The sequence below is a fragment of the Pholis gunnellus genome (assembly GCF_910591455.1).
Source record: "Pholis gunnellus genome assembly, chromosome: 17".
Classification (NCBI taxonomy): Eukaryota; Metazoa; Chordata; class Actinopteri; order Perciformes; family Pholidae; genus Pholis; species Pholis gunnellus.
Window position 1 is genome coordinate 4,700,198 of NC_136544.1, and position 72,089 is coordinate 4,772,286.

At 44.7% G+C, this 72,089-nt stretch overlaps 1 protein-coding gene across 1 annotated transcript; it reads left to right on the forward strand.

Moving 5' to 3' along the window:
• Positions 1-20,587: 20,587 nt before the first annotated feature.
• Positions 20,588-58,239, forward strand: plppr2a (phospholipid phosphatase related 2a; the record flags this gene model as incomplete). Its single annotated transcript, XM_079177667.1, has 7 exons — positions 20,588-20,680; positions 40,571-40,759; positions 54,318-54,438; positions 54,911-55,161; positions 56,138-56,314; positions 57,019-57,146; positions 58,131-58,239. 7 exons carry the CDS (start codon positions 20,588-20,590, stop codon positions 58,237-58,239), a joined length of 1,068 nt encoding a protein of 355 aa, XP_079033793.1.
• Positions 58,240-72,089: the final 13,850 nt, after the last annotated feature.

Below are 72,089 nucleotides of genomic sequence, written 5' to 3' on the forward strand. Positions count from 1 at the left end.
TAAAACCACACTGCCATCCAATCAAGCTCAAACAAGTGTAATCAATGTTTACTAATCATTAGGACTCTATCAATACTAGTACTTAAATCAATACTCTTATCGGTTCTTTTTGATTATTTTGTGAGAAAGACAATTGATAAAGAAGAGAATCGACATTGGATTATTTCTTGGGCAGCAATAAAAGGTTAAAAAACATTTGCAGCTAAACAATTAGCTAAGTAATTACCTTTCATTTATTAGCCTATCATTACTCATTAGCAAACTCCGCCTCTAGTGCAAAGACGGAGATCCGTAACCTTATAAATACTCTGGGTTTATTAATTTAGAACCGTTAGAACCGTTGTTTCGGGGGGCATCCCTGATGACAAAAACGTAATATATCGACACATTAAAAAACAGCAGTATGTCCTGCCTGAGTGAGTCTTTGAGCGAGAGTTTGTGTAAAGTGTCTGACCTTCCACACTCGCGCTGTTTTCCAGGCTTTAGTCTTCTCAATCGAGTTACAAGTTGTAAGCAAAGCTGACTGTGTAAAATATAGAACGACAACAAAAGCTGATTAAAGGAAATGTAATCTGACATCTGCTGCATGTTTGAGCGAACGCGTGTGAGAAACGCTCAGTGAAGACCTTGGTCAAGCTATTTCGACACTTTGCTGACATCTGCACTGAACTGTGATCCCTCCTTTTTAGGAGTTGCATGCTAAGACGCAAAGAACAAAGGCAAGCTTTACCATTTGGCAATGTAGGCAAATAATGACTGGGTCCCTCAATTAAGGGGGCCCCTAATGGCTATAGATATACTGAAAATATTTAGCTCTTTAGCTGCTAAATGCTCCACCGTGTTCACCAGCTAGTCGCTAACTTCAACCGTCTGCTGCTCGCTGCTGAGCAGGTGGTGGACGGTCGGCTTTTAGAGCTATTTCGCTGAAAACGGACAAATGTGAGAGTGAACCACAAAAGTAATGAGCAATACATCAATATTATCTCATGGAATATGACTGCATCCATTGAAAATCTGTGATATTCTCAATAACAACAATATTTTCAATCAGAGAGAGGGTTAGTTTCAGGCACAAGGGAGGCCTCATGTCTGCTTCTGCCCAGGGCCCCCAAATCACTAAATCCACCCCTGCAAAGAGCACATGAAGCTTGTCGGAAGAGTTAACTGCACACAACATAATCTTCTGTTTACTTCGTCCACAGCTTGGTTTCCATACGTCAAGGTGTCTTTGCTCTCACATCTTGCCTTTAATCATCTTCCATTCGCTTGCCGCTGAATAAAGCTGATCTTTGGGCTAAGACGCCCCCCCCCCCCCCCCTCTGTTGGAGGAAATCAAAGAGCATCTGCAGCCTACACATTACGATCGCACGTGCACAATTCGCCTACATTCTTCAAAAGGGAACCTTATGATTTCACCAAATGCGCACACACCGATCCACCCACGATTCCACCGAAGGGACGCTGGGCATGCCAGCGCTGCAGCGTGCACCGAGCTCGATAGATATGACACACATGAGGGGGCATTAATGCGCCATTGTCTCTCTCTCTCTCTCTCTCTCTCTCTGTCCTCCCCAACCCCCAGCTGCAGATTGAGCTCTGTCTTACTCTATCTGGCAGCGCTGCTTAATTCTTGTTTATTCAACATGGGACATGGAGTGCTGGGGGCACACACACACACACACACACACACACACACACACACAGACAGCAATCTGATCTGTGAAGGAACGTCTCTGTATGTATTGTGCTGCAGGCTGCCTGTGAGCTAAATCCACACACAGCAGCGTCGCTGCCGGCAGAGCGATAAACAGGAGGCCCCGTTTAAGCTCGACAACGCTCTCTTCTGTTTCCTATTTCCTTCATGTCCACGTTTGAGGCTGCCCTTCCTCTCCTCTGCCCTTCACACATCCCCTGAGAGACGGGAGGCGGGGATCAGATGCTCCACGAGCACCATCATGGGTTCACATGGCATGGAAAAGGATTACCTATCACCCGAAGGTCAATATATGGCGCTAATGGCAGTTTTTAAGGGGATTAAAAGGAGCATATAACGAGCGTGTGATGGCACATTAACTTGCATATGCTACACATTTATGAATATCCCAGCGTGGTAGAGGCTCGACCCTTTCATATAGATAATCTATAAAAGTAAATATTTAGTTCGCTTATTTGATATCCAGTTACTCATTTATCAAAGTTACATCATCGTCAGGGTGCACTGCACTGTCAGCCTCGGAGCCCTCCACGCTTCACTCTGGGATTCAGTCGTATAACGTGTGGAAAATATATAGATTTAAATGTTTTTTTCACCCCGGAGCGAAAATATTACCGTTGCAGGAAGACAGTAAACATTTGAGTGATCACAAAAATGCCTTTGAGGACGCTGCTAGCTAACAAGCTAACGCTATGTGACCGAATCACAGAGTGAACTGTGGACTGCTGATGTTAGAGTCTTCTCCACTGATTCTTTCATAGAAACCCTGATAAACATATCATTTTCTTTTAAAGTTGATGTGAAAGTTCAAAGTTAATTAATTCTGCAATATTTTTTTAAGTGGACGGTGGAAACAAGTTGAGAACACATTGACCGACTCTTTTTCATTTTACGTGTTTATTTACCTGTGCAGCGTTCACGGATTATGATTCATTTGGAGTGGTGCTTCTGGACATTTGATGAATGAAGTTTGGTCTCGACCCCCGGGGGGAATATTTAGCTCTTTAGCTGCTAAATGCTCCACTGTGTCCACCAGCTAGTCGCTAACTTTATCCGTCTACTGTTTGGTGCTGAGCAGGTGGTGGACGGTCGGGTTTTAGAGATTTTTCGCTGAAAACGGACACTTGTGAGAATGAACCAGAACAGTAGCGAGCAATACATCAATATTATATTATATTGAGACTAGATATCGACTTAGATTTTGGATATCGTAACATGTTGTGTGTTCTCTTTTCCTGGATTTAAAGGCTGCATTACAGGAAAGTGATGTCATTTTCTAAACTCACTCGTTCTATTATTTGCCTTTACCTACTTAAGTCATCATATCCACTTTACTGATGATATTTATCAAAAGTCTCACTGTGTAAATATTGTGTGAAAGCAACAATAGTCAACCCTGCAATACCAATATCGAGGTTTAAAAAATATTGCGATAATTGATTTTCTCCATAAACAATGAGCTGAAGCTCAATACAAAGCTCTGATAAGCCGAGGAGGCTCATTTGATACATTGTTGCTGAAGAAATATAGATTGTGACTGTTTTAAGACTTCAGTCCTGGTTGATATGGCAACACCGGTGGTTCACAGTAAAGGTCCCTGAGTTCAGTTTGAAATAACACGTTTAGATCACTAAGGAGAGGATTTATCCTGTCTCATTTAAAAAAAATAATTACTCTTCCTCTGTAAAACAGCCAGCTCCACCTGACATCTTTTGCATTTGGGAAATTACGTTTTTTTTGATTTCGTGAAAAACGCAAAAAGATTGCTAGTAGTCATGTCATATTGTTTGTATTTTTGGTTAATTTCTCCAAACAACACAGATTATGAATGCTATTTTTTCAGATTTTAGATGTTCCAAAATGTACCTGATCACAGCTGCATTAAAAAAAACAATAACTTTATGGATCTTCGCCCAAGATCTAGTTTCTGTAGGTTTTCATTCAATAAAATGTGAGCTGAAACCAACGGCAGTCTGTCTGACTTCACATGCAAGTCTTAAGAACGAGCCTATGTTAGTATATTGATTTACCGTGAATCATTCCACATACACAATACAGCAAGTAATAAGTGGGAAACAAGGCAGCCAAATCATGTTGGAATACTTCCTGCGTCAATCCTGTTACGGTGCCATTACGGTACTTCTACACTGAAACAGCCTGACTATAATATTTAAAATAGAAATAATAGGACTCTACAATTCCAGTGCCCATTCACATTTCCCTTTCAGAGGTTTGTGGGTTTTTGTTCCAGGAAAGTCTTTTTATGGCTGCTGCCACAGATACCAGTTCAGTAAAGACTACTCTCGAAATATCATACTCACTCAAAATATGTATTTCCTTCCTCTTTTGGATCGTTACAAATATGATCCTTTATATATCTAGTGTCAGCTGGTAATAAAATGGGAAAAAGGGAAAACTATTTCAGGCAATAGCAAAGATATTTCTGGCCTCTGCTGATGCACTCTTTAAATAGCCCTCTGTGGTTGTGTTCCTGATATCACTTCATATTTCTATTTCCACTTCCTGCATAAAGATAAAAGACAAACGGTCTTAACCTGGGATCCATTTAAGAAAATCATCTCACTCCCTGGCCCCCCGAGCTCATTAAAACGTACAATAAACTGGCAACGGGCTTGACCTATTTTTTGGATCCAGACTCGGTATAAATACCGATCTAAAGAGACACTAGGTGTTGCAGAGGGGTGATCCAGTTGAAGGTTTAATAAGGTTAATTAAATGTAAGAGGGAAGAACAAGCTATCATAATCCAATCACAATTTGCGAATGGAAATGATCTCCATGGCAGACTGACAGTGTATTATAATGAAGTCTGTGCTTAAATAATACGTTAATACGTGCTTTAAACAAATGTTTAGCGCTGAATTTAAGGATTATTTTCATTATTGATTAATCTGCAGATTATTTTCGAGATTAACCGATTGATCGTTTGGTCTATAAAATGTCAGAAAATAGTGAAATTTGATTTTAAATGTCTTGTTTAGTCAGTCCAAAACCCAACGACCTGTAGTTTAATAGGATTTGAAACAAAAAGCAGGAACTCTCCATGTTGGAGAGGCTGAAAACATCTTCTGCCATTTTAGCACGTAAAAAACACTTTGAAGATTAAATCGATTATCAAAATAATTAGCGATTATTTTTCTGTCGATCGACGAACCAATTAGTCAGCTTTACAAATGTTCTGCCGTCTAAAAGTAATCCCACTCCTGAGCAGATGAATGCGGAGTTCCTCAGGGGTCAATACTAAGGTCCAATGCCTTTCAGTCTGAACATGAAATATAGATTATGTCATCACAGCTACACACAGGTATACCTGTCCTCTGGAGACCTAAACATTGATAAATAACGGGTTGAATTATTTACAGGCGTAAAATATTGGATGTCCTACAACTCCCTGTAGTTGTAGGACATCCAATATCAGGTCAGAAACCCTTGATCCTGGCCTTAACTTCCAGAGCCACGTCACTAGCATAACACTGGCCACAGTGTGGCGCTACATCATTCTTTATCACTGAGCTAGAGCGGGCTCTGATTGCACATTCAACATCTGAATGATTGGACTACGTCTCCAATTAATGTTGATTTATGAGCCCCACACTGACCATATCTGCACTGCAGGCCCCCCCCCCCCCCCCCCCCCATAACTGGGTCACCTGATGAGAGAGTAATGGCTCCGTGGGACAGAGAGCCTCATACATTATGCAAAGTAAAGAGAGCGGTGAAAGACAAAGAAAGAGGTGGACGTATGATTGTGACGAGCAGCTGGGGAAAAGACAGCGATATAGTGCCTGAGACTGTGAACCATGTCCTTTGTTGGTCTACGACGGCTTTGATACCGGCATGTAAAGCAAACAACAAAAAAATCAGGGCAGAGGTTTAGCGTCCCAGCGGTGCCGTCCATCATGTTGCAAAGCTGATTCACGGGACACTTGACAGCTCATTGTGTGCTGCAGGCCCCTGTGATACTCTATTTGGGCTTTTTTTTTTTTTGTCAGCACGTCCACCCCTGTGTCTTCCTGAACCATTTTAAGCCACATGATGGACATCGTAAGCCTGGGAGAGTTTGGCTGGAACAGAACAGAAGTCGAGTGATGCGTCCGGCATCCTCAAATCAGGAAATAAGCCATCAGAGCAAAGCAGGGTGGAGAAGAGAGGTGATCATTGAGGCGACGACTGAGCGTCACCATTGTAGACTCACTTGAAACCACCAGTTCAAATTAAACATCCGTTTCTAAAGCTGCTTGGGCGACACATATTTACAGTAAATGAACAACACTGAACGGAACGCACCAACGAAGTAAACAAGAAGACATTTCCTGAATGCGTCAAACTCAATTTAATGTTGCTGTCGTCCTAACAAACAGGATAATATTCAAACCAATAACACATTAGCTAGCATGGCTCTATTGATGGCAGTCTCCATCTGTTGGTCTACCGCAATAATCCTGACTGAAAAATCTCCACAACTAGTAAACGGATATTTTGTACAGGTACACAGTCTGATTACTGAGATGACATTCAAACCACTGGATGGTGGGTCATGAACTAAGACGGTGAACGTGGTAAACATCAGCATTTTAGCTTCCTCAGTCTGAGCATTTCGCCACGCTACTGTTAGCATTTAGCTCGATAGGGTGGCTGTAGTGGACCTTTGGCTTTGTTCAGACAGCTCGAGCAGTGCCCGTTTGTGAGGTGCCTGCCCGGATTGCGCGGCTGCTCGTAACGTTGTACTCTGATGCCTTCGATCGGACGAATGCTTCTCGAGATATGCGAACGACACACAACCATGCCGACAGATATTCCTTGCGGAATAGTTCGACGTAGAGCTCTACGACAGAAGAAAACTAATAGAATTTTTTCTGACACATTCCAGCATTAGTAAGGGATGATTCAGCCCTGATCCGCCCCAAGGTGGATATACTTTTAAATCCTCCATAAAAAGCCAGTATATTATAAGCTTGACTAAGAGACTTTATGCTGGGTTTTAATTTATCACCCATCTGTAGCACATTCATGGCAAATACCACAGTCAAATATCAATTACACAAAGTGGGATGTGAGATTTACGGATAAGAAAGGATGTGGACTTCTGTAAGGTGAAGAAAGACGTTAAAAGATACCACGGTAACAATAGCTAACCTAGCGTCTCACCCTGTTGCTCGCTGTACTTGACACTTTGGCCTCACAACCCCATTATGCACTTGAGTGTGCTTCTGCCCTCTACAGCTAATCGTCCTTATACATTAAAGAGCTGTAGGCAGTTCAAAGTCTGACAGTTCAGATCCTGCTTCATTTTCAGCAAGATGGCCGTTCGGAAGATTTCACGGTGACCTACGACCCTCCACCCCTCCTCTGTGTCGCCAACACTTTGAACAACAAAGCAGCATGAAGCCTCGACACGACGGGAGTGTTTTTTTGTTGTTTTTGTTTTTATTCTGGCAAGATGGAGCGTGACGAACCATTCCCCTTCATCTTTCTCTCCTTCTCCCACCCATCCTCTCTTCGTCCCCCCACCTCTGCGTGTCCTACCTAATGAGGCGCTCTGCGGCAGCATGTGGGTGTCTTTACAGCGAGTCTCAGCAGCCTCGGGCGCCAAATCCGGATGCTTGTAACGCTGTCAAAACCCTTTACGTGCTGCAGGTTTCACTGCGCGTCTCTCTCTCTCTCTTATATGTGCAGACACATCTAAACGCATACAGCCAAACGCGTCAGCACACACACTTCTCAACAATCCGTACAGAATATGACACCCTCTGTCCCGTGACCCCTCGCTAAGGAAAAGCTCCCCCCGAAAAACCTTTAGTGGAGAAAGAAAAAACATTGTCTGTTTACAACTCTCTTAAGATTGCTTAGAAACTCATCTTTGTGCATTTCGTGAGTAGACAGTGATACTCTCATTACCCTCAACTGGTGCCGGTGTTTGGACTGACAACCATGTGATGTAATGCTTCTTTAACAAGCGAGCTTTGGTTTCTCTCAGCTGGTTGGCCCGAGAGTGAAAGACTGATTATTTGAGCCACGGCAAAAAATATTGAAACTCGATATTAAAACATATCGTGTTCGTTTCGTTCGTACACAGACCAAAGTGTAAGAAAAAAAAAAAACACATACAGAAGTGATGTGCTAGTTGGCTAAGCTAACAGGCTGCTAGCTGTGGCCCTAAATTCCACAGACAGATATGAGAGCGGCGATATCGTGGTAAGTTTGGCTTAAATACAGCGCCACTGCAATGTCATAGATGGGCTATTACACTGAACCTGAAGCTTGGTGCAGATGCATAAAACACACACTTTAGGACACACATATCTCATAGTGCCACGTCTTTTCCCATCAATGCCTCATTGCTTCCCATATGGGTAACACATTTAAGAATATTACTACCTGATATAAAAAACGCCACATATAGTGTGCATGTGTAAGCATAATATGGTTCCTGTGTCTCAACTACACATGTTTCCTCATCCCGATTTTTTTACTATTTCCCACTAAAGAGTTAGAGAGAACCGGGGCCACAAAGGGGGCATCAGTGACGAGGACGATGAGGATGACAGTGATGCTGATAGGTGGTGGTGGTGGTGCTGGTGGTGTGCCGGGACCGCAGCCACTGGACTAAACAGCCTCCCTGGGCCTCGGGAGACAGCCAGCGTGTGTCCCACAGCAACTCGTCTCCTTATCAGTTGGGTCATATTAACTCTGTCTGCTGCCATGGACTGAGGACGTGGTCATTAGTGTCCACCGGTGATGACGCATCGTAAGTCACCCATGAATGACTATGTTTACTCTGTGGTCTGGACTCCGTACAAAACAGCTATTTAGATTACAGACTGTTCTGTACAATAATATTAAGAAATGTTCACGGGACTCCATTGAACATGCATTTACTTTTTCATACTGTTTTCATTTTTGACAGAAGATTGCTCCGTAAACTTCCAGTTTTCAGAGTTTAATATATTTTTTGAAGCAGGTTGTGTGTTTGTACAATATAATTGTTTTACTCCATCCTGCATGCATTTCCCAGCAGGCACGAATCAGTTGTAATAATTAGACCAGAGGTTTGAATAGTGAGTCAGAGCTTCTTTTTTTTTTGTTACTTGTTTGTGGAAGTAGAGGAGATGTACAGCACGTTGTCAGAAAATTCACAAAACAATTGGTTGCTAAGCAGGAATAAGCAATGATGAATAAAGCGACTTACCTTTCACAACTTGCAGGCGGTAGAGTTCCCAGCAACTTAAAGCGAAATATTAAATTCTACAGTCTGCTCGTGCGTTGCTGTTGACTGCGTCACACGGGGGCTTTTTACGAGGACTTTTGGAGCCCAAACTGACCATAAGTTCACAAACTGAGAGGTGGGAGTGACTTTGGCCTGGAATGCGTGTATGTGTGTATATGTGTGTGTGTTGCAGACCGGCACGTGGCGCTGCAGACTCCTGTCATTCAATAACGTAGCGTCCCTCTGCAAGAAGGCTACGCCACGTTAGCTTGTTTCGCTATCACGCTGTTAGCAGACAGTACACGGGCACGCCCGAAATAACAAAACCGTTATCTCACTTATGTTTCCTCACCGTTTGCTCTCTGGACTACGAACTCCCGCTCTCCAAACTTGCAGGAAAAACAACGAACCTCCCACCTTCTAACTTTCGACCAATCACAGGTCCGCTGTCTCACACACATCCCTGTCATTGGTCGCTGAAAATGACTGACAGGCGTCACAGCTGGTAAACCTTATGACACGTTCACTGGCGCCCTGGAATTCTCAGTATTACTATACTGCAGTCAACAGTCACATCTCTTATCACCGCGTGTCACTCGTGATAAAAATAACAGTTGAACACAAACATGTCACCCAGCCCGTGGCAATTGCATGGACAACTTAACATATTGAAATTTTTCTAATAACAGATATTATCAGCTTCAGGACCAACTGGGCATTTTTTTTAATCCTGCAAAAGCTGTTTTTGTGTCCCCATGGGCAGAGTAAACGGGTCTAGACGAACTTGTTAGTAAACAGGTGCGTATTTACACGCTTGGCAGATAGCTACATAGTAACATTAGCATTCTTTTGGAGTCCTGTTTCTGTCCAACTGATGCATGTAGCGTTAAGTCCAACATTCACTCTTCCTGTCGTTCAGTTTTTGGTTTGCCCTTACTTAAAAAAATATATGGCTCATTTGTTGCAAAATTCGCCATGTTAAGCAGTTAGCAGTGATGGGAGAAGCAACGTTACTGACATCAATTACAAATAATGTTAGCTAGCAACGCTAACACCATGTGTCAAAGTCCTGCATTTAAAATGTCCCCGAAATAAAACTACTGAAGCGTTATCATCAAAATGATATTCAATATTAATTATGCAGGATAGCACCTTTCAGATAGTATGAATGCATTAAAATGTAAGCAGCATTTTTCATGTGGTGGCTGGTTGAGATAGAGCTAATTTACTACTTTAAATGCCCTACTGCTGGTAGTTTAATTTATAAAAATGTATCATATTTCATAAGCTTGTTGTGGCCTTGTTTTTATAGCTCCGTTAATGTATAAAATGTTATTCGGAAAAATATCCACTGTAATAACGCTGCTGTCAGATAAATGTAGTGGAATTCAATGTTCAATATTTCCTACTGGAATGTAGCTCAGTGACTGTGTGTGTTTGGTGCTGGGCAGGTAAATGTCACTCTTCTAGCAATGAAACTGAACCAAAACAGTAAAAGTGGCCTGATTGCCATATACATATTGATTTTAGACCCTTTTATTGTTGGCTGGTGGCTTTCAAATAATAGGTCCCGGTCCAGGGAAGGGCCGTGTCTTCTGCCTAATTTGACAAATGCGACTTATTTTCCTGCAGGTTTGCTACCTGTCACTTAAATGATTTTGCGCTATCATCCCTGTCACCATGCCCAGCCGGGAGTCGCCTCCATTTACATCTCATTACGGAGAGATTGCTGCTCTATACCTCCGTGTTCCCCGCTTCGGGACCCCATCTGGTGTGTTCACAATAACACGCATCATTTACCCCACCCCCCCCCCATGTGCCCGAGGGGTTTCTAGCAAGCCTACACGACCAAGGGACCACTCCACTGGATTCCATGCTAAGGGGGGGGGGGGGGGTGATAATAGCCAACTGCAGCAGGAAATCAAATGACATGAGAGGGAATTTATTTTCCAATCACAATGAAGAAGGGGAACACCTGCTGTAGCCCCCCCCCCCCCCCCTCCTTGATATTTGCAGAACCTTGCCCACATGATGTTGTTATGCTGTGACAGTAATGGCATTTGCCCATCCGGCAAGACATTCCTTATGACTGGCATGAAGCTGCTCTGCTCCACGATGAAACACAGACCTGAGGCAGGAGACTACGTTATGAAACAAATCCCTGAAGAGAACTAGTCGAGTTGAACTAAATGAGACTCCCGTGGAAGCCACCCGAGGTATTTTATGTGGAGGCACTCGAGCTGCTACGAAAAGTCAGATATCCTATGAGCGATACTGTGTGATAGCTTCAATGTACTTTCTTAAAGGAACAGTGTGTGGGATTTAGACGGCAGAAAACCCTAAACCCCTAAATCCTACACGGCTCCTTTAAGGAGAGACACTACAGCCGAAAAATAGCGGTTTTCATGCACTTGCCAATTTTGCGATTTTGGGCTTTGCCTCCATACAATGTCGTCTTTCAGACAAGTGGAAAGAAAACACCCAAAATACACATTTAGGTGTTTGCTTTACTACTTTGTCTATTTACGACTGTAGAGACAGTTCAAATTAGATGCCTCATTTTCGTGTTTAAACTTTTATTACAAACTTAATTGTTTTAATGTAAGTAATCAACTGAGAAAGTTCCATGGTGGTATATTAGTTAATTCTTTTTTTTACAATTTAAATTCACGTATTTGTTAGCAAAATGTATGGGATTTTACAATACCTATTCAAAAAATATTAATTTCTCAGACCCTGATCCAGAAATCTCCACTTCAGTGTATATATATATATTTTCCTATTTTCATTCCTGTCTATATTCTGAAGGTTTTTTACAGAGGAGTTGTTCATATATAATTCATAACCTGATATAATGACAAAATGAAATGAGATTTTTCAACCTGGCTTTGTCCAATGTTCACATGTCTGTTCTGGAAATGTATGCAAATTAGCACATATTTAATAAGATAATGCCTCATTTGCGTGTTTAAACATTTTTAGAGAACTTGTTATACACAAAATAATTGTCTTAATGTGAGTAATCAACTGGGGATTCCCTTAAGACAATCCAGCTCTATGTAAGATGACATCTGCATTAGCAGTTATCCTGCTTGCATACCGTCACTTTGTGTGACAAGTGTTTGGTTCTTTTATTTTTTTGTTGAGATATTACATGATGTAATAGGGACGATCTGGTCTGAGACTGAAATGAGAGCTTTGTTGAGTGTTTAACCGGCAGAATTAGCGGCGGATCAAGTGGAGCCACAGACAAAGGAGAAAGCACAGTGTAGGAATGTGGTCCTTTGTTGTCGAGCTGATTAATGAATTGCCCCCGTAGACCACAGCTGGAGCTTCTGGCGTAATGATACAGGGCCGTGTGTGATAGTGTGTGTGTGCCTGGGGGGTTGTGTTAGGAGAGCTGTGTAGTGGTAATAAGGGGTGTAATGTGTGTGTATCTGTGTACGGTGTGTTTAAGTGACAGGCTTGAAATTGGACATCAAGGTTGTGTGCCCCATGCAGTCTGGACTGTTAGAGGAGGGTTTCTTGGTTCTTTGTTAGCTTAATACCGTGCCCATGTGAATATGAGGCAGCAGCTGGTTAGCTTAGCATAGCATAATGACTGGAAACAGCTAGCCTGCCCTCTGTTCCAGGGTAATAAAATAAGACTCCCAGCAATGCATGAATGGTTATGAATAAACAAAACGGTTAATGTCAGCTGTATCCAATAAGTCATGCTAAATAACATTCAGTTTGAAAATGAACTGAAACAAACACATTTTGGATCATGGAGTCGGATGGAGTCGATGGAGACGGGTGGACTGCCATCGGTACATTTTCGCAGCCTTTAAAGCATTTCATCCTGAGTGGATCTGCGCCTCCAGCTCTTTCTCTCGGCTCCAGAACTCATCCCATTGGCCAAACATCTCGCATGAATGCCCACCTCACGTTCAACTGACTCTGAATTGATCGTCTGAATTATTTAAATGAAGTACGTCGCCAGTGCGGTTAAGGTACAGGGAGGCGTCCAACTGTACCGAGGGTCCTGTTGGATGCTGGCATTCATGCGTGCATGAACGAGTAAATGCGTTAATGCATTTGGTACATATAAGTTCTGTCCAATTGACTGGTTGTCTCCTTCTGTGTCTTTTGCCCTATTTTGTCCCTCTATCGTATATATAGTTTGGGGAGGTTGCCATCGTGGACTTGGAGGGTGGCACAAGCAGCCAGAGAGGGGGATGAACAGAGAGATGGAGAAGGGTATATGGCCGGGAGGAAGATGTAGACCCATGGGACAGGCGTCCAACGTGCTGTAAACCATAACGGCCCCATAACAGGCAGATTTCTCATTTCCACGATGTTCGGGCCATATCTCATCCACCGCCTTGACAGGCCCTCCGAGACCCACGCGAGGCAGGACCGCACACTCAGCACTGGAGGAGGGGAGGTTGGGGGGACGACAAAGAAGGGCGTTGAATTTCATTGACAGTTTATTTAGGGCTCCCAAAAAAACATTGAGGATAAGGATTGTAAATTAGCGATCTTAATAGGTGATTGTAGATTTCCTTTTTTCAGTCCGTTTCACCACCGCAAGAAAAAGAATAAGTCACTGGCGGTTATTAGCTGGCCTTCTTTGCCTCTTTCTTGATGTATGATCGTTCATAAAATATAGATCAGAAGCTGTGTGCACATAAAAAAAAACAAAAAAACTGTCTAGTGGCTATTAATGTCGCTGAGGTAATGGTATATTAATGAAGAGTGGGCGAGGCAGAAGCCACCAGCAGCCCGGCCAACAGAAAACGCCTGAGGTTAACCTCTTGATTCATTTAGCACCTCTGGGTGCCTCTGAGGCGAAAGAGTGCACCTGTCCTGCTGTTGTGTCCATTATGAAAGAAGATAAAACAGCGTAATGGTGATGTTAGTAGATCAAATGAGTCGCTTCTGACTAAAGCGTCTTGCAGAATGTGATCAGATCCGACTTCTTGCTTTGTTATTTTTCATTTATTTTCTTTGCTCATCCAGTCACATAAATGTTTGTGAGGTGTAGGTTATGACCAGAGTTAGCATGTGCCATGTCGACCTATTTGCAGTAAGCGGAAATATTATTTTTCATTCAAAATTCACCTCTAAAGCTCATGAGTTAACAACTTGCATCGGGTTTGTTTAATCCAAAGCACAATTAAAAAACGTGTTGGCGTGCGAACATTCGCCAATTTGCTATTAAACAAATAGTTTATGTTCAGGTATTTGGTCATAAACCATAACCTGACCAGTCAGATGGACCATCTGAGAAGCCGACATTGGAGACTTAAAAAAACCAAATACTTGGCAGGTGATTGGACGAGCAATCTGTCAATCAATCTCTTGCCGAATCCAGTGGGGAGAAGGGCGTAAACATCTTTCCATCGAGAAAAGCCATCAGTGCCGTTCTTTGTTCTCTTTCAATGGAGACACACTCTCCAGTTCTGATAGAACTGATGCTATTGCAGCATCTACGCTAACCTCTTCAGGAGCTGCCATTGTTGTAAGCCACGCCCATATATACCAGTAGCTCCTCACAGAACTCTGATTGATCCGTGCTCTGGCTTATTAAACAAAAACACATCGCCTGAAGCTTGACAAAGATGACATTTTTGTGTGATGTGCGACCTCGCAATTCTCTCGTGATCTCCGTTCAAGGTCACATGAACCAAAGTATTGGACCAATTGGCAAAAAGTTAAGGGACAAATTACTTTTCTTTTGTTAGTACAATTCACCCTGAGCGAACCATTGTGTCTGAGTATGTGTCTGCCAAACATTTTATGGCAATCCATCCAGTAGTTGTTGAGACATTTCACTCAAAACCCCAAAAAGTCAACCTCATGGTGGCACTAGAGGAAAAGTCAGGGGATTCGCCAAAGTGGTTACGGTTCATCCTCTGGGAACCATGCATGTATGCACCAAAGTGTGTGCCAATCCCTTCAGCACACATCCACCACAACCTCGTCATCTGTTGTCAGTCAGTATCTCGTCGCCTCGGCCGTCCGCAGAGAAGCAGTGCATCAGAACTGGCGTAGTTTTAAATAGCGGGCTGTGCCCTCGAGAACTTTTCACAGCAGAAGGCGATGTACGGTTCTAATGGCTGATCTTTTTCCTGCCCGACTCCAGACTTTTCATTCACCCTTCATCATCCGACACGCGCTGCCGTCCAGTCGGTCTGGCCACCCTCTTCCCTCTCTTACCCATGTGCTTCAGGAGTGTTGGATCAATAGCTGCGTATCATTAACCCACATCCAGAGTGTGCTCGAGCTGGAGGCAAGCCAAGCAGCCTCACACACACACACACACACACACAGCCTTCTTTTTCCCCCCTTATAGTCTGCAGTGTCCCTCCTTCTTTCCTCTAATGTTTGGGTCAGGTTAATGTCCTCTACGTCCATTCACGAAGAGCAGGGGGGGAGGGAGGGATGGATGGATGGAGGGAGGGAGATAAGGGGAGAGATGGACAGAGGTAGAAAGACGGGGAGGGATGGAGAGGGAAAACAAGCTTTGAATACAAATGAGCTGACACACATAATGCATGCTCTCCCTCTCTCCCCCCCCCCCCTCTCTCTCTCTATCTCTATCTCTCTCTCTCACCCACACACAGAGGGACACACTCTTACTCTCTCACACACATGTCCTCGCGCTCTCCCACCGCGCCTCCTTATTGGAGCGAACGCCGCACACGAGGTGATTTCAGCCACTCAATTTGTGAGCCGTCGCCGGTTGCTGGAACAAGCTAATTAAAAGAGGAGGGGGGGGGGGGGGTGTGAGCGTGTGGAAGATTTGGAGGTTGCCGCCGCCGTCATCTCACGCTCCACTGTGGACCAGGAGGGGAGAGTAGAGGGAAGAGGAGGAAGAAAGAGTAGAGACAGGCGCGTGGAAGGAGATTTCTTTTTTACGCCACTTTGCCATCATTTGATCTGACATGGCCACCGCATAGGAATCTGGTGCCGCGGCGACCGGCGACGAGGTATCAGGGGTGAGGGAGGGAGGGAGGGAGGGAGGGATGACAGGTTTCTGCTCCTCTCCTGCACGCCGGGGTGATTTGAACTGCCTAGGGCGCCACAACAGAACGGCCGTGTTGTGGAAGTCACATGTTTTTGCATTTTTCTGCTTGTCAGTGGATCTTTTGTGTGCTTCCTCCCCGGGTCTTTAAGTGTGAAGGTGTGTGTGTGTGTGGAGGTGTATGTGTGTGTGGGGGGGTGTTCTCTGTATTTTGTGGTGGTATTCCCCCTAATTATCCAGCACTGGGTAAATCCTATTATGGATTTCCTCTCCTTCTAGAGGGCAGGGAATGCCGTGTAGTAAGAGGAGTGGGATGTTTGCTGTTTGTTTCGTGACTCAACTCCTAGTCAAGAGAAGGTGTATTGTTTGTGGTTGTGTGTGTGTGTGTGTGTGTGCGTGTGTGTGTGTGTGTGTGTGTGTGTGTGTGTGTGTGTGTGTGTGTGTGTGTGCGTCCGCTTCCTGTACTGCGCGTTAGAATATATGCGTGCAGTAGGATTAAAGCACGGGATCCCAGTTGAAGGAAATGGGTATGACAATGTCAGGGCAAAAAATGGCCATGCTGAACACACACACACACACACACACGGACACACAAAACCAAAAAAATTCCAAGCAACATGAGAGCCGTGAGGCTTTTATTCAGATCGACAGTGACAGCGCTGGGCTGCAGGTAGATGAAAAAAAAACTATTTCCATCACTGCCCCACATTCAGAAACGTTCTGCAGTCAAAGTCTTGGATATTTAGGTGAGGGAAGAAGAAGAACGGCTGACTGACAGTTGGTATTTTAACGCTGCATTGCTGCTGCACAAATGTGGACGTGTGCATGAAAAGGGTTTGCAAAGAGGGTCGTTTGACAAGGCAGACAATAACTGCACGATCCAGATTGTTGTGCCCAATTAGCTTTTGTGTCCGTGTATGTGTGTGTGTGTGTGTGTGTGTGTGCGCGCGCTCACACACACAGGCGTGTGTGCTGTGTGTCCTGGGGCAGGGTTGTTGGACTGCAGAGGCAGGAGAGAGGACATATGGCCGCCTGGGTCTCCAGACTCTCTACCCTTTGACTGGAGTCCTCAGAGCTGCAGCAGACGATTCAAATGTCCTGCTCTCCAAGATGTGTCTGCATGCATCAATGTGTGTGTGTGTGTGTGTGTGTGTGTGTGTGTGTGTGTGTGTGTGTGTGTGACGGAGCTAATTCAACTTTCGCCTCTGCAGCTCCTCTCATCTCCACCATTTTGGTTTCACTTCCCTCATGTTTTTATTCTGATTTGTGTGTATAATTGTCTCTTCGGCTCTCGTCTCCATCTTTTTGTTGTTGTTTCCCGTCCACCCATTTCTGTCTGTGTCGATGGGTTTGTTTGATTTTCTCTGATTGATGGACGGGCTATCCGATTCGACCCCCCTGACACTTGGACCCCGCTAATCAGATCAAAACCACGCAGCTGGCTCGACACAGTTACTCAAACGCACACACACACACACACATGCACACAGATTAGTGTGTTTGAACCAGTGTTTGCCAGCAACATATTACCTAGCAATGTTGCACTAATGTGATTGCTTTTAAGGAGGAACAGTTTCTCTAAAATTGTCCCCTTTAGCTTCAGCCGGGATAACGGGGCTTCTGAAGCACTGCATGGAGTCACCGCGGCTAACATTAAGCTAGCTGTTGATGGTCAGCAATTACCTTTAAACCCTAAGCCTGCATGTTAAACCCAGGCGGCAACTTACGGATCTGCCAAATGAAGACAATGCAGAAGTGTCTTAAAACTTGCATTCTCTCTACTGACCAGCAGGGGGCGAATCTCTATTGCCAAAAGAAGTCTGGTTGTATAGAAGTCTATGGGAAAACGACTCTACTTCTCTCTTGATTTATTACCTCAGTAAACATTGCAAACATGAGTTCATGGTCTCAATCTCTAGTTTCAAGTCTTCTTCAATACAGCATGATGTTCATTTAGTAATTTATGGTCCATTTAGAGTAGAAAAATATCGATCACAGCAGCTTTAAATACTGAAGATGATGCGTCTTGTTCTAAACAGTGAGTAATAAGTGACTCATTACATTTTTCAAATAACTTGCCCCACACTGCTTTTAATGCTCCAGACTTAATGTGAGGACAGTCACGTTAAGATCTGTGTGAGCCTCCAGCTCAGCTTCTAATCTTCTGCATACCGAGCAGTAGCCAGATACCCTCACGCTAATTAAGCGGCAAACTTGTCACCCAAATCAGCACTCGCTTCTGAGGAACATTTACTTGCACCAAAAGTGCGTGGGACAGCTCGGGAGGCTCCGCCACACACCCCCTTTGGAGGAAACGAGCCTTGCGATTCCCATTCTTTAGGGGGCAAAATCGTCCCCGGCTGGGTGTCCCACTTCCCACTCAACAATCAGTTATTCATCACCAACAAAAGCCTCCCCGCCTCGTCTCTGGTTTCTCCCAAAACGCGGTTTCATCTCCGGGTAGATCTGCCACCACCGACTCGCACGTGCAGCTATCCCAGCCTGGTGGCCCCAAAACTGTGGGAGAGAGCCTCCGTTGTGCCGCCTCGCCACCGAGGGAACGATACACTAAGTAACTCCTCCCATCAGCCTCTAGTGGAGAAGAAACGGGAACGACCCCCCCCCCCCCCCCCCCCCCTCTCTCCGTTTCTCTTTCCCCCACCATTGGGGCTTCTGCTTGTTCACCTTGACAGATACTTTTCCTCACACACACACGCAGGCTACACATTGCACACACACACGCCGAGTCCAACCAACCCTCTCTAAAAAGCAGTCCTGGTGGGCACATTACGTTGTTCTGATGGCTGCTGAGAGCTTGGCTTCATGCCTTATTCATCCCTCAGGCCTATTCTTTCCAGCGGCGTAGAAGGAATTAGGAGGAAGAAAGCTCTTTAGCACACAACTCACTACTTACCAGCAGAGTAGACGTGAACCTGACAACTACTCAGAAACAAAAAAGATATTTTTTTTCTACCTCTACCTCGACCTGTCTTCTCATTATATTGTGTGTATTTAAAACCTGTCCGACTAGACGACAGATGATTCAGGGTCCATGTAAAGCCTCTGAAAAGAGAGTTTCTGCTCTACGTTCAGCAATGTGATGGATAAAAACCTGAAGGCCAACACTGACATGACACTGATGACACTGTACACACCGCTGGCACTTTATACTGTGAGGAATCTTTCTCTTTTGTTCTCTGTAGTACAACGTCCAAGCCCTTGTCCTTAAAGTGGAAATACAATGAGTCACACTTGTCTTTCCATATGACAGCTTAAAGGAATGATTTTGGGGACAGATGCTTATTCGCTTTCTGGTTGAGAGTTAGAAGTGAAGATTGACAGCACTCTCATGTCTGTCTGTTAAAATATGGAACCACAGCCAGCAGACGGTTAGCTTAGCTTAGCATAAAGACTGGGACAAGGGGAAAATGGCTAGCCTGGGTCTGTTCAGTGGTAGGAATATCCACCTACTGGAACCCTTTAAAGCTCACTAAGTAACATGTTACATGTTGTTTGTTTAAATCCAACAAAAACTTTAATGTAAGGACTACAATCAAGGCTGCTTTCACACATAACCCATATAGGTTCGGGTCTGCTTTTAGTACGGTACATTTGGGCTGGTGTGAAAACCTTGGTGCGGACCAACCAACCGAACTGTCACCGCCTGAAAAGGCGGGTCTCGGTCTGCTTCCAAGCGAACTCCAGTGCGGTTCGTTTGAGGTGTGAAAGCAAACGAACCTACCAGCGAATTTTATGATCTCAGATATTTAATTTTAGCGTGATTTCAAAAGCTAAACTACTAATAAATCCGTCTGCTGAAAGTAAAGTCTGTTGCGATCTTACTGATCTATAACGTTCATTTAAGACCATTCATAATCAGTTATTAATCAAAGAACAGGAATATGCGCATCACAGACGTTGAGGCGCTGCATAAACTCCTGTCAGTCGTCAGTCATTCCTGCAGCGCTCTGTTGTGGCTGGCTAGCTCTAGAATGTTCTGACTTGCTAGCATATCACCAGTTAGCTTGCAGTTAGCTCGCTCTGCAAATTGACACCCCTTGTTTTGCGAGGACTATGAATCGTTGTGCTATACTGTGACTGTTCATCGTTCATTTCACCTGCGAAACATTCACTGTATTATGTAATTTACAGGATTTATTTCAGATGAAACAATGTTTCAGCGTGTGGTTGCTGAACGATTTCGCCTGGACGTTATGTCGCGACTGAGCGCTCTGTTGTCGTTGAGTGAAAAAGCCGAGCATAGAGAGGTAGATCGGATTTGCGGAATTCATTTGAAGTATTTTGTTCTCACTCCTGGGGCGGCTTTGATGCATGACGCATCGAAAATCCAAAATAAGCAAAGCAATTTCAAGGGACGCAACGGTAAACTGTAGAATGCACACAGCCCACGGCGCTAAGCGATGAGTTCACTCTTTGTGCACGTATAAAATATTCATGGGTGTAGCATATGCAGTAGATGAACAATACAAATGTATCACAGTGCTGAATGAAAACAAAACAGCTCATTTGTCCTGATTGGATTTCCCTTACGGACTTGACCTCTGATTGGCCAGTGGACTAACCTGCTCGAACCCTCTTTCCTTCAGGATAAGGGAGACAGAGAGCTGGACAGAGGGATGTTCAGAGAAACCGAGAGAGGGATGGCAGTGGAGGAGAAGCCGGGTGTGAAGAGCAGCAGCTCCATCGTCCCCTGCTTCCTGTTCGTGGAGGTAAGAAACTGTTTTGTTTTTTCCTGTCTGTGCTACAAAACAAGAGAGTCGCTAGAAAACACTTGAAATATGAGGTCATTTCTCAAATATAAGGTTGACGAGACCTCTGCAAAATTGAGCGCAACAAGTTCTCACCGAGTGTATTTCTTGATCGTATCTTTGTTGGCTATTTCCTGTTCCTCTGGAATCTGACTTGTGGTTTATCTCTTGCGGTGTCAGCGAGAAAGAAAACCTCAGTGCCGCGGCGGTGAATATTTCAGGCTGAGCGGTAGCGTTTGGGGACAGCTTCGGCGAACGTGCTCTTGCGCTGGGGCCGAGGCGTTGTAAAGTGGCCACAGTTGGGTTTTTTTTGCGGCACGTTGAGCATTCCCCGCCACATTTTTTTGCAAACTACATGATTCATCGAGGTGGTTGCGGATGTCACAGCACAGACAGAGTGCATTTTTCAGCAGCTGCACACGGTGGGCTGCGTTGTACAGATCATGCCAGAGGTCGTTGTCTGCGCACACTAATGCACACACACACACGCACCACTTCATCCCTTGTGGAAAACATGCTCTACATTGTCAGTCAGACGGATGACTCGGAGGGCAGTGGGGGTCCCAGGGCCTTCGCCAAATCGCAACCGAGGTGGAGAAAAGCGTGAACTGGTGAAGTAATCAGACGGTCCGTAATCCAATTAGACAGACCAAGCAGTCCGGAAGCTCATCGGCTTCAAATAAGTCAACCGTCGGCTTTTCAGTTGGAGTTCCCCCATGCATCCAGAGCACTGTTCTGTGAAAGATTCAGATGGGAGAAGCTGTTTGCAGGTGCGTCGTGATGCGATGCAGATGTTACATCCCATTGGATTTACATGTCTGGATTCGCTTCCCTTCCAACAATGTGTAATATAAATATTTGTGCAATGATCTCATTGTAGTTAATGAATCCAAGTTGTCAAAAGTCTTATTCTAATGTCATTATATCTTAAAACTGTATTGAATGTCGTCTAAAACAGAAGCAAAGATGAAAGGGACCAGTGCATGCAAAACAGGAAATTAGTGTCGTTGTAGTGGCGGTTGCAGCAGCAGCTTTGACACACGGAGGCACACAGGCTACTTCACTCAGCCAGATAAGAACGCGCATACATGATACGCATACGCGTCCCCAGGATATCGTTATCTCAGATGTCATGAATCAGCTTAGAAATAATAGAGAAAAAATACATTTCTTTTAACTCCAAAACTTGCCTAAGAATCTTCTGAGTTTTAAGTTTACTTTCGAATCAAAGTGACCCAGTTATAGTTGTCTGTACATCCACGGGCACATCGCAAATCAGAGCTGCTAATGGCTAATCCGGCAGACTTTGTATAGCTTGAGTTTGCTACAGTGTACACATATTTGAAGAAGTAAATGTTGAACACGACATCTGATACTGAGAGGGATGCTGGTGTATTTTAGTCGGCCTTTACCTGAACAACTCAGCCAGTCCTCGCTGTCCACATTTACTGCTCGCGTCTGGCCCCAAAAGGACGGACCATGATGCAATAGTTCCACTTACCCGCCCATGTGAGCCTGTCTGTGAAACGCTGCTCCCTTTGGTTATGATACACTGTAACAGCTCTCCATTAGGGCCTCTCCGTCATATGCCTCCCACACATCAGCCCTCAGGTCTCAGCCAATTCCCTCGCTTACTCTACATCTATGTGTGTGTGTGTGTGTGAGAGACAGAGAGTGTTTCTATCTATCTGTACTGGGATGGAGAACCCAGAGCAAGCATTAAAGGCCAGCAGCTGTTACCTGTAATGGAGGGACAAGGTTTTCTTTCTTTTTTAGCTGCTTGTCGAGCCAGCATGAAATGGAAGCCGGACAAAGAGCAGGTATAACGACAGTTTATTGCCCCTGCATGGCATCGACATTGACGAACGATACACTTACAGAGTGATTTGATGAACGACGGAAACACTGACAGCCGAAACCAAATCCATCCGAATGCGATGGTGTATTTGTTCCACCCAGATAAGGTGGATAAGTAAAATGGTTTTGAACATATTTTCTATCAGTAATAAAGTGCTTGGAAAAACCAATATACTTCTCACTCCGTGCAACGTACAGCAGTAACAGGTCATCAATGTGCATTGTGGGGCTCGGACACAGCTGGAATGTGCAGCGCGTGCTCGTTAACGACACAGAATGTTATGGTTCATTGATGCTTCATTGAGCATACAACAGATGCTCAAAAGTCTCTGACGTATGTAACAAAGAAAACTATGGACCAGCAGAGATTTTTGTACATTTTGGACCGGCAATGATCAGTGGCCCCATAATGTAACCTGTAACCCTGCAAACTCATACAGTTAGTTAATGGTGTGCTCCTTGGCCTTGGAGTGTCCCGCTCATTAGCTTCCTAGCTACCTTACTAGCCTTGAGCTAGTTAGTTGGAGATGCTAACGATCACAGTTTACGTTATGGCAGATTAACTCATTCTTTACAATTTTCGTTTGTGTTCTTTGGTTTTAAGAAAGGCTGAAAACAAGTTTCAACGCGGTGATTGGACGCTCACTGTTTGGGGGAGGGGTTTAGCAAACAGGTTCATGATTTCTCTTGAATGGCGGATTTACATTTTTGATTGATGGCAACTTTTTTTTTAACTAATTCCTGTCAAATGTTTTTCCTGCACATTTTCCTGTAACCTCTATCATGGATGATTAAAAGTCAGGCTACATGTAGAAATGAAGATCTAACATCACTACTTACGATGGTTATTTATTCATGTTAATTGCCTTTTTCAATATTAAAAGAAGGGCTTGTGCAATATGCAGCAATTTCCACTCTGCAGGGAGGGCAATCTAATTGGCAAAGGTTTTAACACTCCTAAAATATGATTCTGCATTTTTTATATATAATCTGGCAACTAGACTCAATGTCGATGCAAGATTGAAATCAGGCCAATGAGTCACAGCATGAACTGGGTTTGGAGGAATTGATCTCCTTACTGATGCTGTTGCTAAGCAGACTGCGACATCACAGAGTTTTCTCCCTTCGAGTCTTATTTCCATTCAGACATCAAGGTTTTTGCAGAACAGTCATTTTTCTTAACTCTGATATTAGAAGATACGGCCCCTCTTTTACTCAGTATAATTTCCATTAATTGCCTCGCCTGAAGTTACAGTCTTTGAAGTTGCCTTATGTTCAGTAAAGACCTTAAGTACCACAACGAGGATGGCAGAATGTGTCTTTTCATTAGCGCACAAATGAGACAGTAGGGTTTTTTGAAGCAGTGATGCAACTGGGTAGAGGATATCTACACAAACTGAAGGGGTGAAAATGGCCGAGAAGACGGTGTGAAGTACTAAACAGCAGACATGATTTATTTTGCTCTGCTACTCTCCATTAAGCAACTTCTCAGTATTTCTGTGCACTCGGTTCCTTTGAATTCTCTTCACTGGCTCTGCAACCAGAAATAAAAGTGTTAGTGAGCATCCACACTATTTCACACACACACACACACACACACACACACACACTTTCACAGTAATCCACAAGGAAACACCTTGGATTGGTTGCCATTCTGTTGCCCAGAAACACATCCGCAATCACAACCCTGATGGCAAGTCATAGTTTGCAGCTTTGAGGGGGCAATAGCACAAAAAACAGAGAACTTTCCTTTTCCTATTAATGCTTATTTTGTTCTGCACAATGATTGTGAAGTTCACAAAGAAACTGTAAATGAACAAAAGAATAAATACTCTCCAGTACGACATGGACTTCAGCCACCTGGCAGAGCTATGAGTGAGAAAACAGACAACAACGAAACCGAGGAAACGAGTGAAATTTATTTTACCGTAATGATTTTAAAGTAAATTTTAAGTGTGAGTGAGCGATAAAGCAAGACCTGCAGCCTTGTAACTAAGGTTGAGAAATAAAACCTTTTTTTATTACGTGTGATTTGAATAGTTTAATCTCAAAGACATACATCTAAGCAGTTTCTGTGTGCGTGTATGATCACAATGGTTGGTGGTGGGATTGGCTGCATTGCAAGGGGCACCAGGTAAAATCTTGCCTCGGGCACCTAATTGGTCAGGGCCGGCTCTGCAAGGTTACATTGATTATTGATTGCAAGCTGCTTTCAGGGTTAGTGCTGTCAATAGTATAGCGGGAAGGCCTCAGGTGTGATTCCTGGGCCTCTCTGCGTATTCTGAGATTGCCAGGAGATTATGCATTCCAGTGTCTGGACATTGCAACCCGCCCATAGTGAGTGAGAAAGATGGCCAGTCTGTCTGATGGGTACGTGAGGCCCATCAGATCCTGGATCAGGTTCTGTTCCATGTGACTCAGAAAACAGGAAATTTAAATTAAAAACAAATGATTTTTTCACTTGAAAAATAATGAATGATGATGATTGACAGTCTGCAACATGCTGAGTAACCACTGCTTTGTGAAGCATACAGAGCGATGTCAGTGAACCATTAATTAGTTGATATCAAGAAATGGGCTTCTGGAGTGGACTGATGAATCTGTGTGAGGGAAATAGGTGAGTAGCTGCTAACTGACCACCAAAAGAAGGAAAAGTGTTGCTGTAAAAATTATAAAAACACAGGGCTTCATACCGGATAAATAAAAGGACTAGTTTGACGTTGGAAATAAGCATCTTTGCGTTGTTTTAGAGAGTAATATGAGAACATAGATACCTGTCTCATGTGAGTATGTAGTTCCAGCCAGTAGCCGGTTAGCTTAGCTTAGCACAAAGAATGAAAACAGGGGGAAACGACTAGCCTGGCTATGTACAATTGAACAACATTTGCCTACCAGCAGCTCTAAAGTTCACTAATTAACACGTTATATATGAATTAATACCGTGGTCTATGACATGGCTGGATAGCTAACAAGTCTCGTTGTTCAACATTCTGTAAAAAATAAATATATTTACTGTTTGTCAACCGTACGTAATGTAACTGATCTTTCTAGCGTAACGTTAGCTTTAGCTAGCATTACGCTAATCAAGATTTCGGACAATGACATGCCTGAATAGCTAGCTAGTCTAGCTAGACGGTCAAATTAAATATACTGTTAGTTAACACTACGCAATGCTACTGACCTTTAATCTTGCTAGCGTATCATTAGCTTTCTGGCTCGTAGCTTTCTGGGTTCTATGAGCTGAGCGGATTAAAAATACTTTCTGTTGCCAAGTCGTATCTAAGGTTTGACCTATTTACTGGAGCGATGAATAATATTTCCATTGCATAAGAACATTATTGGATGGTAGTGATTGTTCCGGGTATTAGCGAACCCTCGGGGTTAACGAGGATAACTTGATTGATTTTGGTCTCAAAGTGCATGAAAATATAAATCAATGGTTTTCTTTTTTTTTCTTTGGCAAATGACCACAGTTATGAGTGGGTTACTGCCGTTCGAGGTGTCCATTATCGGGGATTAATGGACTTCACGGATGGAACGGTACTCGGTCCTGGCCTCCACGTCGCCCATTAATTCCAGATGATGGACACCTCGTTGTACATTATCTCTTACGTAACAGTTGTGATATGAGATATGAGAGTGTTATAGATCTTCTTCCTCTAACTCTCGGCAAGAAAGCAAACCCATCTCATAAAATGTCAAACTATTCCTTTTGATTATGGTAAATAATGAAGAGTGGAGCGGGTTCACGCTGTCTATAATGAGGAAAGGTGTGAGGCTGCCTATAAACCATGTCCCTCCACACCTTCAGCATTGAATGTGTGTGTGTGTGTGTGAAATGTGACAGTGATCCATACCAAGCCAGAAGGACCTGCTCTTTTATTTAGCCCCACACCTCATCAGCAGTTACCATGGAAACCAATCAGCCCGACTCATTCTCATCTCCGCTCCCTCTTTCTTCTGACTCCTTTCATCCTGCCTGCCCTAATCACAAGTCACAACCTCTTCTATCAGTGCTACCCACTCAGCCATCTTGTTCTGCGTGTCTCTGCCGTCCCCTCCATTTTGCTCCATCATTTTTCAATTTTTATTCGGTGGGATTCCCCCGCCAGTGCTCATCTTTTCATTGTCTCCCCGGCCAATCGTATTAGCACACAGACATCTACATCACCTGTCATTAATCTCTGATTATTCCTGTTTTAATGTTTACAAAATCTGTGTCGTCATCTCTCCTCCGCATCTAATTAAATTCTGTCAAGGCTGACATCACAATAAGATGAATGATTTAACCTTTTCACCCGAGGAACCAAAATAAAAGCACATTTTAGTTACAAATTAGAGATATCTTTCCATTTCCCTGTGTGGACGGATAAAACTCTCTTTACCTTCTCCCTTCAAATAAAAAAAAAATATTATTATCGTCTGCCATCTGGGGGACACGCAAGCAAATTTGCAGTTAAAAAGTAATTTCAGTTTAAAGCCAATCTGCCTGGTGCTCCGGTGAAGAGGTGTGATGGAGAATACAGCTCTGGATGGCGAGGAGCCTGTGATTATGAGGCACTTATCCAGACCAGTGGAGAGGCGAACATAAAGCCCCATTCCACCGCTGTAGATACTTCTCACAGCTCTTCTTCCCTCAACCTCCGCCTGTTGGCCTGCTGCCTCCGTCATGTGATCGTTTGACCTGCGCTCGATATCAGCTGTGATTGGGATTTTTAGCACCATAGATTTGCAATTTGGGCCTTTATGATATCATCATAAAAGGGACTGTGCAAAAATTTGGAGGGGAAGGAGGTATCGGAAAGGGGGGGAGGGTTATGGTTAGGAGCTGGAAGAGGGGCGGTGTGACTTCTCTTGGAAGAGCAGGGGAGGTTCTTGTCATTTTTCTCATCCTGGTTTTAGATTTCCTTGTGAGATTTATCGTCGAAGGAAAATACATTTAAACAACAAGTCTTCTCTGCATATTAACAAAGCCTCCTATACTGTATGTCTTTAATTAAAGACCAAGACATATACAACATAAACAAGTCCATATGCCAAGGAACATTTCTTATTTTTATAACAGAAACATACGAACACTCCTTAACAAGTGCTTAAAGCTCTACTATGAGGTGGCTGCTCAGATTAAATTACCTTCCGTCTCACATGCCACACATCAGCTATCATGTACTCTCACTTGGTTTCAGTGCGGGTGTGATCACTTCCTCTGCCATCATCTGAACTAAACCTCATCTGAGCGGCAATGTCTTAATCCTCCGCCATTTTCCCTGAGGTTCCCCCGCTCTTAAGAAGCCTGTGGATTGATGTCTTACATTAAAGCTGGGCTCGGCGGGAGTGAATTTGATTTCTGAAAGTATTGAACTGAGAAAAATTGCAGCTCCTCCCTTTCAGGCCTCCCTCCCGAAGCCACTCCCCCCAAAATGCATCAAACGCGCACTGCCAGTAACAACAACAGTAACAAGCACTCCCAGTGAGTGTGCAGGCAGGTACACAGGCAGGTCAAATGATTTGTTGGTCTTGTTCCAGATACCGGATTTTTTTTTTCTCGCTTTTTTTTATTTTTTAGCATTTTGATTGCTGTCAGGATGTATTAAAAATGTCAGCACAAGCAAAAGTTGTCTGAAATAAACTGCCGACCCTAGATGTAATCTTATGAACAGGAACAAAGGATCCTGCATACATCATTCTGTTTTTTAGTGCTCTTTATAGCGAAACTGTCAACTTAATGGTGAAAATCTTTCCCTGGTGTTTTGTTTATCTTTCCTTTTCCAAAGTGCCCCCAGTGCCATTTTCATAGACGTAAACATGGATTTGTACAGCAATGTTCTTCCCATTACTGTGATATATAAGTTAGGAAGCAGAGCCTCCACCAGAGGGCGCCGCTGTAACACCGCTGAAGCTCACACACAACACACAGTTCTACTCTTTACAACTTGTTTTGAGCTCATGGAGCGCTTCACACAGCTTTGAACCTGATCTATCATCAGGTGTTTTGATATAAACATCGCTATTTTTCGCATTTCTCTCTTAATTCAATTTGACACTTGGGGGGGGAACAAAATCATTTCTCTCAGAAAGTGTCTGTGTCACACACACACACGCACACACACACGCACACACAGAGCCTCATTAACACCTGAGCGACACGCAGAGATTAGACAGAACACATCAGCGTGTCTGTGGCTGTCTCTCCCCCGTCTTTATAAATAGAGGATTGCATGTTTAACAGTGGGTAACACTCTGGTAGCTTCACACCTCACAGGAAGTCTCCCCAGAGTCTTTGCCAACAAAAGACTCCTCCCCACGCAAACACTCGTGAGAGGCTAAAACACACACACACACACACACACACACACACACACACACACACACACACACACACACACACACACACACACACACATATACAGTGTCTCTGAGATGTGATCAAGCAAATTAAATTAGATGTAACGGGAGCAGATTTGTCTTTGCTTTCCAGCTGGTGAACTTCATGAGCAAGGCCTGATGTTTTGATGCCGTGTGGCAGATTTAAATTGACGCTGTGATGCATACTAAGGCCCAACTTTCCAACCTGCTCACTGATGAATAATAAGCAGAATGTCCTTTTCTTTTCTGAATATAATCTGCCGCATCGCCAAAGCTTTTTGTCCGTCACTTTGCAAAAATATTTCTTCTTCTCTTAACTTGATGTCGCTGTAACTTAAATGACGCTGTCGGCTCATGAACAAGTTCGTCTTGAGAGTTTGGTGGTTTTACTTCAATTGACCCTTCGCTAAGCCCCGCCCCCCCCTCTGATTCTCCTTCAAGCTGTCAGAGTTACTGTGGAGCCCACACTGTCACTAACTGCACCCCCTGAAGAAACATAATGCTTTTTGACTTGGACTAGCTCTCTAAAATACTTGTTCAGAAAATATTGTCAACAGCCATTAAATTAATACATTTTTGTTTAACATGTTTATCAGGCATTTAAAAGAGAGGAGTGAAACTGGAAGGTTTGGTAAGTGCTGAAGTGGAGATTTCCGGCTCGGTCTGAGAAAAAACGATTATGATTCAAGATATGTATTTAACAAAAAGTAAAAAAATTAACTAGTAGGCATCAACATAAAACTTCCCCAATTTATAATTTAATATTCTTTTCTGAAACTTTATGTATAAATATACAAATGAGGCATTATCTAAAGATAACTTTTGGTGACTTCAGGAGAAATCTACAGACACAAATATGAATGAAGAACTTAACTTTATTTATATCGCACCTCTCATTCACAGAATGCAGCAGCAGGTGTTTAGCAAAAACACCAAATACACAAGTTTAAAAACCACACGCATACACAAGGATGACAGGAGAAAATAATCTTGAGATTTCCAAAAATCATACAGTCATAAAATATTTAAAACGGACAAAGACAAAGTGTAGTAAAAATACACACCGTAATGTGTATTTTAACAAAGAAAGCAAGTAAACCAACCCCTGCTCTTTTCCCTCTACCACTGCTCTGACGTTATCAATGAGCAGCGAGTAATAAACTGACAAAGGAGTTTGGAGCTTAGAGTAGGCTGGGGGCCAGTACAGTAAGTGGTTTTGTCACGCAGAGAGGTGGACCCCCATTGTACTGAATTATGCTTTAAAAGACTATTGTAATGCAGTGTACATGGCGGCTGGCAGGAAATGAAAAGCAACAGGAGTTTTTAAAATGCAGGCAAAGAGAGCTGGACTGGCGGATGATTAAAGCAACGCTCCTTTCTTTTTCTTTCTCACTGGACTCTCCTTTTCCCCTCAGCCCTGTTTCACTCAAAGTACAAAAGCTCCCACTCTCTCTTTTTTTTCTCTCCACGTCTGCTCTCGCCTCACCTGCCCAGAAAGCACACACAGTCAGCGAGAGAAACGCTGATAAAAAAAGCATGTAGGCCAAAACTCTCCATGCAATCCTTCTCCAACACCAGCTCCCCTCCTCTCTTTCCTTTTTCATCCAGTCACCCCGTCTCACCCCGCTCCCATCATCCTCTGTCCTCCTTTCTTTACTTCCCCTCGCTACTGGGACTACAACAGCTCTCTGAATGCACCATTGGTTCCACCGCTTTCTTCCTTCAACTCCATTTCCTCAGCATTTTTGTCACCCTTAAGTACTCCCTCTAAACTTGTATAGACTATAAAATACTCCCCTCACTCTTTTTCTCTCACTCCCATTCAATAGCCAACACCGGATAAACCTCTCAGGGTCGTTTCCATGTGGAAACCATTTATTCGGCCCACAAAGCCTATTTATAACGTTCTCCTTTGTCAAAATACGAGCATAGAGTGGCTGCACAAGCCAGCTCTGAACATCATTGTGTTAATGTACCTGTTTGTCATCGTTTGAGCGAGGAATCGATAGAGTGATGATGCGTGTTTGGAAAAAAAAAGGGTTGTGGGGAAGGAATGTAAAGAGAGAGAGACAACAGATGCAGTTTATGAGTTTGCCCAGATCTTAAACGTGACTGCACTGCGACATACCATAACAATCTTGGTTTTTGCCCATCCCCAACTTGGTTTTTGTCTGTCCCCATCTTGGTTTTTGGGTGTCGCCATCTTGGTTTTTGGCCGTCCCAATCTTGGTTTTTGGCCATTCGCCATCTTGGTTTTTGGTCGGCGCCATCTTCGTTTTCGGAAGTCACCATCTTGATACTTTTTCAACCAAAAGTGTCTTAAAAAGACATTTCTAGGCAGCATAAATGTTACAATTTACTTTGCCAAAGACCAATTAGAATATACTAGTATTTATAGTAACATATAATATGCTTAGTGGTCCTGAGGAGAACTGGAGATTCAGGTAATTTCTTTTCTTTGAGGGTTCCTCATTTCATTCCGTGTTAAAAGTCAATTTGAGCAATGCTGACTGATTTTGGGGCTAATTCACACAGAGATGGTTCCCCACGGCTTCTTCAACAATGGGGTTTTTGAAAGAGTTTTTTTGGTCTCCCAGTCCCTTCATTCCCAGTCTCAGCAGGGAGCCTCTCTTGACAGATTAGAGATCAGCATGGACCACTGAGCGACTCCAACTCCCGCTGCGAAGCTGTAATTAGCACTGACCGCCTGTCGGCTTCCCGGTCAAAACGAAGTAACCCGCATCAGAATGACAGAAGACTTCCTGTTCCCTCTCTTGTAGTGAAAAAGGGTAGAGAAGAGATCCAGAGAAACTGGGAGTGGGAGTGCAGTGTGTGGGCGGGGTTGCTGGTTGTGCTGGCAAATTGTTGGTTGGTGGGAGTTTTGTTGGCTTTAAACCTGGTTGAGAAAAATACACTCCGACTCACTACACAACAAAACAAGGTCACAGTCTTCCAAGATCAAACGTGTTTTTTGTGTGTTTTTTTTTCTGGAAAATGCAGCGGAGGAGATCAGATACACCAGTACTTCAATAATGTATCGTGTTCTTGTACAGTGCAGTTTGTGAGAGTATTGTCGTGTCTTTCTGCTTTAACACTGAGGAAGTTTGTGGTTGGCCGTTATTGTCATGTTGAAGCGTGTTCACTGTTAAAAGCAAAGCAGAGGAGCTGCAGGTCTGCCACAAACACACATGATCACATCAAGCATGTACATGCACACGCTACACATGAAACATACAGCATACCAACAAGTCCTTACTTACATACTAAACAACAAAATATCGCCCTCCAAAATGACTAAACAACTTTTGGAGTATTTTTTCATCACAATAACTGTCTTTTCTCTGTAAAAGACTTTGTGTGACAAGCCCGCCACACCGCTCGTATAGAACTTCACCGTTTCAGAATGCTAGTAGCTAACAGAGCAATATGTAGAGATGGGAAGAAATGTGTGTTTAGATTTAAGTCTTCATTTCTCCAAATAAAAATGTGGCCAAGGTCCGGGTCGCTCTAAACTCTAAGACCTCCCCCTTTTTAACGGTCCAATAAAAAATGTTCCCATAAAATTTGATTTAAAGCCTTCTTGTAACTGTACAACGCTCAAATAATCTGTTTCACTGTGAAATACGTCACAGTACTGAAGCTAAAGACGCTCTGATTTCCGTTTCACTGGGACTTTAAAGGACTTCACTCCTTGTATAACAACCCCTGTATACTATGACCATTATAATAACGGATTCATATGGCTGTTTTTTTAACTGCCACCACAGATGTTGAAAGGAAAAAAGTTTGACGTGTTCAGAAATATGTAAGTTAAGTAAAGCCAGCAGCCGGTTAGCTTAGCTTAGCATTAAGGCTGGAAACGGGCAACCGGACTCTGTCCGACTTCAACAAAGCTGACCTACCAGCTCCTCTAAAGCTCACTGAGTTCATCCACAACGTGTCGCTTCCTCACCTTTTTTAGTTTTCGGTTCAGTTGAAGTGCCTCAACTTGCACAAACAGGCAAAAACGCTTGGAATCAAGTCACGTCAACTTTCTGTAACTCCTCTACAATCAGTCATAGAGGAGCGGCCGAAGACACCTGGCCACCACACACACACACACACACACACACACACACACACACACACACACATTTTCACGTTGCCAGACAGCCGTGGAGTGAAGCCCACACAGACACAAACAACACCAGGCTAGTTTTCGCGGAGTACGAGCCACCTACGCTAACCGAGCGAACATTTTCATATTGAACATCTCCACAGGGTGAATCACAACAGTGTGGAGCGGCGAGATGGAGACAAGCAGCAGCCCGAGTAGGAAAAAAAAGGCAAGAAAAGAGGACACGAGGAAAATTGGAGAGAGGAGGAGGTGGTACATTTTTTTTGTTTTTCGGGCCACCGCCTCGAGCTTTGCGCCTGTCCTCCTATCACCCTTCCTCTCTCTTCTTCTACCTAAACCACACAATTACGTTTCTGTCTTCTCCTCCCTCCTCTCCCTTTGTATCGCCTCGTCACTCTCTCCGTCCTCTGTCTCTGATTTTCTCACTCTGTCATCTCGTCTTTCCTCCCTCTCCCGTCCTTCCCTTCTCTACTTCTGAACCCCCTCGTCTTTCATTCTTTTCCTGATCCCTCCCCTCCTCCTCCTTCCTTCCACCCTGCCTCCTCCTCCTCCCCCAGGACTCCTGTCATGCTGGCCAGGTGCAGTGTAGCGTGTGTCGGCGGCAGGCCTCCTAATGGACGGCATGTGTCTGACGGTGGACCCCTGTGCCTTCGCCGTCCTTCTGCTCTAAATCCTCCCGTCCATGAAACACAAAACTGCTCTTTCAGGCAACACGGCTCCGACGGCGTCCAGGGACGCGAGCGGAGCTCCAGAGGGACAGACGGGGCCTCAGCATGTTAGCATCGATCATGTCTTATTCTCTATCTAAACCAAAGGCCCTTTTTTAAAGAGGCTTGACCAAATTAGATTACTTTTGAGAAAGCTGGCAGCTACAGAGACGCATGTTGTGCCATGAAACTTTGTGATAGTGTGAAAAATGTCCAGCACCAAACAGGAAGAGGGCCGTGCACCTCCTGCACTAACCGAGTCAAACCTTTAAATAACTGGTCATGGTTCAAAGTGGAATCACTGAAAGGCTGGTGGTAAAACCCACTTCCAAAAATGTTTAGTAAAACAAAACAGAAAGCAGAGAATATTATTTGCAAGAAGAAGCAGACAGGTGTCTGGGTGTTACCACTGGTAACGTGTTTCTGTGTTAATTACACTGATGCATCATAACCAGAATGACCACTACCAAATGTGCATTAAAGGGACATTTCACCAGTTTGACACAAAAAGAATATCTTACTCGTCAACCAGAGTCTGAGGAAAAATAACCCTGATGATGTCATCGGTAGATTTTAAATCATCATTGCAGGATATTGCTCCCCCAAATGTGTGGAACTAAGATCCTTTTATGTCAGTGGAATACTCTACAGAGAGCTGCAGGGGTGACATATGTAAATGACCAGCACTTTGTGATTTTTGAAGCGTGAATGCAATCGCCAGCAGTAAATAAACGAACGAGCGGCTGTGAACGAACTACATCGGGGTCACATGTGAGCGAGTGTACACGTGGAGGCTGTGAAGGCGGAACAGCGCTCTGCGTAATGACGTTCAGTCGTCTAATGTAATGTAGCCACTCGTTAGCAACCGTCTTTTTTAAGAAAACTTAAAAGCTTCACAATTAAGGAGAGGGGTATTTACTAATGTATTTTATATCATAGAACAAAACGTTGAAATCTCTTTAGCTTGTGTTAACCACAGACCTTATTTCAGACATCTAACAAAAAAAAATGTTTGCGCAACGGCTGCCCAGGTATATGTGGCGTCCCATTATAGCATTATTATTCTTTTTATCCACCCGAGAGCACAGCGCCATCTGCCAATGATGAACCAGTGGACTAGTGGCAGCAGGACGTGGCCTGGAAAGCGAACGGAGAGCTCCGGGGACATAATACGGCGGCGTGCGGTTGACCAATGTGCTGCCGCACTTTTGCTCACCACTCGTTGGACGGCGCCTGACACACAAACAAGGTTCAGTTCAGAGCCCGCAGTGGTTATAAGACCTCCTGAAACCCATGGTGCTCAAATTGAAAGCTGAATACCAACCCAACAAACAAACCAATATTACGGGTCCAGCCCTAAAAATGACCTCACACCATGTTCACCTTGCATTTTATTGTTGACCCACATCGCCTAACTGTGTAGGACTTTACAAAAGCGGGCGCCATCTTGGAACGCAGCGTCCGGTGTTCTTGATACATCCATAAGCCGGCGAGACAAACGCGTCTGTTTAACGAGTAGAAACGCACATCTCTGTGGCTCACCGATGAAGACGGGAGCACTGTGCTGCGTTAACGGTGCCCTCTGACAGCGGTGACAATACTAAGACTTCCCGTTGCGTTGGTTGGACCCTCGCAAGTATCCATTTGGACTTCAGACTGCCGTGTGTGCGCTGTGCTGGCGAGATTTCAAACATTCTACTACCAACACTATTTTGATAAGACTTGCATAACACAGTGCATGTAGAATTCATGAGTCGAGAAAAATGCAGTTACCAAAACCCCTCCACCACTGAGCTTGTTTCCAATGTCTTTTATGTCGTTTCATTGTCAAACTCAGCTCGCTCACATTGCCACGTGACGATCTGTATGAGTTATATACATGAATATGAATATGTAGATTTAAAACAGAACCCCAAAGAGCTAAAAAAAAAAAAGGCTCACACTATACTACCTCTATGCTGTGCTGCACACGTTCACCCAGGTAATAAACACAGCACTGTATTTATAGATCCACGTTCACCACCAAGGGAACAGTGCCTCATATGATGATTTAATACACTTCATCAAATATGACTAACCTGGTAAAGCTGTCCATCCCTGTTTGTGAAGAAAAAGATTGATGATTTTTTGCATTTGTGCAAGGGTGGCATGTTTTTTCTATCCGGGTTAAAGGCGGGAGAGACAGAGAGAGAGTGTGAGTGGTTGTATTTTAAGAGCTGCACTCGGTGGGTCCTTCACACGCCGTCGGCTGTTGCTGTTCCCTGGACTCGTTCCCAACAGAGCTCCCAAATCGCCCTCCGTCCATCGCTGCCATTCGGACGTCTCGATGTCGCCGACCGCTGTAAACCCTCGCTGCCTCCTGGCGTCGCGGTCCAGTTGAAATTCAGAAGGAGCAGATATGAAATATTCAGCGAAGTTAAAACACTTCTTTTTTTCTCCGCATGTTGCCGGGCAGGGAGAGAAGTGGAGGAAGTGTCAGAGGGATGAGTGAGAAATAAAGGTGTTTTTTTTTTTTGGGAGGTCAAATTGTAATGGCGGGGCGGGAGGCTGAGGGAGCACGGAGCAGTCGAAATGGAAACAGGCGGTAACATTTCTATCGTCGTAGACATCATGTAAAACTGGATTTCCGTCTGAGAAAAGGGCAGAATCTCCTCCTGTAGTGCCTTTGGGAATGCGAGGGTGAGTCCCCGCTGAACACTGCGCCCTTTTTAGAGAAAGATGAAGTGCAAATTAAAGGCTTTTTCTTTTTTTTTGACTTGAGTCGGGAGGTTTTAAGACTCTTCGCTGTGTCACATTGAAACGAGCTTTGGCCCTCACATGTTTTTCTGATGGGTTCTGCTGTATTTTTTTGTTGTCTCATGTGACCTATCGTGACATCATCCAGTGCTAGTTGTTAATATTGGACTCACTCCTTAGATACTGTAATGTACCATGGATGTAAGAAGAGAACTGGATACCGCATTGAAAACGGGGGGGGGGGGGGGGGGGGCCTGTTCATTCCTATGAAAGTTGCTCGGTGGTGCATTAAGCGCAAGGAAGAACTTCCTGGGAATAAAATCTTTTGTATCCGCTGGGCCATAGAGCAAGTGCACCAGCGTTTCCTTTAACTCCGCCTCGGGTTCATTCACATTAATTAAATAAGAGCTTTTTAAAGTGTTTGTACTGGGAAGTCGATTTACCGCACAAAGTATTTTTGGGACCGTGGCGTCACGTGACGGGACCTGATAGTTGTAATTGCACCAGAATATGCACACGCACACGGGTAGGTAGCCCGTCCAATCATCACATTCTGGCTAAATGAAATGATTGGACGGGCTCGTTACATTCCTGGGATGAGGCGAAGTGAACGAAGGCAGGCTGTGAGGGACACGAGGGCGTCTCTCAGAAGGTCGAGGATAGAAGGAGACGCTCCTCTGCATGCAAGCCTCGTGTGACGGCGCCCAAATTGAGCTGTCTTAATGTGACCTTTCACCTTGCTGTTGATCTGCCTTTCCATCTCCAGGCTAAAATGGGTCAATTGCAGGAATGTGTTCTTTACTCTGAAGCCGCTCCCCTTTCCCTATTAATGACAGTGAAAGATGAGAGTGTGGAAGAGTGTGAAGCAGCGCTAAAGGGAAGGAAAGGGGAATATAAGGAAGTTGTCAGGGTGTGAAAGAGCTTCTGTCCCCCACATAACAGCTTCAGCCAACCAGCGTGCCAACAGCTGGCTAATCTGTACCATCAGATATATAAATATGTATACATATATATATATATAGATATATATATGCAGATGTACTCATGTGATTAAATCTCATGTTTAAAGCTGCATAGCTGCACACATTAGGCTTTGAGCTGTTTTTTTGTGGTTTCCTTGCACAGTGCGACCTAAAATGTGGCGATGAGAAAACCAGAATCACCACCAAAGAAAACAACGCACAATGCTTCTATCAGCCGGACGTGTTGGGTTAAAGTTCACCAACTCTGACCTGCGGATTTGCAGGAGCTCGAGGCGGAAAACCCGCATCTCCACCATTCTTACATTTTGTTCTCGCGTGAAGTTAAGGAGGCGATGTGAACATCTGAACTAAAGCGTGAGGCGCCGTGAACTGCTGGTGTTCCTTCAGCGTGGCAATCGCAGGCGTGAGTCAGAGCCGGCCGCAATACGCAGGGTACACAAGGGGGGGGGGGTACACAAGGGGACGCTTTAATGAGTCACACACATGACAACACCCCCTCTCACCCGGAGCTAAGCCACCAAAGAGCTTCTGATAGGGGTGTGTGTGTGTGTGTGTGTGTGTGTGCGCGTGTGTGTGTGTGTGTGTTTGCAGCCGCTCACTTCCAACATGCACGTGCACGGAAAAAAAAAAATGCACGCACAGAATCGGAAAGTGTAATATTAACGCCACCCTTACAAAGAGACCGGGCTTTACGAGCACATTTTTTACGCGGAAACGCTAAAAATACAGAATGTTACAAACCTTATTCCTTCAGTTATTTCTTCACCATGACAACCGCAGATAGCAAACACACATCCCCCTCAAGGGAAGCACAGATAAAGGCTGGTTAGATACAAATATAGAAAAAGAGCCAATTAAGAAAAAAAACACCTATTGTTTAAAAATGGAAAATGAATGTGTGTGTGTATGTGTGTGTGTGTGTGTGTATGTGTAGATAGCGTTGGTGGGTGTTTGGTTACTCTTGTAGGTTTACAGTACTGTGTGTTTTGCTGCTGGTGCCGCTGGTGTGGGTGGAGCTTTGTCTCTGGTCAGAGCGATGTGACTTTTCGCTGAACGTCCCCGAGGGCCTCAGCCTCTCCACTCAGCAACACCATGTCATCCATTCACACAAAGGGGAACGTGGGAAGAAAAGGGAATCTGAGGCTGCAAATACCTCCTCTGTGCAACATAATATGGCACTGATTAAAAGCTAATCAAGTTGTTTTATATCAACAACGGATGTAATAACCACGTTTAATTTGTGGTGATGAACTGTCGTAGGATTCTATCTGTGTCGCATTTTGGCGTCTTTCAGCTCATTGTTGTTGTTTTTTTACCACCAACAACTCTACTGTTTAGGTTAGAACGTGTGCCGGTTCAAAACGGGCCGATCGCTGGGCTCCCGGTCAGGAAGCAACCTCCAGGTTTCAAAAGTGAAGCCAATGTGAAAGTGTCTTAAACTGGCCCGCAGGGGGCGACTCCTCTGGTTGCACAAAGAAGTCTGATTGTATAGAAGTCTATGGGAAAATGACTCTACTTCTCATGTGATGTATTACCTGAGTAAACATTGTAAACATGAGTTTATGGTCTCAATCTCTAGTTTCAAGTCTACTTCAATACAGCATGATGTTCATTTAGTAAATTATGGTCCATTTAGAGTGAAATAGACCATAAAGCAGAGTATGCTTTAGGGCGGGGCTACTGTGATTGACAGGTTGCTACCACAGCGTTGTCTGTTTAGGGAGTTCTACGTAATTTTATCTTAGAAATTAAACCCTTTCAGTGTGTTTTCAGTTCGTGAGAGTCAAGTGTAACAGTTGCCTAAAAATGTCTTGTTCAGTGTTGTCACTTCAAAAAAAAAACAAGATGGCGACACCCTAATACCAAGATGGTGTACGGCACAAATGCCAACCTCGAGGATTCAGAACAGGAGTCCACCAACCAGCGTGATGTCACCGTGACTACGTCCACTTCTCACATAGTCTGCGCTCCCGGTGTGTTGTCGTCGGGGCGATGTGGCAGTTCAGAATGCAAACCTCTAATGAGGGGGCTGCTGCCGGCGGCATTGCCGAGAAAATAGCTCGTTGACTCCGGAGAAGTGAAGGAGAGATTGGTTGAGATGTTATGCAATGTGTATCAGCATCCAGCCGGAATGTGAGCTGCAGCCCTGAGCCCTGACTCACAGAGAGCTGTCGCTTGTTTATTAAATGTTTATTGGTGGGTCCCCAGAAATACACCCACCAAGTGTCGCGGAGCAACATTAGCGCTCATTTGGGGCGGTGTGACCATGTGGTGACCGTATTCCTGAGTCTCCACCAGCTCCTGAGGGAAACACGTGACTCTGCTTTCGTTGCTATTTGCTCCGCTGTGTTCAGCAGCACTAGTCGCTATTTCTGCCCGTCTCAACGTTCACGCCAGGCTTACGATGTTTAACGCCATCGCCACCTTCTCACAAGACATGAAGCCGGTTAGAAGTATTTCAGGAATTCAACTTTTTAGAGGCATCAGCTGATGGTTGAGAACCAAATATCAAAAACACACTTCAGTCCCCTGCGCACGTGTTCTTACCACACACACACACACACACACACACACACACACACACACACACAGTATCTACAAATACACCCACAGCTCAACTGTAGTAGATTTCATGAGTGCTGGCAGCATAAAGGCTGCTCCCCCTTTCTCTCCCTCCCACCTCCTTTCCTCTCTCCCTCTCTCTCTCTCTCGCTATGCAATTCTTTGTTTTTGCTGCTCGTGCTGCCGCGGAACCCTCTTTTATTCATTTTTTTTGTTGAAGAAAGAAGCCTCCTGCAGAGCTCCTTTTCTCTCTCTTGTCTTATCTCTCTCTCTCTCTCTCTCTCTCTCTCTCTCTCTCTCTCTCTCTCTCGGCTCCAAACACCGAGCCCCCTCTCACTCTGTCTCTCCCTCGGACTGTGTTTCCTATGCATCTCCCCGTGGCCGAGGGGAACAGGGACCTGACTCGCCCCTCTTCCTCTCCTCCTCCTCCTCCTCCTCCTCATCCTCTTCCACCTCCTCCGCCTCTCCCTCCTCTCTGCTCTTCCTCTCACCTCATAACGGCGGGATAATGTTCTACTTCCAGCTGGTGATCATGGCCGGGACGGTGCTGCTGGCTTACTACTTTGAGTACACGGACACCTTCCCCGTGCACGTCCAGGGCTTCTTCTGCTACGACAAGACCTTCTCCAAGCCCTACCCGGGTCCGGACGACGCCGGCAAGATCCCCCCCGTGCTCATCTACTCGCTCGTCACGGCCATCCCCACCCTCACGGTAAGAGTGTATTTTTAAGTGTGTTAAGGAAAGGAAGAAGTTGTCAAAGTTGAGGCGGTGCATTTGAGTTGTTTTCGAGTGTTGTTCCCTTTTATTCTTCGTACGGTTCGTGAGTTTTGTGATGAATCATCTCTGGTGTGCGTGTCGCACCGCCGACCTAGTGAGCAGATCGGCAAGCCGCATGGAGGTAACCTCCTCCAGCCTTGACAGGCAGGTGTGTGTGTGTGTGTGTGTGTGTGTGTGTGTGTGTGTGTGTGTGTGGAGAGAAAAAAGACACAGAGACATAACGGGAACAGGCGGGCGGGTCGTTAGAGAGAGAAAGAGACGGAAGCAGAGAAAGAGAAGGAGACAGAAGAAGTGACAAAACAATCGAGGAAGCAACAGAAAGAAACGGAGCAAAAGTTGGGAGTCGAGACAGAGCGATGATGGCGGGCAGCAGATGCTGCCTTAAAAAAATAAAATCAGAAAAAACTTCTCAAGACGATAGGTGAGAGATAAGAGACAATGAGCACAAAGGAAGGCAATTTGGAGGGGGGGGGCTTGTCACGTGTGAGGTTAGCTGTCAAACCCCGAGTGAGACGCGAGGCAGCGAGCGTGAAATGCAGAACACCTGGCGTCGACCCTCATCCCCCGGCAGACCCGCCTCCACCCCACACACACACACACACACACACTTACAACAGCACCACAGACAGAACCAGCCTCCAGCCGTCAACCTGACCGGAGGAGAAAACCACAGCCCTCCACCTTCTGTTTGCGTACAGCAGCTGATGGTTGTGGGTTATTACAGTAACACCTGTGCAGATTTTCAAAATAAAGTCGTATTCACAGCAGACCAGAGCAAATGTGCGCGGTTAGTAATCTAATAGGTTCACGCTGCTTATGAAGTCAAGTGCAAGTATGTATTTAGGGACTGTATGATCATGATTCACATATCTTCTTTGTCATGACTGATCATTTTTATTTAGCAGCTAATTTTTATCAAACAACTGGATCTGGATCTTTTTCTACTTGTCTTTTCAGAAATATATTGTCTCAAGATATTGGGAGAGGGTAATGCATTTGTTTTAGTGCCCCTCCCCAGATTCTCGGGGTAGAAGGGAGGGGCACAAAGGTAAACGCTTAGTTTCTGATAATAATAAAAACACCTACACCGTCATCGTCGCTTAACATTGCCGGTTCTAACAGCAGGTGCACTCTTTAGCACCAGGCTACGCTAATCCTAAAACCAAGCAGACCTTTAAAACCGCCCCAGCGGAGGGAAAATTACTTTTGGAAGTTGATCTGGGTCAGAGCACATTACTTCCACCAGCTAGTCTGCCTTAACGGGTGCTGACAGAGGCTCTGGTGTGTGTGTGTGTGTGTGTGTGTGTGTGTGTGTGTGTGTGTGTGTGTGTGTGTGTGTGTAGGTGTGTGTGTGTGTGTGTGTGTGTGTGTAGCAGCAAGGTAAATCGCAGCAGTAACTCCCCGCGATAGCACCAGTCTGTTTCAAAATGTGCTCTGCCACGTGCCTCCTGGTTCCCCCCGAGGAACCGGATCTTTTTATTTTATCCAGCTCAAGGCACAAAGGCCACAATACAAAAAAAGAGGTTTGGCGTTTTAGGGGAGGACCCCGCCTGTCCACCAGACTCATATCTGGGTCAGCGCCAGAGTTCCGCGCTCCATGGCTCCCTGACAGCTCCCAGTAGGGCCCCGACATCTCATTAAAATCATCAGTCACCTTCTGAAGACGATCCACCGCTCCGGGAGCGAAACAGAAGTGGAGGGACCTGACATCTTCCCACCTCCGTCTGTTAGTCACATTTGTGCTATGTGTTGGTTACCAAGCCTGTCGATCATCCCGTTAGCGTCCTGATTGAAACAACGGGTGTTCGATTATCAACACAAGCAGCGTCTCATTCGATTCATTGATTTTGCCGGCTGAAGTGATGACCTCTGATTTTATCCAGCTAGCTAATTAAGCTAACATTAGCTCCACGAGTCGGTCGGACTTTCCGTAGTTCCCGGCTGACTCGCTTTGAAAGGTGAATCTTTTATAAGGTGGGGTTGAGGAGCAGATGGAAAGAAAGAAAAAGCGACGGTAAATGTTTTTTCCTTTCGGCGATTATTTTCTGTAAGCGGTTATAATTTGCAGGCATCGTTTTGGGATTTGGTTATTTCCTGAAATATAACAAGGAATGTGCTAAATCTCAAGCTTTTGATGATGATGAATTTACCTGAACCATAAAAACAAGTCACATGAGAACAAACTGCACTTAATAATCCTATTTTGGGATTCGCAGATTCCCCAGATTTCTCCCTGAGGGAACTGCTGCAGAAAATTCTCCACACCAACACACACTGGTGCGTTTTGAGGACATCTTGAAAGTTTGCCTAATGGAGCTTGTTAAGCCAGTTAAATTCAGGATGAATTAACTTATCTAGCACAGATTAAATCTGACAGTGCGTGCGCAAATGTGTGTTCATGCTCCTCTGAAAATCCCTCCTTTGATCAGTTTTCTTTTTTTCTTTCTCGCTCTCTTAACCTCGGTTACGTGTCCTCTCTCCACAACCTTCCCCGTTCCTCACGCCGTTGCATCTCATCCACACTGACCTTTTTGGCTTCATGTTCTATTCATAACCGTTTCCTCCTTTCGCCTGTGCAATTTTAGCCTCATCTGTTTAGTCCTTGCTTTTTTTTCTTCGGTTGGAAATCTGCCGTATTCACCCGACTTCGGCCGGTTATCGCTTCGTCTTTACTCGGGTTTACCTCTTCCTTCATCTCTGGTTTTGTCTCCACGCTCATCAACACTTCCTCTTTCTTTTCGGACGCTTTACGGCCTTGCCCTCCCTGACCTCTCCTCACACCTGTTGTTTGTCTCACCCTCCAATTAACACTTGTCTTCTGTGAATCGATCGGAGCTCCTCCGCTTGCCTGCTCCACAATCTGTGGCTGGAGGGATCAATCCAATCAAAGTACAACCGCACAGGAAGACACTCTCACTTCCTGCTCTTTTCCTCGGGCAACAAAGAGAAATCACACTGAGATAAAAGGCATACGCAGTGAGAAATGCTTACCTATCTTATTAAATAAATAAAAATGTCAGCACATCCAGTTCAATTCTAGGTGAAGCCCACACTACATCCTTGTGTAAATGTGGCACTACCGAGCCAAGCTAGCCTTTTCCAGTCTTTATGCTAAGCTAAGCTAACCAGGTTGTTCATATTGACATGGAGAGTGGCATCAATCTTCTCACCTAACGCTCAGCAACAAAAGGGAATGTGCATATTTCAGCCTGGCACATGTGAGGTCACATTGGTAGAATAATATATAGAGGGTTACAGCAGGATTACTACAGTAACCTAGCAGTAGATATTGAGGTACTTCTAGCACTCTTAGAACGAAATTCTGCTTTTCTTCATCACACTTTAATCTCAGCAAAAATATGCTTCAGTGTGTAAATATGTCTTGCGTCATCCACTCTTAGTTATCCTGAAAAAAGCAATTGTTTGCAGAGGACAGAAGTAATTACATTCACAAAGAATTTTGAACTTCTTGTCTGCGTTAGCGACCAGGCTAACGAGCTTGCTAACTCGCAAGTTAATGTCTATGTTCTGAGACAAATTGGCATCAACGACAGCCCTATAAGAGGTTGTCTTTTAAAGGCATAGTTCTCCCCCCCCAAATCAAAAAATGCACATTTTTCCTCTCGCCTGTTTTGCTATTTATCAATCTAGATTGTTTTGATGTCAGAGATGTCTGTCTTCTCTCCAATATAATATGACTAAATGCTTCAGTTTCAGTTCCTACATGACGTTCAACTTAATGTATTCGTCATGCTCTTTGAGCCGAGTGCCATTTAGTTCTATTACAATGGAGAGAAGGCAGACATCTCTACGGCTCATATCTCCAAAACTAGCCGCCTCACACCAAAACAATCTAGATTAATAAGTAGCGCTGCAAACAAGAGGCAAAATGTGCATTAAGTTAAACAGCAATTCATTCAGTCAGCAAACAAAACATTCTCTCTCTGAAACTCATGCCACCAAGTTTGAACACTGTTTACCACCTTGAATGATGCCATTATGACATTGTGTATAGTTTTATATTTACAGGAATACAGTAATTAGAATATGTTCTGTAATATTAGAACACCCGTGTTGTTTTTGTCCTTTCTTTAACCTCAGAGCTTCCTGTACACTTTTAACTGGCTGTCACAGAGGTGTCCTGTCGGCGTACTCACATCCTCAGCCCTGATGTCAGTGGTCTAACATTAAACTGTGCTGTGCCTCACCCACAGCCACCATGACCTCACACCGGCCCCAACAGAAAACTCTCACATTCACGCACAACCGCACAGACACGGATGATTGCCTTTCTGTTTGTCTCTCCGTCTCTCACTCTCTCTTAAGCCTTCCGATCCTCTTTGCTGTTGATTTCACTTCACTGCATGCCATATCTCCCTTTTTCCAAAACGCAGCCCTACGCTCTCATCTAGGCCTGCACGCCGCTGACCCAGGTTAATGAGACAGATGGCGGGGTGGGCTCCTTGCTGCGACGCTGGCGGCCGTGGGGGGACGGCTTTCTGCCCCTTGACTTCTGTTCCCAATTCTGCGGTGGAAAGGGAAACGAGGAAAACTGTTCCACTATTGCGTGGTAAAAGTTGCGTTACTGGAGAGAATAAATGTACCAAGCAGGCTCGCAGCCCGTCACGAAATTAACAGTGCCGAGATGAAATCACGGCTCGGAGAGAAAAACGATAGGCTTTCTATTCATGGAGGGAAGAGGTACGTGTTGTTTTCTTCACCGCACGTTAAAGTGGCTTTATCTGCTCTGCCTATCTGTGGTGCTGATGGAGTAATTCACCACAGTCTGCTCAGCTCCCACTCTGCCTGGGACACAATCACAGCTCTGATCTAACTGCTCCCGATAGTAATCACCCCACCCGATCCAGCGTAGGATTGCATCACCTCACCGTTTTTACATTTGCATCATCAAACTATCTCCTTGTTCCCTCACATTTTCTTTTTTTTCCCTGTCACCTTAAAGCTGGTGTGTAGGCAACTTTGAAGGAACCAGAGAGAGTTTGCTAGTTTTTGAAAGTATTCAACCGCAAAAACAAAAAAATAATCAGTGCCCCTCCCTCTAGGCCTCCCTCCAAAGCCACTCCCCCAAAACACAAGAACGCGCACTGCCTGACCGACGAGTCCACGAGAGCGCGACATCGTTATCGTTGCTAACCTTATACAGCTTCCTCATGTCTCACATGTAAGAAAACACTTAACATTATCATAATGAACGTAAACAACAAACCTTGTTGCTAGCAGTCACAGCTGCCAAGCTAGCATGCTAGTTTTGGGAAGATTTTCATAGAAGAATTGAGTTTGATGCAGTAACTAGCTAGCCAACGAGTGCACAAGCCAGTATGATTGGATGTGCTTATGACAGGCCTGCGACAGCCACGGATACCAGATTTTGTTTTTGTCAGAGCATGTCATTTATCGATAGCTGACGGGATGTAAAGAAAATGTCAACAAAAATAACAAGAAAATGCATCTAAAGTAAAGTTCAGTTCTTACACTCCGTGTACCATATTCCCCGTGGGCCCAAGGCGGGTGTCGCATCGCCCTGATTGGCTACACGGTGGAGCGAGAGAGATAGACAGTAACAGAGAGTGGGGGTTTGTGCCGTCCTCTTGCCTATCTAGCGGTTTCGGTCAGAACTCGCCCCATTCCTGTGAAATGCGATTAGACCGAACAGCGGTTGTCATTTCTGCTTCTTAGCTTTGATCCATTTTTTCTTTCAGTCAGGCAGAGAGGAGGGACACCTCAGGGGTCCTGCGTGACTGATGGAGTGCCACGCTTCACTCAGCACCTAGAAGATCTCTGACGAATGCCAGAGTGCCCAATCAGCATTCACAACGGGGGGGAGGCGACACCCTCTATTCATAGATCTTTGCATTTTTGGCCACTGAACCAAATCTGTGGTGTTCTGTGTGTAGCTGTGTTTCACTCACACTCACAAAAGTCCTTTACAGAATATTATTAAAGAGTAGACGCTTTAATACATTTAGTTGTCTTGGTAGCTTGAGGCATGAGACGTTTAGTTGCAACCTCAGGGCCAACGTTTGACCTTGATGCTTCCGTTGAATGCTGCTCCGCGCTCTGGTTTGAGGACGGTGGCCTACGTGTCTGATTGAGCCACTTGTTGAACAGCCTTCATCCACTCACACCTGAGGTTACCGGTGGCAACAGCAAGTGCAGCTCGACTACAGCGAACACGTGTTGAGCAGCTGCTTTGTCACACATACAGAAGAGCAACTGGTGTTCTTAAATCCTTTCAACTGCTCTGAAGCCTGTAAACCATCAACAATTAACTGTACTCATTGTAAACAGTGAAATGGCTATTGCTGACAAAATGTCAACCTTGAGTTGTATCAAAGGCTGGATCAAAGGCGGGATCTTTGATCCAGTTCATCAGGAGGATTACAGTAAAGATGGAGAGAGAGAGAAAGAGAGAGAGAGAATAGATAGATAGGAACACAGTGAAACATTAAACAGCTTGCCATTGATGCTGCTTTTTTTGAAGGAATGGAACAGAGCAGATTTTGGGCGTGAGGCGGAGCTGGATAAAATTGGAAGGGGAAAGAATGTATAACCTACTTTTTCTTCCCAGTGCGGAGGAACAATAAAAGACATAAAGAGAGGGATTAGAGACGCTGCAACACAATGATGAAGAGGTTTCTGCTTCTGTGAGGCAGAATACATCTATACTGCCAAGTGTATATCAATGTAGTAACAAGTGTTTGGGCACCAGGACAGATTCTCAGCAGACGGTGGTTTTCGATGTGCGATCACGCGACGACGTCCGCAAACTCATCTGCGTTTGCGTCCGTGTGTTTGCGCGCCCATCCGTCCGCCATCCGTAAGATCGTGTGTGTGTTTTTTTCTTTTCTCAGCCGTCATTCTCTATCGCGTCAGCGGATTGAAAACCCACGCCGCCGTCCTCGTTTTCAGGCGTCTCGTTAAAGAAAAAATCCTGGCGAGAGCCACGTGTGAGTAAAGGTGATGGCGGTGATCCTGACGCGCTCAGACGGGCGCCGCGTCATCCACGATGTCCATTAGCCCCCCCCCAAAAAAAAAAAAATCTTGCACAAACGTCGACGCGGTGCGGAGATCGAGGTCGCAGCAGATGACGACGGATAATGGGATACTAGTGACAGCGAGGCGTCTCTTTGTGCTTTACACATGAACGACCTTCCCAATGGTGTCAGAAGCATTAGGTCTCACGGCCGCAGAGTGGTCGGCTCACCCTCTGCGGTACAAGAGAGGCAGCGTGCTTTAGTTTCACTCCATGCCAGAGATCGGGCGCCCGTGACCGCTCGATCATTTACTTATGAGTGATCGTATTTCTTGACATTTAAAGTTTCATCATTCACTACAGCGCGGCGGTTTGGAACAGCTATAAACACTTTAACCTTAAGAGGAGGACGCTACGGGCAAAACAACATGCACTGCTCAGTTCAGAGATTTGGGGTAATTGTACTTCCATTACATGTCTTCTTTCAGACTGGTGCAGGGGTCGCCAACCTTTACTATCCAAAGAGCCATTTTGCACTATTTTCCATCAAATAAAATGTGTCTGGTATCACAGCTTATAAAGTTGCATCTATAGTTATATTATATATACAAAAACTGTAGTTTGTTGTATTTATGAAATTATAGAACAAGAATAAAGACACTTCTTGACATTTTATTGCTATTTTCAGTGACAGTATCATTGTCCACTCTGCAAACAATAAAATTAAAATAACCTTTATTTATTTCCATGTTATTTTTTTGTCAAAGCCTCAGGCCATGTCCACACTACTACGTTTCCATTTGAAGACGCATATGTTTTGCTACGTTTACACTGAGCGTCCACACTACGGCGGAGTTTTGTAAACGCTCCCGAGGACGGATAAGTTTGAAAACGTTGCTTTGACGTGAGGACGGCCTAAACGCATACATTTGGAAACAATCACATGTTCATTACTTGATTTGTTCTTAGCAGTCACGATGTGTCCTTCCCTGATTGGTCACACCCCTGTCACGTGACCCTTTCCCGGGAGATCACAAGCAACAACAGCTTTGATTACTGATCGACTACCAGGTTAATTCAACATCAACAACTGAGTACAGGAGTTTCTGACCTTGTTGTCTTTACTAGCAGCTGTTGTGCAGCTGTTGTTCTTTTATGTCTGCATTCCTGCGGAGGAAGCAGCTGTTAATGGAGCGATTAGTGAGCGATTAGTGAGCGGCGTGACCAGCGGCGTTGTCAGGCCTACGGAGCGGACGTCTGAAGTCACGGTTAGCGGCTTTGAGGAGGACGATGGACACAAAACGGAAGACTTTCCTTTTCTTATTATTGTTTATTCTTATTATTTCTTAACTATTGTGGAGTCCACACAAACTATAAAGGAACAAAACAGTAATTGCTCTCCAGTAAGACAGAGACTTCAGACACCAGCAGAGCTACGAGTGAGAACAGACAACAACGAAACCGAGGAAACGAGTGAGAGACGTGTGTTGACCACATTTATGGATCATAATCTAGTAAACCATTGTGTGTAAGTGTTCATTTTAAAGTAGATTTGATGTGTGAGAGAGAGAGAGAGCAACACCCGCAGTGCTGTAACTAAGTCTGAAAAATAAAATTTCTAAAACTTTCCACGAAATTTTAGAGGAAGATCTTAATTAAGTATCAAGCACGACCTTTCATTCTTAAAGACTGCTTTATTACTCTGTCGGATTTTTTTAACTAAGCAACCAATCTACTTCCTGTTTACCGGCACTCACCCGCATGCCCGGTGTTTTCAGGCGTTTTAGTCTGGACGGAGATCATCTCGAAAACGATGCTCAAGCGCCATGTGGACGGAGATCGTTTTTGTTTTAAAATATATTAGTGTGTAGACTCGGAGCCGCAACAGAGGGGCTGAAGAGCCTCATGCGGCTCCGGAGCCACGGGTTGCCAACCCCTGACCTGGTGGAAAGAAAACATCCATAATACACATTCAGGTGTTTATTTTAATACTTTGTCTGTTTGCAGCTGTAGATTTCTCCTAAATTCAGCAAAAGTTAGCATTATTTGCGTATTTAAACATTTCACAAAACTTGTTGTATAAAAAATAAGTTTCCATGCACGTAATCAACTGGGGAAGTTCAATATCAATATCTATTAGTTACTTTTTAAAATTCATCTTCAGAATGTGTGGAATTTTACAAATTTACAAAAGCTTTTTTTTCTATGACTCTAAGCCAGACATCTCCACTTCAGTAACGTCAACATACACCAAACCTTCCAGTTTCATTCCTCTCTATAGTCTGAAGGTCTTTACTGAGAGGGTTGTTCATATATCAGTCATAGCCTGATTCACAGAACATTTGATTTCCTATAAGAAAATGGCAAAAATGTATATCTTTTGACAACATTTTCAGATTTATGGAAAGATACAAAGATTCCCTCTGTAGAAACCTTTGACTCATGTCAACAACATGAAACAAGAATTTTGAACTTTGAACCAATGTTCACATTTCTGTATATAGATATTAGCCTATATTTAATAAGATGATGCCTTTTGCCTTGAACATTTTCCGAACACTTTTTTTTCTTAATGTTAGGAATCAACTGGGGAACTTTGCAGTGATCTATCTGCTGGTCACATTTCTTTGTCATCTGGGGGTGTCTCCCTTTATGACATGGTCACATGACACTTTGTTTGCCTTGCATTACAAAGTGGATGGAGTAGCAGACCATTCTTCTGCTTTTTCTTCTTCTTCTTGCAGCATTGGTTCATTTTACGTCACGACTCAGTCATCATCTGTTGACTTCTATTCTTTACGTATTGTTTTTTCACCACTTTATTTGATCCCTAACACGAGCTGAACAGAGTCAGTCGCTATTTGCAGAAGCAATCTTGTGCATGTGCAATCACTCAGGCTCGTTCCTAGACGCTTGATTTAGTCCTCGCAGCTTTATTGATTACCGCACGATGGCCGCTGAAGCTGGAGTTAAATCGCACGTATAGTCACCACTAACTTTAAAAAAGAGCTCGTCAATGTCATCATCCCACTTATTCATCCCATCACTCCCGCTCTCTATTATTCCTTCTCTGTCATCTCCGCAACCTTCCTCAATCATCCGAGTGAAACACCCCCCCCCCCCCCCCCCGGTCGTTTTCTAATTGACGCGTGTTTCGTAAGAAGGGCCAGTGTGAATGCACTCTCACATTTGACTAATACCCACTGACACAAATCAAGATCTGATTACTCACACGCACAGAGCAGAGAATGGGCCCTGTGCTCGTGACGTCGTTAATGTTTCATTCACTTTGTTCATTCACTCCTTCCTCTTGTTCCGCTCCTCAATCATGCATGTGAGTACACGTGTCTTGGTCCACACTCCCCCCCCCCCCCCCCCCCCCCCTCAATCTTTAAACTCATCTTGCTATTTTCTAGAAGTCATCTCGTCGTCCTGCATCGTCGGACTGTGAACTGGAAGTTTAATTTCAAGGGATTATAATCCGCTCGTCCCTGAACCGCAGCGACAAGCGCATCATAGTTAACTACGAATCCTTAGCGGAGGCAGGGAGCCGGAGAGAGAGAGAGATAATTTAGGGAATGTTGGTTGAAATAATGCGCTACATGATTCACATGGATGCCATCCACACATGAATAATTCATTCTTGCAGTATTACCCCCCAACCTCATCACTGCTCTGACTGTTTCTCTCTTCCTTTTTCTTTCTTTGCTCTTCAACTTTTCTATTGTGTTCTCATGCTCTCACTCTTCCACTAAATCTCTCACGGACTCTCGCACGCTTATCTTTAAGAGTTTGGTTTCAGATGTGATGGGGTGTGTGTGTGTGTGTGTGTGTGTGTGTGTGTGTGTGTGTGTGTGTGGGGGGGGGGGGGGGGGGGGGGGGGGGGTAATGTGTTGTTAGGAAAGTATCAGAATTCATTTTTTGTGATCAAATCCTTTCAGTTTTCAAAACTTGGAGGTTAAATTGAGCATACAAACAAAATCATCGGCATTTACATACCTCTGCAATACTGGATATGGATCACAAGCACACGACGTGGTCGTCATGTTTATTTGTCATTAACCGCCCTTATTCCAGTCGATCAGTCGACTAATCGGCCGTTTTTAGTCTTAGTCGACTAAGATTTCTTTAGTCGATTAGTAATTTTCTTGCTTCTTCAAGCTTTTTCATGCCTAATCACTTATTTCCAATAAGGGTGTGTTGATTTTGAAAGCTGATATATAAATAAAATAGTAGAACGGACCTTCCCATTCAAATCAACAAAGCAGTATAGTCAGAGCGATGGCCATTTTTATGTGTATTGGGGCAATTGCGACCATTGTAGCGAGCTAACTTCCAGATACAGTCAACTAAACCGACTAACGGCAAGAAGGAAAGTCTTTGAGGTGAGGTTTTGCAGTACTGACTAAAACGAGCAGTGGAGTAGTTACATTATGAAGCGAAGAGCACCAGAGTAAATTAGTAAAAACAACGTAACGCTTCATCCACTCACTCTTGTCACAGCGTAGAAAAGCACTTTGCTATCGCCAGATGGGCGTCAACCTTGTTCGGCACATTTTCTGTAACCAATTAAAGCATGGTGGAATTAGCTAGCTAACTAGCGGAACGCTGGCTAGCTAGCTAGCTTGCCAACAGCGGGCTGCGACGGCGAAATCGCCAAACTTGAGGCTTCAAAACGACAAACCAGTGGGTGACGTCACGATGACTAAGTCCACTTCTTATACCCAGTCTATGGTCCCTCCGCCTCACTCCCCACTCTTCTGGAGAAGGACAAGCTACCCAACTAACTCGCCAGCCATCCGTCTCTGGAGCTCTATTTCTATGGAGGGACCTTATGATTGACCGTCTCAAGAGGCCAAACAAACATTCACAGAATGAGCATTCACATTGAACAGCAATATTGGACAAAAAGGGCACAAAAGCGCTCAAGGCACTCGTCCACTAGCGACGGCACAGTACCATTATCTCACATCGTGTGATGTACACACGCTTAAACCCTCCACAGTCCCCATGGAAACGGCCGCTATGCCGTCTTTAATTGGCCCATAAACGGTTGTCCACAGTGCGACGGTGCCCCCTTACACCTCTGATTTTAAGCTGCTGATTAAACCCCCTCAGCTTTGATTTCATGCTCGTATTAGTGTTTCTAGGGTTGCCATGGAGCACCCAGTAGGGTTGTGTTTCGCTAATGAAAGAAGGCACTCGGCCGGGCACGCACTTCACAGTCACTGCTGCACCGACTGGGCCCCTGCATGCTATAACCTCATTTGACTTGGCTCGGGAAAAAAGCCTAGTAGCACAAGCCTGGGCTGAAACGTGATCATTTTAATCTCTTTGGCTCCGATCCTCTTTCTGTCCAGTAGTTCTTTCACTTTCTCCTGCTGTCCTTCCTCAGACACCGTCACCGCGGTGGGGGGTAAATGGGGGATTATGTCAAATGTGGAAAGCGGAAGAATGAGGTTTATGAGTTTTTCTGGGATCGGGTCAGCGTTTAAGTGGATCCCACAACTGCCTCAGCAGAGCACGGGAACTGTTAGGATGATTTAAGATTAAGCACATTTCTCTGTCGTAGTTATTCATTGAGGGAGCCGTGTTTTAGTCCGTGCCAGCGTCTCTGAGTGCTGTAGGCTGTCGTACAGATGAGTTCATTAAGGGGTCATCAGTCTGGAGAGGCGCCGCTGTTCAGACTCACAGGGAGTGAATTGAGCACAGTCGTCTGACCAAAACCTTTTATATCCAACAACAGTGGCTGCTATATTTGTTCAAGACCGCAGTGAGTTTACATCTCCATGCGGCCAAAAGCAGGGAGCCCATGCTTAATTAAACAGATGATGATTAAGTCTAATTAGATTTGTTTGCCCTGTGCGCTGTGAGATCATTAGTAATGCACAGAGTGAGTGCAGGTAGTGGTCAAAATGATTCCTCTGTGTACAGCTGTGTTATGTTGGAACGCTGAGTTTATTGTCCTCCTCCCTTGTGTGAGCTACCTGTGCAGAATATTTGATAGCATCCAATTTATTTTCCAAAGATATAAAACTACTGAATGATGTATTATTAATAATAGATCGCACACCAGCAATTTAGTAAAAATCTACATTGACACAAAAAGAAAAACCTTTTTTTTTAGCAACAAATTGGCCAAAACGTACAACTGTAGAAACGTGGAATTGAATGGAAAAGATCGGCTCCATTTTATCCAATACTTGATCCGCTTATTTAAGTCAGTATCGGCCTGATATCAATGTAGGGCAATGTATTGGTAATAACCGTTGATAATAACAACACTGAGAGTCTACAGACGTGCTAGCAGCTCTTTGTACGTACGTCGTACTTCAATGCCTCGAGCTAAAATGCTAACGCACAAAACACGCTAACGCGCTTGTAATGACAATCTTGACACGCTGATGTTTTAAATAAAAAAATGTAACAAATGCTATTCTGTGCATGTAAAAAAAAGTTTTTAAACTGACAGTTGTGTGTTTTCTTTTGTGTGCGCAGATTCTTGTCGGAGAGCTGTGCGCCTTCTTCACCAAGGCAGAGGGAACCCAGGAGAAGACCATTGTCACTGCAGACTGCTGCTACTTCAACCCCCTGCTGAGACGCATTATACGCTTTCTAGGTGAACACGCTGTTTTGTATCACTCAGCCCCCCTTCTGCTCTTTACAGGCCCACGAAAGGGCACTCTTCCGTCTAGGTGTGAGTTTTTTCACAGAGAGAGCGAGAGGCGAAATCAAAAAGATCAAAACAACACGGAAGAAAAAGGTTATCAGAACGTGACCCGCTACACTTGAGAGTTTGTCAACCAGAGCTTGTGCTTGTAGCTGTTAATTGGACGATTGGATGAGGTAAGATATTCAGGATCACGGCAAGAAGACACTTGTGAATATTAAGCAGCCTGCAAATTTCAGCTGAGGTGGAAGCGTCTTCTTGCGATTTCACACCTCAGCTGATAATAATGTGTTGGGGCTATTTCAGGAAGGGAAAACTTTTATCTCGCAGCGCTGTTAACATGTGTTGAAATCGTTCAAACATCTAACTTGCTTTTCTTCATCTCCTTCAACCCTCCATCGGCGCTCGTCTCCTGCCCCAGGTGTCTACGCCTTCGGCCTGTTCACCACCACCATCTTCGTCAACGCCGGCCAGGTGGTGACAGGAAACCAGACGCCCCACTTCCTGTCCGCCTGCCGGCCAAACTACACGGCGCTGGGCTGCCAGTCCACCATGCAGTACATCGCGGAGCGGCGCGCCTGCACAGGCAACCCGCTGATCGTCATGTCCGCGCGGAAATCCTTCCCGTCCAAGGACGCGGCGCTGAGCGTCTACTCTGCCGTGTACACAGTGGTAGGTTGGAGCCCGCTGGAGGTGATGCTTTCTGCTTCTGAGGGCTCATCCTGCACCGATGTTTTCACTGATGTTTTCACTTTATTCTATGGGATTGAAGTGCAAAACTTTTCTTGCTGAGAAACCAGCAATGCTGAGTGTTAGTGAAGCAGATCGATACCAAATTAGCGTAGCTTAGCATGACGAATCAATTGTTTAATTCATACAAAAATGGAAATGGCAAAACAACAGTGTCTGTTGTTACGGTCGGTTATGTGCAGGACTATTTCTTGGTCGGGAGTCTCGTTGTCATTGTGAGATTATCAGACAACCAGCGAAAAGAAAGAGCAGTGGGAGGCGGATTTAGCTCACTTTGGACAGATTTAAACTAGCTGTTTCACAGTTTCCAGTCTTAATGCTAAGCTAAGCTACCCGGCTGCTGACTGTAGCTTCAGAAACGAGAGTGGTATCAATCCTCTCATCTAACTCTCGGCAAGAAAGGAAGAAAGTATTGTCCAAAACCTCCAACTTCAACGTTATCCCTGCTCATTTGATTTACCTGTAATCCAGTAGTCTGTTGGGATATATTCTGAGTGCACAGGAAGTGATGACTCATGAGCAATATGAAACATTTTAAAGCTACCAAGACTTTATCTGTAGCTAGATAGCAGCTTAGTATAAACTCCAGAACCCTCTTTGTTTCTTCTAACCTCATTATGTTAATGAATTGAAGTATTGACTTTGCTAATGTTGAAACATTTTCAAATCGTGAGGAACACTTCTTTACCTTTTATTCGTGCCAGCTAGATCAAAAAGTGTCTCCAGTATCCACCCTCATCTTTGCGTTTACGTCATAAGCAATTTCTCTAAAAATTCCATTTGTGTCCAGTCAAGAATATTAAAAGATAATTGGAAGAATAAGTTATGTTTTCTTTGCTTTTCAAAAATCCAATGAGGTAATAATAACGCATACGCCCTCCCGTGTGCCTCTCTGCAGATGTACGTGACGCTGGTGTTCAAGACCAAAGGCACGCGGCTGACCAAGCCCACCATCAGCCTCACCCTGCTCTGCCTAGCCATGCTGGTAGGCGTGGTCAGGGTGGCCGAGTACCGCAACCACTGGGCCGACGTCCTGGCGGGATTCTTCACTGGCGGAGCCATCGCTGTGTTTTTGGTGAGCACCTAGACCGGACAGGAAGTCATTATCCGTGGCAGGTTTACCACTCGCAATTCTTAGCCGCTTTTAAACAGCTGGTCTCCGGTTTCACGTAGACGGAAACAAAAGGGCCGACTTCTTATCTTGAGCTGATGATCGTGGAATTAGTTGCCTGTCGTTGGCATATTTGATGATCAAGCGTAGAAAACTGTAGAATGTGAGTTGGTTGAAAACTCATCTCCAGCTGACTTTTTAAATGCAGGGAAGAATAAGTTAGCCCTCATATTAGAGTACAGTATAAATAAAATAAAATTGTTGTACATCTTAGGCAAGTTTGGCCGGATTTTCCGGAGTGTTATCGTCCCTTAAACCGAATAAAGAGTAAGACGAAGTCCATATTTTGACTATAAATTCTGATATATTATCATCTTGGCCCCCATGGGGTGGATGTTACCGTTCTTAACAGGTATTTTAGTACACCTAGCTGGACATACTAATGTTTGCAGCTAACGTTGACGTGTGCTTTTTGCGTTCGGCAAAAATAAACAAGACCTCCCTCTAAACTCTCGAGACACCAGTTTTTACCCCCTGAAGAGTCCAATAGATTTCACTGAGCTATGATTGGACCATCACAGTGGGGGTTTAGCGCAGGGGTCAAATCTCACCACATCTCTCTTTTCTTCTTCCCTCCGACCCTCTCGCCTGGCCTGTGTCTCCTCCAGGTGACCTGCGTGATCAACAACTTCCAGCAGATGCTGCCCAGCCCTCCCCCGCTGCGCCCCCAGCGCCCCGAGTCCGTGCTGGGCATGCAGATGGTGACGCTGCCCTGTGTGGAGAGTCCACTCGAAAAGTTAAGTGGCCCTCAGGTAAGGGGCGGGGGTGGGTGCGAGGCATGTCTGCGCTCACTAAAGAGGGGCTGAGATGCACACCCCTTGTCTCTTACCTTGAATTCGTTGTCCTCCCCCCCCCACCCCCAAAGAAACAAACAAAACAATAGATAAAATCCCCAAACATGCATGCTCCAAGTCCCACCTGCACCCCCAGTATCAAAGAAAACACCCAGGTGAATCCTCTAAATCTCCGAGCCTTGTCGTAGGCCGATAACATTTGTTCTAAAGGTGTGAAATGAGCCGCGGTTTAATTTCAGACAGAACAAAGATGTTTTACGTCGTAAAAGCTGCTTAACTGCACGCTGTTACACATTTCCATCTTATCAGGGATTTAGAGAGTCACTTATCTCTTTGGGGTGACTCAGCAGTTTGGCTGACACACTCGAGGTTTTAATCTACCATTCGGATGTAATGCAAATGTGAAAAACTGAGAATTCAGCTCGAGGGTCCCCCTCGACATTTCGACGGTGCCGCGTGTCCTAAAAAGATTTTATCTGGCGAGTGTTTCGGGAAATGTCTTGTGTCCTCTGTGGTCTGTCTCCGTCACTAACCCTCACCTGACTGCCTCTTTTCCTCTGTCTCCCACCTTGCCTCTCTCCTCTCAATCTGCTCCCTTGTCCCTCACTCTCCCTCCAGCATCCTGCGCTCTCCTCCTGCCCACCTTACAACGCCTACCTCCAACCATTCTAACCAACCTTGAACCCTTATTTACGCCCGCCATCGCCACCCCCCCCTCCCCCCCCCCCACTATCTCTGTCATCTGTTGCCTTATTTCTGTTTCCTGCTCGGTTTCGCCTGTGTTCCCCCCACTCCCCCTCCTCCTCCTCTTCTTCCTCCTCATCAAGCGCATCACTCTTGATTATTCTTTTCTTCACTTTTCTCTCTCTGCCCCCATCCTCTCCCTCTCTCTCTCTCTCTTTCTCACTCCGCTCTTTCCCCTGCAGACTCCGCGTGGATCTCCGTTCACCGATGTCACATGACCATCAGCCCTATCGGTTCCCCGCCACCCCCGATGTCCTCATACCGTCTCGCTCCATTTCCAGCGAAGTCTAGACCAGCCGGAGCAGCACTCGCCGGGCTGCGCCGCCCATCCGGCCGGGCGGTACGCGACTCTGCACCGCTCCTATTCCACGCAGGTCTAGACCTCTCACGCGATCCAGCACACACACACACACACACACCATCCTGCTGCCCTCTCAAACCCCCGGGGAACCGATAGGCAAACTCTTCAACGACTTTTCTCTCTGCTGGACATTCAGCACAGAGTCAGGAACAGCTTCCTTTGTTTTTTTGTATAAGACTTTTCTCGGTCGTGTGACGCTTGCTTTCATCTATAGTGGCGTGCTCTCTTTTTTTTTAACGTCATGAACGAGGTCTCGCCCGTTCGAAGGAGGCTAAACGTGACGGGGAAGTTCCCCGTGTGACTTCGCCGTCTGCTGTCAGGAGGGGACGTGTTGGACCAAAGAAGCCCTCTGAAGGATGCGCGTGCTGCTGAGATTTATACCCTTCAAAAACATCCTTTTAGCAAGCCATATGCACACACACACACACACACAAACACACTCGCACAGTAGTGTGAGTAGCAGTGCCCTTGTCAGCTCCGCATGCGATTTACACAGATCAAAGAATCCATTTCATATCTCTCAGCAGAAGCACCAGACAATAGCAAACAGGATGAAAGTACAGACAAGATCGTCACTTGGCTATTTTCTTCTTTTTTTTCTTCTTCTTCTTCTTCTTCTTCCTTCTCTCAGATGGTTGCAGCTTTGCCAAAAAAAAAAAAAAAGACAGAAAACTGATGGGAAATGCAAACACATTTGATAAGACAAAGCCGAGCTCCCGACTGCAGGTTGGCATATAAAGTGCATCACATTCGGGAGCAAATATTTGTTCAGTTTTGTATTCTTCTGAGACGAGGAGCTTTCATACAAAACACTTCCTGTAATGCCAACAGACTTCTTTTTTGGCGCACGGCGTCACTCACCCTGAACCGGAGTTTTCTTTCTCGCCGAATCTTGGTAAAAGACGATGCGACGAACTGGCCGAGTCGTGTAACTATTGTGATTAATTTCTGAGATTTTATCAACAGATTTATTTATTGACATGTACATAAGGTGTGGTTGCAGTGAGCGCTCCATGTGGCGTGACAGTTTTGCTGACTTTGATTTGCACACTCCCTCAAATCCATGTTTTTTTATTTTTATTTTTCATTCACCATTCTCCCCACACTTCTTTTTTTACGACCTCTGTTTAGCTCCTCTCTGTGGTATCTTGACTGTAATACCATCACTGTGCTGTGAAATGTTTCCCTCTGCTGGACGACACACACACACACACACACACACACACACACACAAGAGTAAAGTCCAGTTTCACAGAGCACACGCGTATTCAAACACCTTCAAAAGCATACACATGCACAATCACACACACACACACACGCACCCCTTAATCCCCTTTCTAACACTGAAACCTGTTTGTATGATGTTGTACATAAATCTTTTTTGTATTGAGAGTGGGATTTTTACACAAGCATCACCAACACTAAGTCTAGAGATTTGGGGGTGGGGGGGGTATTGTATGTATGATAGAGAACCGTGTGTAAGGTGCTGAACCGCTCTGGACCAACAGCGGTTTGAAAACACCGGATGACTCACTCCTTTGTCCTCTGGGCCGAGTTAAAAGTCACAGTTTACAAGACGCTGTGTGTTCGTTAGGTTATGAACTCCAAGCCCTTTCTGTTTGGAATTCTCATGTGAGCATAAACGGCGGACGTGAACCACTTTTCATGTCAAATCTCCGGACACGTTCGCGGTCTCGTGTTCAGCAGACGGCCCAACGTAAAAGTCGACGAAGCTAGCATATGGAGAGCTAACGGTGATGCGACAAGTCAAAGCAGCACTAAGTGATTCAAGCTGTGAACGCAGCACGTCCAGCAGACGCGGAGCAACATGAGCGTTCTTCTGGAGTCGTGTTTCTGTCCTACGGTCCCACCAACATCTGGCTCTTTAGCTACTAAATAAGAGTGCGTTTCGAGCCGCCCTATTTCTGAGAGAGTAGTAACCTAAAGCATTGTAACCCTGTCATGCAACTGTTGTTACCACGTTTACAGCCATCATTTTTATGTATTTTTACACAATATTTTCAGTCAAAGGAACTTTAAGCACCACGTCAATTAGGCCGAAACCGACCCGAGCTTCATTTGTTAATATTTGTCCGAACAACGTGTCGGGTCTCCGCGCTCCGCACTGCGAAATGCTCCACTGTTTTCAACAACTATCAGCTAACTTTATCCGTCTGTCGTTTGGTGCTAATAAACATATCGAGTCCCCACATTTCTTTTATAATCTTGTTAGCGCAAGATAACGTCGCTAACACGTCTTGACCAAACATCACTTAATGCTGCTTTAATATCCATGTTGTGTTTTTCTTAGCTGGCCTAATGTTGTCTTTGTTGACTTTTACATTTGGCTGTGTGAGCTGACATGAGATCGGGAACGCGACAAAAAAAGAGGGAAAATTTCGTTTTTTATACGTAAAAAAAAGTTAAAATTGTCGGGACTTCTCTCTGAGCCGGGAAGTTCTTTGCTGTTGTTGTGATATTTCTACCGAGCCACGACCACAACAAGTGGTTGTATGTGCAGCACGGCCATCAAGAGTATGTACAGAATGACCCGCACACATTATCCAGCGTCCGATAAGCTCTGTTATCTCGGAAAAGATTCTACAGAGCGTCTTCAACTTTGACTCGTCATAAAAACAGTGACCTTCTGCCGAGTCAGCGCACAAATACCACGCACCTGCAAAGTTGTGAATTTGAGTCAGACTCGTGACCTTTGCCGCATGACGTCCCTTCGTGTCACATCCGTCCCGTTTGCTTTCCAGCCCTCAGTGTCCCGATGAAGCAGAAATGCCTTAAAAACTAATCCTAATGGAAATCAAACAGAACATCAAGTCCATTACATTGACAGCTTGTAAATGTGTGTGTTTTCAGTGCGAGCTTCTCATCCGCGCAAAATCTCAGCAACTCTTGGCCAATTGGCAGTCGGTCGGTATCTGAATCGGTGTTCACTGTGTGAGCGCTGCTTCGGCACAAGGAACGCTCCAATGAGATGCGAGCACCAAAAAGGGAAAATGCAGAAAGAGTCCGATTCCTCTTCAGGTCAGAATAATGTTCTCCTCCAGGTTCAAACCGTCAAACACCGCGGCTCTCCTTTCCTCTGAAGTCTGCCGCGACTCATGTTTTACATCAAAGAACAAACACGCTGTGGTTGACTGATGTGAAATAAAAAAAAAATGTAAAAAGCACCAGACTCCTTTCAGATCTGCAACTCTGAGGGAGAAACACGTTTTCCTTTGATCCTGTTGCAGCAAACCCTCTGTTTTGTAAAGATGTGTGTGACGAGAACAATAAATGGATATTGCAATAAGAAACGCTGTCAGCGTGCACCGCGTGATGTGTTCACGTATTCATGCAGTCATTTAGTGGGATGTGTTCATCTTGTGTAGTCACACACACAGGTGTACAGTGTGTGTGTGTGTGTGTGTGTGCGTGTGTGAGGAGAAGTGATTTACAATCATTAATCACTGAGTTTTATTTTGGCCAATCAGAACGCACCTTTGTTCATCAATACTGACTCTGAAGTGCAGCATCTGAGTGCTTGTTTGTATTTAGTTATTGAGCATTCTGGATTTTTTTTATAATACTTTGCCAATTCTGCATGATTAAAAGATACTCTTGGTTGCATTATGGGTATTGTAGGATCCAGTGTTTTTTTTTTGTTTGACCCACACTGGGACCTAAAAGTCAGATATGTGCCCCTGCTGCATCTTCTCAAAGGTCTCTCCACTCCTTTACTTACTGCGATGCTGATCACAAGATCCGCTCACGAGCTGTTTACTTTCTTCATCCCCAGGATGAGGACCGTCCTTGTCTCCATCTCCTTCCACTTTTAGGTCATGTGATTACATCTCGGGCCATCTCCACGACAACTGAGCAAACTTTATCTGCTGATGGAGACCATGTGCTTCCAAATACATCTAGTAAGTGGACCTTGTAAGATTTTTATAATCAAAACTATTACTATCCTTGTTATTGTTCAAATCTATTTCCAGTGATGGATCGAGTACTCGGATCCTTCACTAAAGTAAAAGTACAACAATGTGAGAATACTCCAGTGCAAGTCCTGCATTCAAAATCCCACCTAAATAAAGCGGCGCACAGTATTAGCATCAAGATATAAACTATAAGGAAGTGCTTGTTTTATATATATATAAAAGATGTTATTAGATTGTTAATACTGATACATCAATGTGTGAGCAGCATTTTAGCGTTGTAGCTGGTTTAGGGGTTTGGTCCTCTTCAAAGTGTCGCATGATAAATCTGAAGGGTCGTGAAATGATTAACGGAAGAGGAAAGAATCTCTCTGTCTTTTACTTGCACTCAAATCATGTTGTATTAAATCTTTGCTGCGGGTGGAACTTGACATCTGACACATGACATCTTTAACGATGACTTGTATTATATGAGTGTAATATGTCGTCTATAAACATCTTAATCTGTGAGGTAACTTGTAACCATAGCTGTCAAATAAATGTAGTGGAGTAAAGTTGTATCGAATGGGTACACTAAGTAAAGTACAAGTACCTCAATTGTTGAGTAAATCCAATTTCCAATAAAATCCAATTGTATTTGCAGTACATAAAGTAGAGAAACAAATTTGAAAAAGATAAAAATCGATGCAGCAGAGGCCGAGATATTCTGACTTTAGTCAGATTTTAGAATGTATCAGGTTTCAAAAACACATCTTACACTTGATAATGACATCTTTGAGGTTATATTCTCATCATATAGTACTCTCCACGAGTGGTAAACTCACTGGAGACCTGCAGTATGACCCTAAGGATAAAATAGAAAGTTAGAAACAGAAGTACTCCCCCTCCTGACCCACCATGTGTGAGGTTAAGCAGGCTCAGCACTGCCATCATGTGGTTTAATGTGTTCTCACCCACCACACGCCGTAGATGGATCCGAATCGTGGTAATGAAGCACGAATACGAGGGGAGATTTTTAATATCGCAGCATATTGAATATGCAACATGATATAACTCTCCTTTGTGGATTATTAAAAAACAAAGTTGAATTGTAATTTATGCAGGTTAGGAAATCACGAGATGAAACCAATTCACATGAGATTTAAAAGATAAAAAGCAACATCCACTCTCACTTTTCTGTCCACTTAGTCTAACACACCAGCCTGTAAGGAACCTCCACATGACTCCTCCTGTCAGGGTTATGCATTTGCAGGTTAAATCCACAAGATGGCAATGCACATCATAGACATGTGCTTGTATAAGTTTTGAAAGGGGGGTGGGGGGGGGGCTACCGAGACACAATCCCAACCCAGCACTCATTTTTTCAGAACATCAGAGAGACTTGCAAGCTGTGTCACGAAACGAAGGGGAAACAATCACGGCAGCTAATGAGAAGATGTACACCTGTGTACGCTAATGAGACGTAACAAGCTCCATTTTCTTAATGTCACAGATAATGGAAGGAATTACTTATACATCTTCGTTCTGCATGCTAGATTTCCACAAGCGGTGCCTCTTTGACTCGTTTTTGGGGAATTTAATTTTAAAACACGGAGAGTTACGGCGATGAGCATAAAGAAACCTTACAGTACAGCTGACACTAATTGGAGCCGGCTCAATTCTGCAGACTTTCGAGAGAAGCACCTGCATTTCCTAAAAAAAAAAAAAACTCTGCTTGACTGGATTTAAACGACCACCAAACATCCCAGTCAGACAGGTTCAAAGGATGATGCTGTTTCCTCGGTGAAATCCCACCTGCAGCGTCTTTCTGCCTCTTTTTTCTTTCTTTCTCCCGTCCATACAGGCCTTCATTAGTGTGGGCAACACCACTCCCTCTGTTAGTTTGTTGGGAATTTTAATTCCACCGCGTTCCTCCCCGCATTCCAATCACAGAGGGCTTTTCTGGTAATTCTTGGCTATTTTATTTTTCAGCCGGCATGCTGGTTGTGAAGGTGAACGTGATCAGTGTGACCAAACGCTTCAATAGCTGAGTGCTGAGTGGTTTGACAGACTGCGAATGAAGGTGCATGTGAGGAGAAGAAGCCACAGAGAAGGAAAAAAAAAGCACCAGAGAATAAGATGGAAGTGATATTTCTTAAAGAGTAATCATACTCTGCTTCTGTGCAAATGAAAATGTGGGATATTATGGTCTTTCTCTGAGTGCATTACTGTGAGTGGTGTATGAGGCAGCATTTTAGAAGAGGACCATAAAGACTAAGCACCATTAAATGAAGATGGTGGGTAGATGTATAGAGTCAATGTCTTTATATTCGACTGAGTGAAAGAGTATGACATGGAGTAATCTGTGGGTTTATCTGCTCTAAAGGTGCGTTCACACCAAATGCCGCGCAAATCATTTGTGCGAGTAGATTACATACAAAGTCTATGCACAGACGCGATGAGACTGGAGTGACGCAAATTTGCGATGGCGCGGCACGCAAATTTGCATCAATCAGCAAAACGCCCCAAAAACGTGAGTTGAAATTTTTCAATTTCGGCGAAAAAATCGCGTGACGCTGCGGCGCGATAGCCTATCAGCGTTGAGATGCTACCCCTGTCATCACTGCCGTCATTGAATCAGGAAACAAACACTGTAGCCGTCTGTGTTCACCCAGAGCTCTATTATACCCCATATCAATAGAGACCTGACACAACTATGTGTATAAATATGTGTGTGTGTAAACCATATGGCACAAACAATGAAAAAGACAGTATGTATTTACGTCTATATGACGTTATGTTGAGTGTCGATGGAGCTGCTACAATGTTAGCATAGCTTAGCACCAATCGATCCGAGCTCCAATGAGAAAAGTTATTTGCTTGTTTTCTTGTGGAGAGAACTGACTAAACATGTCCGACTAACTAGCTAATACCTACGGTACGGTAGCATACAAGCTCCAAGTTATCACTGTTTGGACCCGTGGCCTGTATACTAACGGAGTTTAAGCTAACGATTGTAGCTCTCTCAGTTCACACTCCAGAACCAAAGCACAATTGTTACACAACGGCGTTAAGTTTGCCAGACACACTGGTTTGTCAAGTTATCATCCTAAAAGTCTTTTCTCTTGTAACATTAAAGCTGAAAATATACTGTTTCAAAATAGAACAGGACCTGAACTTATATTTTTTGGTTGTCATACCACACTGCAATACAGCGCTGTTTCTTTATTTCCATGTCTTCTAGATGCTTAAGTGAGGATGCTGACATTTTTGCATCTTTAGCCACAGCCTTTTATGTTGTATGTTATTTAGTTATTTAATTATTTATATATAAGTATTATATATTAGTTATTTATCTTGTTATTTACAAGATTCTTTTTTTAAAACAAGTCAAAATTAAAGAGTTAGCTAGGGACAGCAGCTCATGTAGCTAACGTTAGCCTAATTAGCTAGCTAGCTGTAGTTGAATAAATCTGCTAATGACAGTTGACATTTCGTCTGCTAAACTGGCAGAGGCCGGCTACAAATGAGAAGCATGCTTTTGTCGAATCAAGACTTTCAAATGGTTCATCTGCTACTGTTCATCTGCTACCGTGTACAATGTGTTGTCTTTTCACGATTAATTCCAGTCTATTTCAGAAGCATGTTTGTCGTGGACAAAAGGGATAAACCCCACGTAGAGTGATGGGTGGATAACGTCAAGGTATTAAAGAAATGCAACAATTTAGTTCATTTTCATCTCAAATGTAGCCGTGGGTCCCGATTTATATTCTCATCCCTGTATGCATTTCTTTCCTTTTACAGCAGTGAAAGCAAGCAGGTGGCAGAAAGAGGCGCTACAGAAAATCTATAACAACCAGACAACGGGGCATTCCCACTCGAATCTCATATTCCAGCCCCACTCCGTCTCGTCTCCTGTCTACCTCCCTCTGTCGGGATGCGGGACCTGTTTCTAAAAGCAGGTGCTGTGGGTCCGGGGCCCATCAGTTTTCCCTGACAGTTTGGAGGTGAGGCGCAGTCAGCTGAGGCGCACCATTGAGGAAGTCGCACATGTCATCATCGTGGTTAAGTGGAGGAGAGGAGGGGGAGAGACAAGCCGGATGAGTCATGATGGGACAGACAGAGACGGGGAGGGAAGGGGGAGGAAGAAGTGTGTGTGTGTGTGTGTGTGTGTGTGTGTGTGTGTGTGTGTGTATTGAATTTGTATAGAAAGGAAGCTACAGAGCAGGTGTAGAGCAACTTATTATGTTCCTGCTCCTCGCTCTTCTCTTTACATGAAAAATAATGCACACACACACACACACACGCACATATTCAGACACCAGATGTCAGCACAATATTAATTTAGTTAAATTACAATTGTTCAGGCAGAACTACGTACGGGCTGACTCAATGAAAATACACATAACCGTGAGTTATTGATTTTGTGTTATGTGCAGAGGGCGTGAAATAAATTGAAAGTGTTACCGCGGCGTCAAGCGAAGTGCGCGGCGCCGACAGGAACATAATGTACACACTTAAATCCCCCCCCCCTTCGGAACATGACTAGCAATTACAGATGCCCGTCGAAAAACGCAGGAGGATTCAATCAGGCAAAGTTGAGAACTCGTATCCACGTGGTATAGCTGGCGGGGGGTGGGAGGGGGGTTAATTAGTATACTTGGCTTTAACCAAGCGTGCAGGATGTTGAAGGGTTGAGGGATAATGCTTGTTTAGATACACGGGGCGCGGTGTCCGCAGATAATGTCTTCATTAACTATTGATGCGCTCGCACACGCGGGCAGATCACCCCTCTGTATCCCCTCCAGCGAGCGATGCTGCATTCCCTGCAACTCTACACCTGTCTCCTCCTCTCACTCCGTCTCGTCTCCCTTTTTATCTGAGCATCGGGGTGTGGGGTGGGGTGGGGTGCCCCTCCCCCCCACGTTTTTTCACACCTGCACCCTCCTCCCTCCCCCACTCGCCATCCACTTCCTTCATCTCCGTCTTCATTCCCTCCTTCTATCGCTCCCTCTCTCTCTGTCTTTCACTTGAACATAAGCACAAGGAACACACCGCTCGCCCATCCTCCCTTCCCAACCCCACCCCCCACACCCCCCCACACACACACTTTCCACGCAGCCATTCACTCCTTGCATTATCTTTCCCGGAAATTGCATTTCCAGCACAGCCAGGGCCCCATTATGAAGAGGGAGCGACATGCTGTAACCTTTTTAAAAAGCCATTAGTGATGCACCTGCCCCTCCACCCCCCCCTTCCTCCCTCCCCTCCCTCGCAGCACCCCACCCCTCAGACCCCCCGCCGGCCCTCACCCTTCACACACGCTTCACCCCTCTCCCTTGCCTCACCCTCCCTGACCCCCTCCCCACCCTCACGGCAGCTGTAATGTCATTAAGGCCGCTTCCGCGGCCATTACTCGGCCGGCTCCCCCTCTGGCCGAGCGCGGAGCAGATGCAGAGGGGGAGCGGCGCCGGGGCAACGGTTGCAGCGATAAGTGTGCAAAGGGTCAGGTGTAAAAGAAGGCCTGCAGGGGGACGGACAGGATGGAATGCGTGGAGGGGCTGGAGGAATAAAGATGAATGCGCAGGGTTTAGAAGAGACAGGAACGAGAGCAAGAGAGGAGAAGGGAGTGCAATCGATAAAAGGTAAACAATGAACTGTCTATCTCTCCATCCCAGGCTCCCTTCGTCCGGCCCCCCCTTATCTAAACACAAACAGCAACTGTAACACCAGACCTGGGTGTCACGCTCGCCACGCACAAATATGCAAACAGACACGCGGCGGAAACTACACACACACTCAGCGGCAACAACTCAATACGCGCAGTCAGCGGCGAGGAGCACCATTGTTGTTGCACTTGTCATGTAGTGTTGTAGTCGTGGACCACACTGGCTGCATTATCGTCCAATTAGAATGCAGAGAGGAGCCGGGGAGGGCAGCGAAGAGGGGAGTGGAGTGCCATGGAGCAGTGGAGAGGCAGAGAGAGAGAGAGAGAGAGAGAGAGAGAGGCTTGAGACAAGCCAGGCACACAGACAGACACTAAATCCAATTGCATGGGCAGGTTCCAGGAAGTGGAGGATAGTGAGATGGAGGAGGAGGAGGTGGTGGTGAAGGAAAAAGTCCCCCCCCCCCCCCCTTCTTCTTCTCTACAGCACACAGCGGAGCATTGATGCAGCAGCTGTAGCTTAACTGTACTGTACAAGCCTTACACAACACACCTTCAGCCCACTGACTGACTGTCAATGTGATGGAAGTGCTGCACTACGCCGAGGCATCGAAAGGGGAAACCCAAAGGACACAAATCCATAAAAAAAATAACAAAGAAAGCCACTGTATGTTTTATGATTCCGCCCACTTCATAAAAAGCCCACTATCACACGGGAGGGTGTTCATTAAAGTAATTATTGGCAGGATGACGGTGCTGTACGCCGGGCCACTCTGCGAGGCGACTGCAGTGAATGTGTAGAAGAATATCTCACATGGGTCTATTTGTTCACGCGGCTAATGTGATTCTAATGCTCGGCAACGTATCGATCAGAACCGCGTGAGATGTTGGAGTAGGTTTAAATGATGGCCGGAGCTGGCAGTAAGGTTTGTAATCCTCCTCCATACAAGTCCCCTGTGTCTACTGGATGCTAACAGGGCTTGATTCACTTCACAGGAAGTCATGAGGGCACCATCCTCCCCACGCTCTCTTTCTTTATCTATCCATCTATCTATCTATCTACAGTGGTGGATGAAGCATTTACATCTTTTACTTAAGTAAAAGTAGCAAATAGCTAAATGTAAAAATACTCCATTACATGTCTAACTCGAAGCTGTTTGATATCTTGGGAAACATACTTTTTTTTACTCTCTTGCAGAGAGTAGATGAGAAGATTGATACCACTCTCTATACGGTAAATGTGAAGCTACAGCTAGCAGCCTGTTAGCTTAGCTTAGCATAAAGACCGGAAATCCTGTACAACGGTATAGAAAATCCACCTACCAGCACCTCTAAAGCGTTTCTTCCCGTGTGTTTAATCCAAACAAAATGCTGTGAAAATAATGAAGCATTGTGGTTTTATTTCCCCCCGTTAATGCTAATGTGAGCTAGCCAGCTTTTGGCTGTCGATGAAAGTGTCATCAATCTTTTCATTTAACTCTCTGCAAGAAAGCAAACACAGTAAATGTATTTCTCAGAATGTTGAGTTATTGCTTTAACCCTTTAAAGCTGCATCATGTTTTAAAATTATCTTCATATGTTTTGATCACAAAAACGTGCTCTATCTAGCATAGCTTAGCTTAGCTTAGCATCAAGACTGGAAATTTTGTGGAAACTGTCCTGTCCAAAGGTATAGAAAATCCACCTGCCGGCAACTCTAAAGCGTTGTGTCCCGTGCGATTAATCCAAACAAAAAGGTACGTAAATAATGAAGCATTGTGGTTCTATGTGGGTTTATTTACCCCTGTTCATGCTAATGCTAATGTAGGCTAGCCAGCTTTTGGCTGTTGATGAAAGTGGTATCAATCTACTCGCCTAACCCGAAATACAGCGAATACAGTGAATGTAATTCCCAAATTGCTGAAATATTGCTTTAACCTTTCAAGATGCATCATCTTCATGTGTTTTGATCGTACAATGTGATCTTCAAAAGTACCTATTAGCTGTCAAATTTAAGTGGCAGATTAAATATCTCCTTGAATTGCAGTGGAATAGAAGTATCAAGTTTCACACAATGGAAACACTTCAGACCTTTCAGCCCATGAGCTTCTATTCATCTATCTATCTATCTATCTATATATATATCTATCTATCTATCTTTTAAATATAGAGAAAAGATTCTCTCCTTCTATCGCCCAACTCTTTCTGCCTAACTCCTTCAACCCCGTCCTCTCATCCTCTCCTCCTCTCCTCCTCTCCTCCTTCTCCAGACACTGACACCAAATCCCACAACAGACGCCCTGCTGATCGATACCATGACATCATCAGGCGTGGACATCATCAGTGGGCTGTGGGCGAGGTGCTGACCTGAAAAACACACACACACACAGACACACATGCAACAGGACCTGAGGGACTGAGCCAAGCCGAGCTTCCTCACATCCCCTCCCAATCCTTATAACCTCTTGCCTGCCTGCCAACGCTGTTGCTGCTGCTGCTGCTGTAGTAAATCTGACAGATGACAGGCCCTGGACCTCTTTCACACACACGTAAACACATGGACACACACCGAGCTAAAAGACAATGTGGACGTTTCCCCCCCTGAGTGGCTGATGGGTCTAAGTGCAGTCGAGACGAAGCGCCGCACTCTGAGGCTGTCAAACCGCAATGCAGCTGTTATATTTGCACTATTTCACCCTACTTATCAGGATAAATGGAAAACAAATATAATTGTGAATGAAGCATTGGATGTCGCTGTATCCCTCCTCTCTGCTGGTCTGTCTTTCAACGAAACCTTTTCATTCCAAGCTTGACTGACTGACTGACTGACTGACAGAGTGATTGACTGACAGACCTATTGGCCGACCGGGCCTGGACGCTACATGTACAGGCGGTTTTACTTCGGCGCTACTCGTGTGAAGCTGTCACCGGCTTTACCGCCAGCTGGGAGGCTCCAGTCTGAGGCTGGACAGCCAGGATCAAAGAGCGGAGAGTAAAGTCGATATCCACAAAGCTGAAAACACCTCCCAGTCTGTTTTGAGACGGCTGAAAAATGGGGAAAATCGCTCAATGTTTGTGGTTGCGGGCTCGACGGCACATTTCAGCCTTGAGACAGACGAACGGATTTGGGACGTAGACGGACAGGTGGGAGGGAGGGCCCGGGCGGAGATGGTGAGCTGTGATTTCTGTTATGTAATAGAAACATCTGTAAAATGTTGTGTCACGGCTCGGCCCATCATGTATCTGCAGGACGGGGCTCCGATTTTACAGCAATGTCGTTTGACATCCAGGACTCCTATAAAACACATTGAAACATCGGTAATCTTTTGAATTACTGCCTGCAAAATATTAATGTTTTGTACTTACAGGGTACTAATAATATACTTGCTGCTTTTATACTGGTGGGTAGAGGGGAAGCACTGCAGGGAATAAGTGGGTAATAAACTTGTGTTTAGGAGGCGACTTAGAAAACAAATGGGACCTGAAGTACTTTTCTAATTGCCCTATAGGACTTTATGTCTTCTAACACTCCTGCTGCGTACCATTTCAACTGGGTAGTCGGAATTCACGAGTTCAGAACATTTTAGCTGGAATGCCGCCTGACGTCGGAAAGTCGGACAAACCCCAAACAACCACGGCCTCCAAAATCCAAGATGGCTGCCCTGCATTACTGCAGCACTTTTACTGTTTTTGAACAGTAAAAGTGCTGCAGTAATATGCTGTTCATGACTTCTGTCTCGTTAGATCAATCGTACACACAGTACTGTCAAACTTCTATCTGTGGACATGTTGCTACCAGCGATGCCTTGTTATCAACTGCTATTGCTAACAATGGCTAACCTGGTTGGAGAAAACACTGTGAAGTTTTCCAACTTTTTTTTGTACGAGAACGCGGTCAACTCGGGTTTGACGTCGTTACCACCTCCGACTTCCGATTTAAATGGAATGCAGCATGTGACATGAAAAGGAGCCATAAGTGCATCTCCCATATCCACAGATCCATCCACATATATCCTATAACTTATATATGCACATAGACATGCATGCACCAATACACTCATAGTAATCCACACATGTATTCCCTACATGTACATCTAAGTATTTACACTGAAAAAATACAAAAGTAACGCCTTTTTGAATTTGCACATGCATTGCATACCTACACGCACGTGTGCAGGCACAACAGAAAGCCCCCGTATGAAACATACGTCTGCAGTGTCGGCAA